Source organism: Elgaria multicarinata, chromosome 13, assembly GCF_023053635.1.
Source record: "Elgaria multicarinata webbii isolate HBS135686 ecotype San Diego chromosome 13, rElgMul1.1.pri, whole genome shotgun sequence".
NCBI lineage: Eukaryota > Metazoa > Chordata > Lepidosauria > Squamata > Anguidae > Elgaria > Elgaria multicarinata.
The window spans coordinates 22,111,708-22,172,779 of record NC_086183.1 but is presented as its reverse complement, the minus strand read 5'-3'; the positions used below and the strand labels follow the sequence as shown (position 1 = coordinate 22,172,779).

Genomic DNA, 61,072 nt, shown 5'->3' with positions numbered 1-61,072 from the left:
TATAAATTGAATAAATCATCATCATCATCAGGCACTGGCTAAACATCCCTAAAGATGGGGAGAACTCAAGAAGAGAATGGCATATTCAGCAGCATTCCCGTCTCTTGTAATAATTTGCCCTCCAACAGATAGCATGGAACAATCATTCTTCCCTACAAATACTTTCCCATGCAAGACACAGAGCTGCATTTCTCCACACACACACACACACACACACACACACACACACACACACACACACCATCAGCAAGAGTGTCAAAAATGTGTTCACCTCTCCTACGATGTGTTATTTATATCCCACCTAGGCAACAGTGTGTGTGTGTGTGTGTGTGTGTGTGTGTGTGTGTGAATGTGAATGAATCAGTACTCCCTGACCCTCAGGTCACCTTAGCTTAGTAATCCCAGGCACTATCACATGCTTTTGCAGTGATCTCCTTGATTCCAGAATCAAACTCCGCCAATATCATCTGTGTTCTTTCTGTGGTGAGACCAAGTGGTTGTAGTGAGGGAGTTGTGGAGAGATGTGTGAATGTTTGCACCAGGAGTGGGCAAGACTTTTACCAGTGTAGGCTGCATTCCCCCAGTGGAAACCAGCCTGTTTATGGACATCCTTTGAAAGCATCAACTGGATCAGCTGTGAGTTTGCAGGCAGCAGCAACAGATGCTGACTAGGATGCTAGAAGGACACATGAAGAGAGGTTGGGGTTGCCGGCAGCTCAAGGGCTACAGGTTGCCAACCTTGGGGTTACAACCTCTTGATCAGTTCAGCTTTCTCCCTGGTCAATCACATCTGAAGAAGCAGCCCTTAAAAAGAGCCTGCTTAACCATCTGCTATTCATTAATGAGTGGTATGATTATGTAAGAAGCACTAGCTGGGAGGAAATCCAAAGGTAGTCCTGTCTCTCAGAGGTCTGTAATGGGTCATTTTTTAAAAGGGGTATTTCCCCCTAAGCTGCAGTATTACATCAATCCAGCCCCCAGACTGAGAATCCATGAATGTTGGTGATATATTGCCAGAAAGATTACTTTGGAAACAAATCTATAACTTTATTGACATGAACCATGCACACATATCTTGCAACATCCTTCTTGCTTTCATGGCAGCTTGTTGAGGCTTGGTAGGCAACGACGCTCAAAAGCAGAATTGTGGAAAGTATCTTGAAGTGATGGTTTTGGCAGTACCTTGGGATTATTGTTCACTAGGAGAGAAAATAAGGATTAATTGATGCTCTTTGCAACCCCAAAGCTTAGCCAGTCCAGAGGCACCCAGAAGGTGTTGGGGAAGAGACATGACTCAGGTGTAGAGCACATGACTTGCATGCAGAAGACCCCAGTTCAATCCCTGGAGTTTCCAGATAACAGGATCAAATGGCAGATGTTGTGAAAGACCCATCTCTGGCCACTTATTCATGATCAGGGCCAGATCTACACCAAGCAGGACATGACACTTTGAAAACGGTTTGAAAACTGTACATGGAATGTGTCCTGGGCCCCAACAGTTGTCACTACTGTTATAAACCGTTTTAAAGCAGTAGTGTAGATCCTGCCCAGATCTCCTGCCTTTAAAAAAAAACCAAAACTTTAAAGCAGCCAGCTGTAGAAGGACCTGATTTTGATTGGGGCTTGGAAGAGTGGGGAGGGGGTTAGTCCTTTCTCCCCTTGCCATTTCCCCTATATAAACCAATTCCCAAACCACACACAAAACATTATGCATGATACAGGTACCTATATATATTTCCCCCCTCCAAGCCTAATAGCAGCATCAGAGGGTGATTTAGAGCTTTTCTACACAAGGCCTTTATTATCTGCTTGTCATTCTCTAGTCATGGTTATTTACAGGGGTTTTAGATTTAAAGCAACTCACCAGCCCATAAAGTCTCTGGCTTGCCAAGCATCAATGACCTCAGAGATGTCCCCCACAACCTTTCCGTTCGGTAGTACCAGGTCATCAGAGCTGTCACCATTGAAATTCCCACAGGATGCACACAGGCTGCCTGCCAGGCTGCTTTTGACTGAGACTGTCACTTCCCCTCTGAGGCCAAAGAGAACCCGAAGGCCAGTCCTATGGCTGATCGTGACAACATCTTGGAGGAGGCTCACAGACACTTCTTCAGAAACAGTTGCTGGTAGCTGCACCGGCTGTCCATTCACCTAGAGTACACAGGCAGACAGAGAGAGAGAAAGCATGGCATAGATCAAGATCACTTAACACACTGGTCTTCAGATGGTGGGCTGGGACCCACAACGGAAGCCTACCTAAGATGGATCACACCACGAGCCTAGCCACCGTTTTCTCTTATCTACTCACTGCTCTGTTTCGTTTCTAAAAGAAAGGGTTAGAGAGAGTAAAAGAGAAATATGGAGGCCTAGTGGTAAGGAGAAAGTGACGGGGAAGGAAGAAAGCAAAGCCATATCCCTATTGCTTGGTAATCACTACTACTGGCAGAGAAGGGCTTGTGACAGCCCCATGATTGAGGTTGGTTCAGGCCCCTTCTGCAAAACAGAAATGACTCTGTTCAGACGACACGCTAAACCACGATGGTTAAGCTAAGCACTTTGAACTAAACATTGTGGCTTAGCATGTCATGTGACCCATGACTTAGCATGTCATGTGAACCATTCCTAACCATGGTGGCTGGCTACATAACCGCAGTTTAAATGTGCTCACTAACCACTTGCTGCAAAAGGGTTAGCAGACTAACCATGGCTTAGCGTATTGTCTGAACAGGCCCAATGAAGGCCTGTGCTCATGTTCCCTCTTGCTTTCTCACAAGCTCAGTTTTCCCTCAGTGCAGGGCCCTCTGTGAAGCCCTGCATAACACAGTGTAGCAAGCCAAGCTTTCTTACCCAAGCCTCCTTGTTCCTGTTAATGGCAATAAAGGCCTGTCGGAAGAAGACGTAGACCGAAGCAGCAGCCCTCGCCTCGCCACTGCTGCAATCTCTCACGTCCACCATCACCCGGAACCAGGTACGGGCTGTGGAGTTGCAGAGAGACACCACCTCATAGATACCACTGTATAGTATTTCCCCTGAGGCACCATCAAAGGTGGTGAGCTGGGCTCCTAAGGTGAGGGTACACTGGCCTTCCTGCCTCACACAGCTTCGGACGCCCTCCTTGAGGGCACACGTCTCCCCTTTCCTGCAGCTGATCCCTTCACAGGTGAGGCGGCCTGAGGCGTGGCAGGTGCATTTCTCGGAGCAGTCCTTGTTGATGACGGTTTCTTCAGCCTACAGGGAATAATCCCCAGACAAAGGTCAGTGATGTACCGCTGCTCTGGAAATGATATGTTTGTTTATTTGTTTATCTAAAATATCTATTTCATTCTGATGAAAATGGGGGGGGGGGTTGTCCCAACAGAAAAAGTTGACATTTCAAAATTAGTTTCTGCATTTGGCAGAGGTTGTAGGAGGCATTTTCATCTAAATAAATGCTTCCTTCTTGAAATGTCAAATTGAACGAAACAAATGGTGGTAGGATTTTCTCACAGGAAAACTACAAAGTATCTCCTTTATGTTTATGACTGAAATGCAGGCAAATCAACTATGTATGTTTACTTAGAAATAAGTCTCTTTGTGGTCAATGGGACTTACTCTCCGTTAACTGTGCATAGGATTGCAGCCTCACATTGCAATCCTATGTATGTCTTCTTAGAATTAAGTCCCATTGAGTTAAATGGACCTTATTCCCAGATAAGTAGGAATGGGGGAGAAATTTGTTCAGTCCCCTGATTTGTATTTCCTAAACCAATATGCAAACTGAAACACAGTTATATTGGATACTAGCAATTTCCCAAATTTTGTGATGCAGTTTCCCTCTGCCACAGGGAAAGGGGGAAGTAGCTTCAGATGCTCAAGGTTCAAGGTGAGCAGACTGCAAGCAGAGCCCTGCTTGAGCCAAACCCACTTGCTTTTAAACATTATATTAGGAGAAAGTTCACCCACCTTGATGTAGCGCCCATCATGCACACAGCCACACCTGTCCATGGACACACATGTTACCCCATCAGACACATAGCCAGCATTGCACTGGCAGCCTTCAAAGCATTTCTTGGTACACAGGGTGGGAGCAGATAGGCCTGCGCAGGTGAGATCACAAGACCTGGTACACAGTTCATACTGGCTGTTGGCTGGGCAAGTGAAGGCTGGAGAGAGAAGTGAGGTGTTGTTATAGGACTGCCAACAAAAGACCATTTTGATTCCTACGGGGAGGATTTCAGGGGATAATAATGGCAGCTGAGCAATATGTATTGTAATGGGCAACTTGTGGTCCTCCAGATCTTTTGGTCTGCAATTCCCATCACCCCCAACCCACTGGCTATGCTGGCTAGGGCTGGTGGGAGTTGTAGACCAACACAACTGGTGGACCACAACTTACCACCACCTTGTGCTCAGGGATTTGGTGGTGGTGATAGTGGTGGTGTTGAGGCCATTAGTTAAATTGCCCTAATGTTGTCAGAGAGGGGTGGAGCAGGCAGAAGATGTTCTCTTGGTGATTGGCTAAGCTGGTCCAGCCCTAGAGAGAGGCAGGTCAAGTACACAGCCTTAAGGAAGTAGTAGGTGAAACCCAGGGCTAGGAAAGCTTCAACCAGGGGCCCTTGGAAGACAACAGCCAAAGGAAGTGGGACTTTAAAAAATGAGGGGTGGGGGCTTCATTGTTTGTTTAGTGTGATTATATCGCACCTCTCCTCCAAGGAGCTCAGAGTGGCATATATGTTTCTTCTCCCCACCAAGGCAGCCTAGGCTAAAAGATAGTGACTGGTGCAAGGTCATTCAATGGGTTTTGTGTCTCAGTGGGGATTTGAACCTGGGTTTCCCCCACCAGCGGTGCTGGCTCCAGGTTTCTGAGAGGACTCTCAATGGGGCCCCTCCCTCAGTGAGTCTAGCTTCTCACTACCATTGTCACTAGCTGCTAGTGCTCCTCATCTTCTTTCCCCATCATTGCTAGCACTCGCTTGAAAAGCAGAGAGCCAGTGAGCAAGTAGGTTGTGGCATCCCCTGCTCCCCCTCCTCCTCACTGCCACCATTGTCTTGGCCAGAGTGAAATGGAGGTGAATAAGCAGTTTGCAGTGTTGAAGAGGAGAAGCACGTCTAAGGGACCAAGGGTGTGGGCCCTTGGCAGATGCCCAATCATGCCTACCCTTGTCCCCGGCCCTGTCCCCCAGCCCTAACCTAACACTCTAGCCAGTAAACTGGCTCTCATGAAAGAGGGGAAGCAGAGGCACAGGAGGAGAAAGAAAACTGGGAGAGAGAATGGGAAAAATGGAGAGGTACATGTCGCTAAGAGCAGCAGAGAGACAAGGCGGCAGGCCTAGTGGAGACGTTGACCACAGCAGAAGCAGGTCCATTCTCAGAAACTTACGGCAGAAGGAGGTTGTCCTCCAAGCCTTGAGATTTGCTCCAGCGGCTTGGCACGCAGCCGCGTATGCCTGAAGGCTCTGGCAGAGGGTTTTGTTTGCTCCTTTGTCAGTGCACATGTCATAGAGGCACTGCTTAAAATACTCAGCCGGCTTCACCACGCTGTGACATTCACTGAAAGGGCCAGAGGCAGCTTCGATCAGCCCGCACAAGCCCTTGGTCTGATATGGCCTCGTCTTGATGGCGTCGCACAAGGGACAGTTCTGCTCACACTCATCAGAACAGCTGGCACTGTTGCCTGAAACCTTCCAAGATGCTGCGAATTCTGTCACGTTCCGTGTGCTCTTCTCATTGGGCAGTTGGAATTCATCGCTCCGGACGCCATTGAAGTTGCCACACAGGCCACATACATGTCCTTGGTAGGAGCTGGGGATTAACACCATGATATAATGGGAAGAATCATAGAAGACCTTGAAGCCAAAATCGGTCTGGAGTACAATATTCTTCCCCTCTTGATTTACCCAGACGTTTCTTCTCCCTAACACCAGCGGCAGGGCATAGGCCTCTCCATCCACCTGTGCCGACAGAAGAGAAAAATCCACAGACTATTTGGTTAGAAGGAAAGGGAGACCCAGGTCAACACCACATGTTTCCAGGGGGAAAGGAAGCTTGAGTACCCAGCCGAGGAGTGCAAACTTCTTCTTTTGATGCTTTCATAATGTGCAAATCCTGATCCGGACACACTCGATAGGTTTCCACTTTGTATGTTACACTAACAATACGGAAAGAGGAAACCCAAGTTGCTAATGCTTCCTCTTTACTCACCATCTTGTCCCTTGCAAACTCAGGTGGCCACATGTCCTCTTTTACAGAGGACAGTGGTCTAGTTGAAGGGCAGCCAAAGGATGGTGCTCCATTTTGAAAGGTGGTCCAAGTCCAGCAGAAAGATGAAAAACTATAAGGGCATCATCAGACGGGGGGATTTTCACGTTTCCCTACCTTCGGTCTGGCTTTCTGCTGCTGTCCCACAATAGTGACGATCTCTTTACATGGGGAGAGAAAGGATGCAGCAACGACCACGGCCAGATCTACACCAAGCAGGATATGACACTTTGAAAATGGTTTGAAAACTGTATATGGAGTGTGTCCTGGGCCCCAACAGTTGCCACTACTGTTATAAACCATTTTAAAGCTGTCGTGTAGATCCTGCCAATGTGGGCATTTTTATTGAACTGCTTTTCCTGCACACAGCAGGAAATGGCAGCAAGTTTCATTTAAAAAAAATTCAGATTTTCCTGTTTTTTGTGTTTTTTTTTGCCACAGAAAAATGAGTGGAAGGAGTGGGAGGTGTGCAGGAGGCAGATGGCGTCATCTAAAAGACGTGCAAAAAAAATCATGAGTGGGCAGTAATGGGTGTGCAATAAAACACTCGTCTGATGATGCTGTGAGAAGGGGGAGGCACAAAGGGGCCTTGAAATTGCCCATCAATGATTAGCACCTGGACAGCAGATTGAAGAAGGTGGACAGGCCACCTAGTCACAGCCATTCCACCTAAATCATGATGATTCTTTCTAAATTTGCATCTCTACATATAAAACACCATATGCATATTTTATGCAAATTGGTGTCCTGGTTGTTGTGGTGGTGGTGGTTTTTGCAATGCATGTCCTCCTTTTTGGCAATTCATAAGTGGCCACTCTATATGTCACTAACTTGATGGCAAGGCCAATGTCAACATCTTGCATCGTTGGGCTTACAGCTGAGCCATGGTTTGGGGATCTCTTTTTTTTAAAAAAAAACCCAGCATTCCAATTAACACCAGATAGCTTGGTCTGGGAATCGTCATCTTCATTTCCCACAATTCCACTGGTATAGTGACGCCCTGGGGCATTGTGGGAAATAAAATGGTGGTTAGCCTAGACCCAGATACCAGGTGCTGCTTATGGCATTGCTACTGCCTCTCTGCCAAGGTAACAGAGGAAAGAGCCCACTGGGGGAACTTTCCCAGCCTCTCCCAAGCCTGGAGCCAGCCCTGCCTAGGTGATATTCCATATGAGCCATCTCATACATTACTGATCTTTTAGACTGGTTAAAACTGGACAATGGAAGATCAATACTTCCCAAGGAAAGGCAGCAGTCCTGCTGTGAATATTACTTAGTTCTCCCAGTGTTTCTCCAAGGAAGTATGAAACTTTCAAATAGTGGAGGAGTTGCCTGTACATGGGCTGGAAAGGCAGGTCTGTTGACGTCACAGTAAAATGAACAATAAAGGGGACCTACCATAACCTTCCAGGCCATTCCCTTCACAAGAGTGATGATGTAACCATGAACAGTGATGACAACCATCTTTGGCAGAACTTTGCCTCCAGAGCTCTCATTCTCCACAACCACAGAAAACCTTGCAATCTCAGGATCCCTGCTGCAGACTTTGGCCAAAGTGTAACCACAAGAACCTGGGAAGGTGAAGGTCTGTCCATCAAAGGTAAGGTAGTGGATTCCTCTGGTCACACTGCATTTTGCACAGCCAACGGGGTGGCAGCCTTGGACGCCATTCTTTACCCTGCATTCCTCTTGGGCCCCACAGGAGACCTTCTGGCATTCCACGATTCCATTGTCTTTGCAGCGGCATCTTTCCTGGCAGGAAGGATCGGGGAAGAAATCATCTCCCTTTTTGTAGTATCTTCCCTTGTATACGCAGCCACAGTCTCCCTTGGGGACACACTGGTCACCACTGAGGACAAAGCCAGCATTGCAATAGCAGCCTTCTTTGCAGGACGTCTTACACCCGTCAGGAGCAGAGAGGCCGTGGCATGTGACAGGGCAACCATTTCCACAGAGATCGTAGTGTGTGTTAAGTGGGCAGGAAAGTCCTAAAAGAAAGCATGGGAGACCATGAATAGCTGCAAAAGAAAAGGGTGTGTACCAATATCTCAGACTAGATGTCATCGTAGCAAGAGGGGAATCAGGACATCTGGGCTCAACGTTGAGCACTTTTCCTTACTCTTACACAAAAAAATAGAGCAGAGTGGGAACAACTCCCCAACACACACACACACACTCCCCTGACCCTCAGGGGAAATCTGGAGGGCTGGATTTGTCACCTGGGCTTCAGGATCCCCTGCCCATGTTAAATGGAAAGATGCAGCTAACATCTCATCTCATTGGCCCCTTAGAAAGGTCCTTTTGCTATGCTCCCCAGATGCTACCAAATGAAAGCAGATCTAATACTTACTGCAGAAGGAGGGTGATCGCCACTGCTCAATCCGGATGCCCTGAGCTTGGCAGGCTGTAACATAGGCACTGACAGCACTGCAGAGAGTTCCATGGTGTCCCTTGTACTGGCAGACATCAAAGACACAGTTGTCAAGGTACGGCGTTGGGTCGATCACTTCATGGCATTGCCTGAAGGGTCCGTCCTTTCTGGAGAGGATCCCACAGTACTGATCACCCTTGTAGATTTGTTTTGGTGCTTCAGAACAAACTGGGCAGTTCCTGGTACATCCATTCACACAACCAGGAATCTCACCTACTTTCCAGCTCTCAGCAAACTGAATGGCATTCGCCGCCTGTCTCCCATCCTTCATGATCAGATCATCACCGGGTTCCCCATTGTCATTGCCACAGAGACCACAAACTGCATTGAGATACGTTTTGGGAACAGTGACATGGACAAGTCTGTTCCAGCTGAAGGTCACGGTAAGATCAAACTTGGTCATTACGAGGACATGGGCTCCGCTGATGTAGGCCTTGATCACATCTTCATGGTAAAAGGGCAAATCCATAAACACTCCGTCTACCTATGGGAGATACAAGGGATGTTGGGTTCATTGTAGACATAGTCAGTACTTTCAATATGATTAAATCTGGAACCAATCGATTGCCAAGATATCAAAACAAAGGTCACCAACTCAGGGAAGACAATAACAGAAAATAGATTAACACCCTGACTGAGGTTGCAATCCAAAACACAATAAATAAGGAGTAAGCCACAAAACACAGTGAGACTTAGTCCAAAGTAAATATGCCTATTGGGCTCAGATCCTTGCAGTAGAATAGTTGAGTAGTTGAATGTTGGTGGGATCCTATGAGTAGTTGAGTGTTGGTCAGTTGTAAAGATTCAATTCCCAGAACACTGAACCAAATTATTGTAGCCAGAGTGCCAGACTAGGGCTGGGGAGACCCAGATTCAAATCCTCACTCAGTGATGTAACTCAGTAGGTGAGGGCAGTCACATTCTGTCTGCCTCACTTACCTCACAGGGTTGTTGTGAGGATAAAAATGGGGAGGGGAACCAGGTATACCACCTTGAGCACCTTGGAAGAAAGAAGGAAAGGGAAGGAACCTCTCGTGCAAGCACTGAGTCATTACTGACTCTTGGAGGGACACCAGCTTTCGCTGACGTTTTCTTGGCAGGCCTTATAGCGGGGTGGTTTGCCGTCGCCTTCCCCAGCCGTTATTACCTTTCCCCCAGCTAACTGGGTACTCATTTTACCGACCTCGGGAGGATGGAAAGCTGAGTCGACCCGAGCCGGCTGCCTGAAACCAGCTTCCGCTGGGATCAAACTCAGACCATGGGGAGAGTTTCAAGGCAGGATGTAAATCAAATAAATAAATAAAGGAAGTATTCAAAAGTGGGAAAATAGATGTTTTTAAAAGGGAGTGAAAGAAAGCAAAAACAAGATTTCAATATTATTGCATTATTTAAATCACATACACATGGAGAAACGCAGGTCTGTGGATACCATAGGAAAAAGGTGTACCATGGTCATTAAAAGGCTGTTTTTAGATCATCCCACTACCACTAGCAGCCGAGCAATTGACATCTCTACCTGTATTGTGTGAGGATACTTCTGGCAAATTGTAATGGTCCTATTATAGACTTCCAGGGTAATCACAGAAGAGAACGGCATTGTCTTATTGCCTTGGCTGTTCTGGATCTTGATGGTGAATGGAGTGAGAGAAGGATCCTTGGAGCAGAGCCCAACCAGCTGGTAGATGCAAGTGCCGGTAAAATCATATCTCTTCCCATCAAAGGTGGTATAGTGATGGTCCCCAGTTGCTGCACAAGTGGTATATTTTCTGGGGTGACAGTCCCGTATCCCATCAACCGTGATGCATTGTTCGCTAGCCTTGCAGCGGGCTGGCTGGCACTCCACTACGCCCAGCTGGGGATCACACCGGCAACGAGAGGTGCATTTCTCATCAGCCCAGAACTGCTGGTTGGGCTTATAGTAGAGGCCATTGTGGGCGCAGCCACAGCTCCCCACTGGGACGCATTTGTCAGAGCTGAGCACATAGCCTTTGTCGCATTGGCAGGTCTCCACGCAGGGCTTTTTGCAAGTCGATGGAGCAGATCGGTTGGAGCAGGTGGCTGGGCAGGCATTTCCGCAGGCCTCATAGTGGCTGTTCTCAGGACAGGGCAAAGCTGGGGGGAGACAGAGTGGCAAAGCCTTTACAGCAAATAAAGTACTGACTTGGCATCAAGTGCTGGTGCATCATTTAATGCTAGGACTTTGGGAAGACCAAACATCTGCTCCCTTTGGGTGTCCAATTTCCACCGCCTCTCCCATGTCCCTGCTATTCCTAGTGGCTACCTGCACCACAGTCTTGGCTGCCATTGGCCTTTATGATACACCTAAAGTATAACTTTAAGTATAATCATGATTTCTAAATTTGCATCTATACCTTTAAATTATATCATTTATATGGGGGGAGATTGATGATCTTTTTTGTCCTGCTTTTCGAGGTGATGCATGTCCCCTTTTGTGGCAATTCATAAGTAACCACCCTAATGCTGACTCCCACTCCATCCCATGTTGCCGACCTGTACTCACCACAGCCGCTCCGCTGCCTCCAGTCCCGGATGATCACGCCTTCTTTGTGGCAGTTGCTAGCATAAGCATCCAATGCTTGGCACAGTGTATTTTTGGCACCCCCATTGAGACAGACATCGTAGATGCACCTGTCGAAGAAACCATTGGGGCTTAACTTGCGATGACATTCACGGAAGGGCCCCCCATCCAATTTGGAGATCAGCCCACAGAATTCTTCGCTTCCAAAGAGCTGCCGTTTGCTCTCTTCACATCTAGGGCAGCTCCCGTGGCAGACGTCCCAGCAGAAGGGGTCACGGTCCTGCACTTTCCAGCTTCCAGCCCACTCCACCACAGTAGTGGCCTTTTTCCCGGTGGAGGTCACCATGTCATCGTCCGGGTTTTGGTTGAAATTCCCACAGAAGCCACAGACAGCGCCATAGTAGCTGCTGGGCAGGGTGATGACCAGCAGCTGGCTCCAATCGAAGGACACTTGCAGGCCAAAGTCCGTTTCCAGCACGGCTTTCAGGCCGCTCTGGAATATCTGCATTTTCCCATCCTTCAGAGTCACTGGCAAGCTAGTGAGGACACCGTTTAGCTAGAAACAGGGGGACAGAATCATAAATGTATCTCTTTCTGCAAAAGGACATAAGAACATGAGAAGAGCCCTGCTGGATCAGACCAAGGGTCCATCTAGTCATAGAATCATAGAATCATAGAATAGCAGAGTTGGAAGGGGCCTACAAGGCCATCGAGTCCAACCCACTGCTCAATGCAGGAATCCACCCTAAAGCATCCCTGACAGATGCTTGTCCAGCTGCCTCTGTCCAGCACTCTGTTCACACAGTGGCCAATCAGCTGTCAGCCAGGGAACCACAGCATCCTCCCTTAGCTTGCCCAGGTAGGAGCTAGAGACTGTGTTGTGTTACTGCCCATGAATCATGTTGTGAAGCCAGCTCCTGCTTCTCTAAAGGAGGGGCTCAGAACCTCTGTCTGGAGGATGAAATCTGGCCCTCTGGGGTTGCCGAGACAGCCATGCCCAGTTCCTCTGGCCTCACCCTTTTCCCCTGACCACTGATTGTTTGATAGACTCCTAGCTATTGTGCAGTATTTTTTTCCAGAGGAGGCTGGTGACTCCGACATTGGTGAGGTGGTAAATCCGCTCCAGGTTTCAGGCAGAACTCTAAATGAACTATCCAAGATGTGGGAGCACCTTGGATAGCTCTTTTAGAGTTCTGACTGAAATGCAGAGTGGATTTGTTGGCCCACGGACATCAGAGCCTCTCATCTGGCAAAAGTCCTGGTCATAAGAATGTGCACCATTTCCAGTCCAGCTAGGCTAGGGTTGAGCAACTTTGGGGGAGAGGGTGTCCGAGGGCTGTACTTCTGCTGTTGCTGCATTGCTAAATTTGGTGATGCAGCAGTTGCAAAAAAAAAAAGGAACTGAAAAAGGACAAATTCAGCTTCTTGTCTTTGGCAGCATGGTGGCAACAACAGGGGATATAGTTGGGATGGAGGGGGGCTGCATTCGCCCATGTGCAGTGTGTTGCCCACTCCCGGGTTAAGTCTTGTACTAAGTGATTTGATGCAGCACTATATGCTTTAATGATTTGCAGACTGAGTTATTGGGTGACTTAAAAGTGCAACAAACAAACAAGGAAGCAAGGGTGGTGTTGGTAACTTAACACAGTGTTAAGTGAGCCTTTGACAAAAAAAATCATAATGCTTGCCATGTTGGGTTTGTATTAATTTTTATTTGTGTTTGCTCTCTTAAATAGAGCCCAGTTAAGTTAGGGTTAACTGTAGGGTAGAAAGTGTGAATGGTGAGAGAAAGGTGCGTGTGTGTGTGAGTGTGAGTGTGTAGAGAGAGTTTATATACGGGGAAAGCAGGCAGGCAGGCAGATAGGAGATAGGATTTTGGAGCTAAGGCCTTAGGGATTGGTGAAGCTACATCTAGTTAGTGGCAAGGTAAAACCAAGAGCTGAGTGATGAATTATAAGATATAACACCTCTTGGACTGAATAAATATTAATTTGTTTGTTTTTAAAATATAAAATCCTTTGTGTTGTTCATCTTTTTGTGCTTCCAATAGTGAACATATTTCCTAGGTACTTCTCCTGTTTGGATAAAGGGAACCTGGAGAGGATCTACACTACTGCTTTTGAAGCCCTTTAAAGTAGGGGTGTGCACGGACCCCCCGCTCCGCTTCACTTGCAGATCCGCCATTTTCCGGATCAGGCCACTCCGCCCCGCCCCCGCTCCACCCACTTCCGCTCCGCTCCGCTCGGAGCTCCGGATCCGGATCCGGAGCTCCGTTTTCCCCCCCCATAGGCTTGCATTGAAAGCTAAAAAATTATACAACTTTTTTTCTGTTCAAGTTAGAAACCTCACATTTGGCACCATGACACCTCATGGGTGTATACACACGCACGCCAAGTTTCAAAGCAATCCCATCATCCCCTGATTTTTGGGGAATTTTTGAAAATCGGGCACCCCATTCACACCCCTTTCCATAGCTCCGTCAATTTGCACGTTAGAAACCTCAAACACGCCACCATGAAAGCTTATCCAGGGATACATACGCACGCCGAGACTCAAGGCAGTCCCATCATCCCCTGATTTTTGGGGAATTTATGAAAATCCAACACCCCTTTCCATAGCTCCGTCAATTTTGCACGTTAAAAAAAAACCTCAAACTCACCACCATGACAGCTTATCCAGGGATACATACGCACGCCGAGACTCAAGGCAGTCCCATCATCCCCTGTTTTTTGGCGGGGCTTAAACCTGCAAAATTTGGAACTTCCAAAACTCCAAGTGAGCGCAGGAAGGACTTCTCCCCTGAGTCAAAGCCACACACACACAACATCCCTGCGAGGTGGGCAGGGGAGGAGGGAGGGAAGGCAGGCAGGCATGCAGCTGGCATTTCTGGGGGCATAAGGAAGTGAGCCAAGGATAAGCCAGTAATGCATATAAAATGGAATAAATCAATCAATAAACAAAGGAGGGGTGGAATTAAAAGCAGCAGTGTTGCTCAATAAACAGCAAGAAGAATTTTTTTAAAAAGGCTATATCTGTCTTTTACCAGCAATAGGGGGACATGCCCGGGGGAGGGGGAAGCAGCTGCCAGTTCAACTCAAGACAGCCACCAACAGCTCTGAGATTAAGAAGTAAACGCTCACTTTAACTCATAACAGGCATTGCTCCACCACTAAGAAGTAAACGCTCACTTCGACTCATAATAGGCATTGCTCCACCGTTTTACTCTCTTTGGAAGGCTCTAATGGCCTTCCAGTGCAGGAGAGAGTGGGGGCACGTCCACGATGAGATGCCCTAGGGGAGCTCATCCCCTTGCACCACATCTTTTCAGTTGTTCCCCAAAGTTAGGGTGGGTAGCAGTGCTGTGTTTCTATCTCTTATTCTTGGCTTAGTATATGATTTCAGGTTGTGTTTGTGCATTTGGTGGGACTACTGTTTTAAAAAACACTGGGAAAAGCCCGTTCAGATGAAGAAAGAGAAGTTTCCCAGAATCCCAAGTTACCCGTTTTGCCTATGCCCTCCTCTAACTTTGGGATCATGTGATCATGACCGGGAGCTGACTCTGCCCCTCAGCCCTTTGAAAAAGGTATTTTTCCCGCCGATTTTTTAAAAACTTCTAGCGCGCGACCCGCACGACGCAGAAAGTTGAGAGTAGTCTCAAAATGACCCCCATCCATGACTCTCTGTGCACAAGAATTTTCAGAACGATAGCTTAAAAACCAACCCAGTTATGCCCGAGTCTTTCCCTCAATGCAATCCTATGGGCGAAAAGCCGAAAACGCCGTTTGAGCTGTGCGGTTGACCCGATTTTCAAAAAAATATAGCACGCGACCCACATGATGCAGAGAGGTGAGAGTGGTCTCAAAATGACCCCCATCCACGACTCTCTGAGCACAAGAATTTCCAGAACGATAGCTTCAAAAAGAACGTAGTTATCCGCGATTATTTGCCGCAATGCAATCCTATGGCGAAATGTTTTCAAGATGGCGACCGGAGCGCTCCGCCTGAACTAGGAGCTCCGAAAAATGGTCGCTTCTCTTCGCCTTGCTTCTAGGGGTCCGCGGTCCGCTCCTACTCCGCCTCTGGGTAAGGCGGAGCAGGCCAATCTGCTACTGCTTCTACGCTCCTAATCGGAGCGGATCACACCCCTAGTAGGAAACCATTGTTAGCCCAGTACACTAATACAAAGTGCACATGCTGACAAACCTGTATCAGAAGATGGGCTGAAATGTTTTTAAAGTAGCTCTGCCTGCCTCGTGGAGATCAAGAGCAGTTACCGTTTAAAGACAGTGCCTTTCCATGGGGAGCAGGCTGTACAAGAAAGGAAAACTATGTCCTTCAACCTAGGAAAATGCTTTTTGTTTGTTTGTTAAATCTCTTCTATTTGCATTTTGTGGGTTGTTGGGCATCTTTCATTCCATAATCCGTCCATTGGCAGAGTCAGAATTTTTTTTAGAGGTGTGTGCATTAGTGCTAATGTGCTCATGAGAACCCCAAGATCCTCCAACCGGAGCTTGGTGGTTCAGAAAGGCACACATAGAACTGAGAAACAAGGTACCTCTGACCACATGCTCAGCCCAGGCATTTGTTTTCAGTAACAAAACTGAAGCTTGCACATGAATCTTTTCATATGTAAGTAGGGTGACCATATGAAAAGGAGGACAGGGCTCCTGTATCTTTAACAGTTGCATAGAAAAGAGAATTTCAGCAGGTGTCATTTGTATATATGGAGAACCTTGTAAAATTCCCTCATCATCACACTGCAAGAGCTATACTAGAATGACCAGATTTGAAAGAGGGCACAACACCTGCAGTTTTAACTGTTGTGATGAAGAGGAAATTCCACCAGGTTCCCCATATATTCAAATAACACCTACTGAAATTCCCTTTTCAATACAACTGTTGAAGATGCAGGGGTCCTGTCCTCCTTTCCATATGGTCACCCTAGGCTGTCTCATCACCAGTGTGGAAGCAAAAGCTTTTCTATGTGGCATGGGAGAGGGTGCCATCTTGTCATTCAACTGAGGCAGCTACATGGCTTGACCCAGCCCTGCTCTTGCATTGAACACTCACTTGTTTTTAATTAATTAATCTGATTTACTCAGTCCATGGATTATCTTGCTTTTCAGCCAACAAGCCTTCAAAAACAGGTTATTCTTCGTATGCTGGCTGTAGGAAGTTCTTCAGATATATGAAACCATAAATACTACAATTCCCATCAATCTTCAGCATTGTTTATGGTGGCTAGTGTTGATAGGAGTTGCAGTCCAATGAGATCTGGAGGACCAGAGGTTTCCCACCTCTGTATTATAGGCAACACTACAAGTTGTACACAAGCTGTTGATGGAAGAAGGTCTCCGAGGAGTTTAGGACAGTCACCACTCTGAGAGGTTGCCTTGAAAGCTTCAGATATCTTAATATGCTCTCTGACTGTCCAGATAAACAAACACTGGCAGAAGGAATCTGAGGGCAGGTTAAATGTCTGTCCACCCGGACAGACAATGGAATGGCGTGACATGAGCATGAGAAAATGGAGTTGCATTTGGTGTCAGCTATCAAGGAAAGCTACCGTTTAAAGCTAAAAGTCTGCTAAAAGTCTGCTAAAAGTCCTTTAAAAGTCTGCTAAAAGTCTGCTAAAAGTCTGCTAAAAGTCTGCTAAAAGTCCTTTAAAAGTCTGCTAAAAGTCCTTTAAAAGTCCTTTAAAAGTCTGCTAAAAGTCTGCTAAAAGTCCTTTAAAAGTCCTTTAAAAGTCCTCTAAAAGTCCTTTAAAAGTCTGCTAAAAGTCCTTTAAAAGTCTGCTAAAAGTCTGCTAAAAGTCCTTTAAAAGTCTGCTAAAAGTCCTTTAAAAGTCTGCTAAAAGTCTGCTAAAAGTCCTTTAAAAGTCTGCTAAAAGTCTGCTAAAAGTCCTTTAAAAGTCTGCTAAAAGTCCTTTAAAAGTCTGCTAATTTATTTCTTTGGGATCCTTGAGGAAAGACCATAGAACTTAGCAGTAGAGCAGACTTTGCATGCAGAAAGTCCCAGGTTCAATCCCCAGGGTCTTAATTTTGCAGGTAATGTGAAAGACCTGGGTCTGAAACCTTGGAGAGCCACTGCCAGCTGAAATAAAGACAACACTGAGAGCTCCTCACACCAGCGATTTATCACACACTCACCATGCCTGGAATGCAGTTTTGCAGCCCAGTACTCACATGACATCATCCCTGTCCTGCACTGATTTCATCTCAAAACGCAGCAGAGGAGGATGCGAGAAGGACTGAACACGTCTCTTCCCTCTGGCTGCCCGTTCCCACCTTTGTTTTAATTTTATAAGCTCAATCTGCGGAGTGCCACAGGTTTATATAATTAAAAATAAAAATGGGGGGGTAGAGGAGGACACGAGAGGGAGTCGAGACTGAGCAGTGTCTCCTTCCTCTGGTTGCCTGTTCCTCTCCACCCATCCGCATTTATTTTTATTATTTGTTTCTGAAGAGCTCTGTAGATAGAGATCATAAAATTAAAAAGGGGGGAGGAATGGCACTGTTCCTCCCCCCTCCTGGTATTTTTTAAAATTAGATGCACGGGGGCACCTCCACTGCCAAAAAAGTTAGGGTAAGTGTCTGGGTTTGCTCCCAGAAGTCCTCTAAAAGTCTGCTAAAAGTCTGCTAAAAGTCCTTTAAAAGTCTGCTAAAAGTCCTTTAAAAGTCTGTTAAAAGTCCTTTAAAAGTCCTTTAAAAGTCTGCTAAAAGTCTGCTAAAAGTCCTTTAAAAGTCTGCTAAAAGTCTGTTAAAAGTCCTTTAAAAGTCTGCTAAAAGTCTGTTAAAAGTCTGCTAAAAGTCTGTTAAAAGTCCTTTAAAAGTCTGCTAAAAGTCTGCTAAAAGTCTGCTAAAAGTCCTTTAAAAGTCTGCTAAAAGTCCTTTAAAAGTCTGCTAAAAGTCTGCTAAAAGTCTGCTAAAAGTCCTTTAAAAGTCTGCTAAAAGTCCTTTAAAAGTCCTTTAAAAGTCTGCTAAAAGTCTGCTAAAAGTCCTTTAAAAGTCCTTTAAAAGTCCTCTAAAAGTCCTTTAAAAGTCTGCTAAAAGTCCTTTAAAAGTCTGCTAAAAGTCTGCTAAAAGTCCTTTAAAAGTCTGCTAAAAGTCCTTTAAAAGTCTGCTAAAAGTCTGCTAAAAGTCCTTTAAAAGTCTGCTAAAAGTCTGCTAAAAGTCCTTTAAAAGTCTGCTAAAAGTCCTTTAAAAGTCTGCTAATTTATTTCTTTGGGATCCTTGAGGAAAGACCATAGAACTTAGCAGTAGAGCAGACTTTGCATGCAGAAAGTCCCAGGTTCAATCCCCAGGGTCTTAATTTTGCAGGTAATGTGAAAGACCTGGGTCTGAAACCTTGGAGAGCCACTGCCAGCTGAAATAAAGACAACACTGAGAGCTCCTCACACCAGCGATTTATCACACACTCACCATGCCTGGAATGCAGTTTTGCAGCCCAGTACTCACATGACATCATCCCTGTCCTGCACTGATTTCATCTCAAAACGCAGCAGAGGAGGATGCGAGAAGGACTGAACACGTCTCTTCCCTCTGGCTGCCCGTTCCCACCTTTGTTTTAATTTTATAAGCTCAATCTGCGGAGTGCCACAGGTTTATATAATTAAAAATAAAAATGGGGGGGTAGAGGAGGACACGAGAGGGAGTCGAGACTGAGCAGTGTCTCCTTCCTCTGGTTGCCTGTTCCTCTCCACCCATCCGCATTTATTTTTATTATTTGTTTCTGAAGAGCTCTGTAGATAGAGATCATAAAATTAAAAAGGGGGGAGGAATGGCACTGTTCCTCCCCCCTCCTGGTATTTTTTAAAATTAGATGCACGGGGGCACCTCCACTGCCAAAAAAGTTAGGGTAAGTGTCTGGGTTTGCTCCCAGAAGTCCTCTAAAAGTCTGCTAAAAGTCTGCTAAAAGTCCTTTAAAAGTCTGCTAAAAGTCCTTTAAAAGTCTGTTAAAAGTCCTTTAAAAGTCCTTTAAAAGTCTGCTAAAAGTCTGCTAAAAGTCCTTTAAAAGTCTGCTAAAAGTCTGTTAAAAGTCCTTTAAAAGTCTGCTAAAAGTCTGTTAAAAGTCTGCTAAAAGTCTGTTAAAAGTCCTTTAAAAGTCTGCTAAAAGTCTGCTAAAAGTCCTTTAAAAGTCTGCTAAAAGTCCTTTAAAAGTCCTTTAAAAGTCTGCTAAAAGTCTGCTAAAAGTCCTTTAAAAGTCTGCTAAAAGTCTGTTAAAAGTCCTTTAAAAGTCTGCTAAAAGTCTGCTAATAGTCTGCTAAAAGTCCTTTAAAAGTCTGCTAAAAGTCTGTTAAAAGTCTGTTAAAAGTCCTTTAAAAGTCTGCTAAAAGTCCTTTAAAAGTCCTTTAAAAGTCCTTTAAAAGTCTGCTAAAAGTCCTTTAAAAGTCCTTTAAAAGTCTGCTAAAAGTCTGCTAAAAGTCCTTTAAAAGTCTGCTAAAAGTCTGTTAAAAGTCCTTTAAAAGTCTGCTAAAAGTCTGTTAAAAGTCTGCTAAAAGTCTGTTAAAAGTCCTTTAAAAGTCTGCTAAAAGTCCTTTAAAAGTCTGCTAAAAGTCTGTTAAAAGTCCTTTAAAAGTCTGCTAAAAGTCTGTTAAAAGTCTGTTAAAAGTCCTTTAAAAGTCTGCTAAAAGTCTGCTAAAAGTCCTTTAAAAGTCTGCTAAAAGTCCTTTAAAAGTCTGCTAAAAGTCCTTTAAAAGTCCTTTAAAAGTCTGCTAAAAGTCCTTTAAAAGTCCTTTAAAAGTCTGCTAAAAGTCTGTTAAAAGTCCTTTAAAAGTCTGCTAAAAGTCTGTTAAAAGTCCTTTAAAAGTCTGCTAAAAGTCCTTTAAAAGTCTGCTAAAAGTCCTTTAAAAGTCTGCTAAAAGTCTGCTAAAAGTCTACTGTTATAAAGCACTTTAAAGCAGTAGTGTAGATCCCCCCCAATTGGGCATATTGGGTATCTCTGTTGCCTAGTGAATATAGGGCTGAAGCTTGTGGGTCCGTGAGGATAGCTGACCCAAAGTGGAGGCAGACGGACCTGAGGGCAGGTTGCATCACAGAGCCCCTTTGCAAGTAAGTACTCAGCAAGTAAGTACTCAGTGCTTTAGACCAACCCAACCAACTAAATGCTCAAGAGCTTGGGTCCAAATTTAGTCATATTCAGAGTATACCCATTGATATTGAAGGGACTTCAATTAGTCATGACTACCTTAATTCCCATTGATTTCAATGGGTCTATTTTAAGTAGGATGACTAAATTGCATCCATCCAAGGTCTCTTCTCTATGCCCTGAAGCTGTGCTGTGGAGGCATCCTTGCAAAGAACTCACCCGGATTTTACCATCTTCCTTCCTGTAGATGGAGATGTTTTGCCCATACACATAGATAGTGATTACTCTCAGGTAGGAAATGTCCTGGCTAGCCCGGTTTTCATTCTTCTCATCCACCGTGAATGGCTCCAGGGTGGTGTCACTGCCACAATACTTGGCAATTGTGTAGGTGCAGGTGCCCTGGAAGTCAAAGTCCAGGCCATCGAAGGTGTGGTAATGGGGTTCTCCCCAACCCCAGCAGGTCTCGCTGTAATTCGGGACACACTTCGCTACTCCGTCCTGTACTTTACATGTTTCTTTGGTCCGACATGTCAACTTTTTGCAAAGATCTGCAGGAAGACATTGCGATGGATTGAACAGAGCAGTAACACTCCTGCATGGGAGGCCTTTGTCAAAGGAGACACCCAAGATCTTGGTACTCATACAAGAGGTCTCTGCATCATTACATGTTCATTGAATATATGTGGCCATAAAAAGAATGGGGACAGTACAAACTAGTGCTGAACCAAATAGTTTGTTTCTGTTGTAAAAAGTGAAAAGAACATTGAGGAATCCCACCTCCTAGTATTTTTCAAGGGCCAAGAATAATTCTTAACATTTTCAACCTCTGGAGGAGGCGTACCTAAATAAATTGCTGAGAAGCTTGTGTGCACTTTTTTTTTTTATAATAAACGGGTGTGCTTCCTCCTGCAGTGACACAGCACCAAATGATATAGCATTCTTTTAGAGGCATTGTGAGTCAGGGCCATTGCTAGGCCTGGGCCCATGTGGCGCCAGCCCCAAATATCTTTCACAGGGCCCCAAAGCTCTGGGGTTCCATTAGTGCTAACAGAAGAGTCTTTTTCCCCCTCGGGGGTAATTTTCAAGGGGGATTGCAGCAGCTGTATGGGGAGGCCTAAATCCCCCCCTTGCAACATGCTGCAATCCCAACCCAACCCCAATAATATGATCTGGGGCAGATTGCAAATTAACCAAATAATTTATTCTTGCTTGAGATTATTTGAATGAGAAATTGTTTGGCTTTGCTGCCTTACATTAATTATAATCATCATAATTATTTCTACTTTTGCATATTGCATGAATGTGCATACTATACACACACACATACACACACACACACACACAGATTTTATGTAGATTTGTGTCCTACAGTCCTGGGCCCCAAAACCTAATTGCTTGGCAAGGTCCCTCCCCACTAAAAGAAAAAAAATGGCAGCCCCTCCAGCCACTTTTTTGCAGAATGAACATGCAGAGAATTGAGATCCACACTTCCGGTCAGTCACCTTTATTGACGCAGGTCATGATCCCATCCTGGACTTTGCAGGTCTCACTAGCAGTGCAGCTGTGGGACTGGCAGGTGACTCCCTGGCCTGGCTTGCATGTGCAGAGTTGCTGGCATTCATTCAGCAGGGCCATTTCATTGGGCTGCAAGGGCATTTGCCAAGAGAAAGCAAACCTTTAAATGACTTATCACCACAATCTTAATGAGCCAACACATGGAGGCCAGATTGATGAACGTAAGCCTGGCAATTTGATTCCTAAACTATCTGCTCTAACCATGATATTGCTTTAGTCCAGACGTGTTGAACCTTAGCCCCAAGGACCAAATCTAGCCTGCCTGGAGTTCCAATCTGGCCCTCCAGAATTCCCCAGATAGCCATGCCTCCTTCCCTTGGCCCCGCCCCTTTCCCTTAAATGCTGATCATTTATTTATGCATTGATGGATCTGTGACACATAAGAAACATTGATGAATTGGTCAATTATTACATTTATGCCTTGCCTTTTTTTCCTCATCTTGGAGGGAATCCAAGGGAACCTTCTCCTCTCCATTTTAACCTCACAATAATCCTGTAAGGTAGGTTAGGCTGAGAGTCAGCACCTTCTGTCCCAAAGTCACTCAGTGAGCTGCATGGCCAAGTGGGAACTAGAATCTGGCTCTACCAAGTCTCAGTCCAACACTCTATCCACTACACCACACTGATGGTTTCCTGGCCCTTGAGAAGTTTTTCCTCCATTCTCAAAGGTTGATTTCTTTTTCTCCTATGGCAGACTGGGAACCCACCAAATGATTGGTGGTTGAGGGATGGCATGGGGCCATGGGAAAGGGGAAGGCCTTCTCAGAACACATGAAGGGACACATTTGGCCCTTGTTTTGGAGGTTCTGTACCCTGATTTTAGGGAATGGATGCAGAAAGTCCAATTCCTGGTATAACTAGTTTAATGTAGTAGAAGGACAAAACCTCATATATGTGCTGGATTGGGGCAGACAAAACTGGTCTAGATAGAACAAAGGTGTAACTCAATGGACAGTATCCAACTGTATCTTTCCAATAGTGCAAATAACTTTGCACTAGTTGAAACTAGGTTCTGAACTACGGCACAAGAGAAAAATCTAACAAAAGTTACATTTGCGCAAGCACGGTTGTGGAAGCATTGTACAACCCATTGTGCATAGCTCTTATGCAATCCATTGCACAATCCTATAATAGGTGACTACCTGTGCAGTGGAAAAATGCAACAGAGCTATGCTAGCGTTATTTGAGTTTGCAAAATGACACTGTTAGATTCTGCCCAGCACTTTACATATCTCCCAATTGCCCTGAAGTTATTCAAGGCACCTTATAATAGCTTCCATTCCAAAAACAGCCACAGTTCTTCACTGTGACACAGCCAAGACCATCGAAGAAGTAGCCATCATTGCACTGACATCCTTCTGTGCAAGTCTCGGGGCATGTTCTGGAGTCAGTAATCCCAGCACAGTCAGCGGAGCAGAGATCTGCACAGACTTCATAGTGGCTGTTGGGAGGGCAGCTCAGAGCTAGAGGAAAGAAAGAAATGTTAGAAAAGGTAAATGATTTGAGGGCAAAGATCACCTGCACCTGCATTCTTGGAACCCAATTTCTTCCATGGGGACAAGTAAAATGAATGCTATGGGCAACTTTGGCTGCAAAGAGACTGATCCTGTAGAACTAGAAGGAGAGTGATGTCCATTTCAGTTACTAAGTGGTAACTTGCTAAGCTTAAAGCACTAAGAAGAGATTTACTGTAGGATCTGGAGAACTTCCAGATGAGGCTTTTTTAGGACACCATCACCCTGCCTCATTCATTTACCAGAGTAGGGTGGCACGACATCATCAACTTCCACTTGTAAGCCTGCTTTGCTTTCCCACCACTTCTTCCATCTTTTTCCTTACCACAGAATATCCTTCTCAAAAAATCCAGACAAAATTCCTGCACAAGAACCTCTGATGGGTAGCTCTAGGAGTCCTTCATCTGGAAGCACCCCTGAACTGCATATAAATACATGAGCTCCTTTGGAACAATCAACCTATTGACTATGGACTGTGAAGCAAGATTCATAGCTAGTGATGGGTCAACCTAACTCAAGTGATTCCATTATTTCCTTGAATAATAATGACTCATCCATGTAAGTTCTGATGAGAGTTCTCCCTTAAAATGAACTCTCGTTCCATGTTTAAAAAAGTGTTTGTGCATCTTGGAAGCTGTAGTTGGGAAACCCATAGTGTGGCCTGAGCCATATTATATACCTCCTTCCTGATTGTTTGTCTTCACATGCCCTGCCTTGTGATGTTTACCACACCACTGCTTCTAACCATATATGTAGGAGAGAAGAAGATGGACCTGCATAGGAGTCCTCCTCCTCCTCCTCCTCCTCGTCCTCCTCCTCCTCCTCTTCATAGTGCCAGTGCTGCAATAATGTTGAGGGAAGCAGCAATGGGTGCTCTGGATCATTCAAGGATTACACCAACCAACTCAACATGTATACAGAAATGTCATTGCTTAGATACCGATTGCACATGCTTGGAAGCTCACAATCAATTCTGAACTTAATCACAAAGTCGTAAAATATAGTTCCAGGCTCCTTAAAAATGTGAGCATTGCAAACAGGCAAAGTTTGACCGGTGTTCTGAATGATTATGAAATTTGGCAGCATCACTCCTCAGAAGGTAAGCTATACTCAACTCTTCTTCTCCTTCTCTTCTTTCCTTTTCTCAATTCTTTGCTGATTCTTTCTCCTCCCCCAAAATCGATACTGATTCTTTTCTCTATTTTACTACTTGGGGGGGGGGGGGGGGGAATACAGCCACAAACTCTGTGTGTGTGTGTGTTTAAAAAACTGAACCATATCGACCTGGAATTCAGCATTCTGTTACTCACGGCAGAAGGATGGATTCCTCCAGGGCTGGATGGTGATCTTGGCTTCTTGACAGGCTGACACATAGCTCTGGATACTCTGGCACAAGACCTCACTGTCCCCATTGCCCAGGCAGAGATCATAGATGCAGTTATTAAAGTACATACTGGGATCCACTTTGCTGTGGCAAGCTCTGAAGGGACTATCAGAGGCAGTGAGGATCCCACAGTAGTTGCTCTGTTTGAAAATGCCCCTCTTCCTTTCCTCACAGACTGGGCAGCTCTTTCCAGAGCACCCATCTGAGCAGGATCTATCTTCCCCAGGAACCGAAACCTTCCAGGCAGCGCCAAATGCAGCCACATCAGTAGTCACCTGGCCACTGGGAAGGAGGAACTCGTCATCTTTCTGCCCATTGTAGTTCCCACAGAGGCCTCGCACCTGGCCCTTGTAAGTGCTTGGAATGGTGACGGTGACATGGTAAACCAGATCGTAGCTCACAATGAGACCATAGTCAGTTTGTATCAGAACTTTAGTGCCCCGCTGATCAGCTCTGAGATGTCCATCAGAAAGGACAATGGGAAGAGACAGGAACACTCCATTCACCTGGAAGAAGAAGAAGAAGAAGAAGAAGAAGAAGAAGAAGAAGAAGAAGAAGAAGAAGAAGAAGAAGAAGATCAGACATCACAAAACTGCCCTCAATGATCTTTCGTCCCTGTCTCTACTACAGTAATAGGCCCAGTTTGTGTAACTGTTCTTGACATACCGGAGTCAACCCAAGTTGATATTTTCAAAGGATCTGCATATAGAGGACCACCATGAGAATGGTTGAACATTTGCCCAGCTTATGAGTCAACAGATCTAAGACACTGGAATCCAGTAAAATTTAGTGCAATTTGCAAGTCTCAAGAGTGGGGAGCAAGATCCCAGAAATCTTGAATTGACTGTATGCAGAACTGGGCAGGAAGGATAGGTAGGTAATGTCAGACCCTGGACTTAATGACCCAATAAACAGAAATGTATATTACTTCAGTTGTGAAGCACACAGCTAACATTTATCTTTTCCATCCCTCCTACTGCCATGCCCTGCTTTACAGCTGGTTCTCCATTCCTGTTGGGTTAGGGAAGAAAGAAAGAGAGTGAGAGAGAGAGAGAGAGAGAGAGAGAGAGAGAGAGAGAGAGAGAGGGAGGGAGGGAGGAAGGAAGGGAGGAAGGAAGGAAGGAAGGAAGGAAGGAAGGAAGGAAGGAAGGAAGGAAGGAAGGAAGGAAGGAAGGGCAGGGCCTGCCAACATTGATCAAAAGAAACATCATGTCTTGTTTTGTGGTTTAAAGCCATTTAAATCAAGCCACCCACATTACTGCAAGTATAAAATGCAGTTTGCTTTTCCTGCCCTACTGTTAAATATGTTTCATTGGGAAGAAACCCCATTTTGTCATAAAAAGATAACACATGTTTTAATATAAAAATAATAAAATGAGCTCAGCTGAGTGCCACCTGACTATAAAATGCATTTACAAATACAAAGAAAGGGTGCTTCAGTGAGCAGCATCAGTCCCAGGGGCTGACAGCTGTTTGCCAGTGCCACCATCACCTGCTGGGGCCCCATAAGCTACAGGCACCAGACCTCTGCCCAGAGGTCCAGCGTAAGGTGCAACACCACCTCTAGAAGAGCCTGTTGGAAAGTGGATCCTTGGACACAGATACATCCATTGTGCTGACAGTGATGAGCGAGATAAACCAATGGTCTGACAATACAAGGCAGCTTCCTTTGTTCCAACTCAAAGCAAATCCATCTTTGATCTTCTGGCAAGAAAATAGGTACAGAAGGCCTATGCTGATGTAAGACTAGAGCAGGCTGGAGGCAGCCCATGGGGTCTCGCTATCTCGTCTGCCCCCTGCACAGCAATTAGGCTTTTAAAAAGCTGTCCTAGCCTGCTCATGTGAACTTTTTAAAGCCAAAGTGCTGCTGGCAATGGGTCTAAGCACTGTCTCTCTGCCCAGACTACCTTAGAATGCTGTTGTGAAATAAATAGCAGACATAGAGGAGGATCATGTATGATGCTTTGAGCATCTTGAAGCCAGGGTGAGATGACAACACAATAAATAAATAAATTGCCTTGGGAACATGAAGATACCCACCTTGACCATTCCCTTTTTGTTTTGCAGCATGGTCAGAGTGAAGCCATAGGCTTCCACAGACACCATCTTAGTGACGGAGACTTTTCTGCCATTCCAGGGCCGATTTTTCTGCATGACAGTAAAAGGAGCCAGGTTCCTATTGCCTGTGTTGGCAGCCTCAGCAAGGATGTAGGTGCAGGTGCCTTGGAAGTCAAAGCGGAATCCATCAAAGGAGATGTAATGCGGATCGCCATAGGCAGTGCAAGTGGCCGAACCAATCGCGTGGCATTTTCGGGTGCCGTCCAGTACCCTGCACGCCTTGTCGGGGCCACAGGAGATTTCCTTGCAGGCCACGGCTCCGCCGGGCTGGCACGCACACTCCACATTGCAATTGCTGGTTGGGTAGAAGGTTTGCCCGGCCATGTAGTACTGCCCTTGGAACATGCAGCCGCACTGAGACATGGGGATGCAGCGGTCACCGCTGAGCACAAAGCCTTCATTGCAGATGCACCCTTCGGTGCAGTGCTCTGAGCAACGCAGAGGCAAGTAGAGGCTGCTGCATGTCTGTTGACAGCTCCTGGCACAGAGTTCATAGTGACTGTTTGGGGGACAGACTGGCTCTGGAAAAGAAAACACCATTCCCATCATTTACATTTCACTTTGTGGGCTTCCTTGGTTTTGATCAAGGGCAGGCCACCTTTTGGGGCACATTCAGCAAATTTGTGAAACTGTCCTGGGCCCAACCACAAACGACCGTCATCGGAGGCACGGCAAAGGATAAGAGCCTTGCTCAAAGGCCTGAGTGAGTAGAAGGCAGAGGTGGGTTCTGAGTAGTGCTGTGCTGAAAATTTCCATTTTTCCATTTTTGGCATTTCATGAGTGGGGGTCAAGGTGAAAGGAAAATTCAGCCAAAAGAAACTGGGAGAGGGGGGAATTTCAAGTAATTTTCTCCTTGATGAGGAGGATAGGATTTCCACTTGCTTTTTAAAGTGTAGGTGGTGGCTGAGGGAACTTCTTTCTATTTATTTGTGGGGGGAGTTAAAAAACTCCCTGAGCAGGCAAGATAAGAGCTTTCTTTCTAAAGCTCCAAATGTCCCATTTGTTCTTGCTTGCAATAGCCCTGGACTCTTTGCAAAGGTTCTGTAGTCCAGGAGTTCTTCCTGAATGCCTACTGAAGAAGGTGAAGTCACATAGTCTCCTGGGAGTTCAGAAAGAGCTGTCAAGTTCTCTGTAAAGAGTCCCATGCTGGGATGTTTAAGTACAAAAAAGAAGAAGAAGAAGAAGATCCTTCAGCCACCTCCCAAAGGTATGTGCAAACCCTGTTCCCCTCCGCAAGGAAAAAATCTCCAAAATTCTCACCTCCCTGCAAAAGAGGCGGGGGGGAGCCTCTTTCTCAGGAAGAGAAAAAAATCCCCCCAAATAGGGGTCAAGAATTGGCACAGCACTAGTTCTGAGACCCAGCTCACTAAACATCTCCTTTAAGTCCATTGTTTTCAGCACCAACAGAAATGCAACTTGTAGTGATCCAAGCTGCCGTAATAAGAAAATATATTATTATTATTTTAAAAAAGTGAGAGGGATAGAGCATCTTGGTGCACCCCAAGGAAAGTGTCAGTGGGGGGATTAATATCCGTGGGTACCACATTGCTACCCCTTGTGCAAATTCATCTCCTGTTTTTGAAACATTAAAATATGGGAATCTAATAAGCCAAATTATTTTTGGAAGATAATTTTTTCCCTGGAAAAATGTGTGAGATTTTCCTTTTCTATCCTCCCCACATCCCCTAGAATAAAACAGCAACTTCGCAGAATTTTCTCCAAATATTTTCCACCATTTTGTGTGTGTCAGCAGCCACTTCCCTTCCCAGAATGCTCCAGGACCATGCTTAATCCAGGGCATTACAGAAGTCACAAAATAGTCACCTAGAAATAGTTTCTGCTTACAAACAGGGTGAAGAATTTAAAGAGGCCATTTGTGCACAGTTCTAGAAACGACGTTTGTTTTTATCTTTCGGAATTCTTTCCCAAGTGCCAAAGCCTGGCAGATGGCACTCGTGTTTCTCATCACCTGAGATCCTTCTAACTATGCTAGGCATAGGCGTTGTGCAAGGGGTGTGCCAGGTGTGCCCAGGCACACCCTAATGATTTCTCAAGCAATAAGCACCTAATTGAGGGGGGGCATTTCTCTTCATTCCCCCCCCACCTGCAGTGGCCTTCCTGCAGTCAGGCAAGCCAAATGCAGAGTAGGGCATCAGTGTCTATGAGTTTAATAAATAAATGAATAAAAATAATGTCCTTTATGACTGAGTATTCCATAAATGTTCACCGTGTGTGTGTGTACACACACACACGGTGAACATTTATGGAATGTGTATATATATTTATATATAAATAATTATATATTAAATATATATATTATAATAAATATATAATATAATAAATATAATATACATATAATAAATATATTATATATATATATATATATATATATACATGAAATTATATAATATATAATTTATATTATATATATACATAATATTATATTTATATATATTATTTATATATAAATAATTATATATTAAATATATATTATAATAAATATATAATATAATAAATATAATATACATTTAATAAATATATATTATATATTTATATTATATATATACATGAAATTATATAATATATAATTTATATTATATATATATATACATAATATTATATTTATATATATTATTTATATATAAATAATTATGTATTAAATATATATATTATAATAAATATATAATATAATAAATATAATATACATATCATATATATATATATATATATATATATATATATATATTATTTATTATATGTATATATATGAAATTATATAATTTATTATATAATATATAATTTATTATATATATATATATATATATATATATATATATATTATTCCCTAATGAAATATGCTGCATACACCTATGATGCCAGGCTTTGAATCAGGGCCTTAGTGCATGTAAAGCCTCTTCTCTACCACTAACACATCACTATCTCTACCTTTTCCCCAACGGAAGGTGAAGCAAATGTAGTCATACTTACTCCAAAGTATGTGGACTGTCCAGGAATAGATGGTCACCTGCACGGCTTGACAGGTTGAGGCATAAGCAGCAATGACATGCCCCAACACAGCTTGCTGGCCATTGTAGATGCAGTAGTCATATGTGCAGTCCATGAAGAACACCTCCGGGTCGATTTTGCCATGGCACTCCCTGAATGGGCCGTTCTTGTCCACAAGGAGTCCGCATTCTACACGGCTGCCACGTTGACGCTGGGCAATTCTTTCCAAGTCTGAACACACCTTTGGATTGAGCTCTCCACATCCTGGAGAGTCTGTCACCTTCCAGTGACGGCCCAGGGCTGTAGGATCTGAGGCTGGCATGGACCCTCCAGCTGTCAAGTCATCTTGTTTGTCTCCATTGAAGTTGCCGCAGAGACCACTGAGGGCACCTCTGTAGGTTGTAGGCACAGTGACCGTGACATGGCTTTGCCAGTTAAAGGTGACCGTGAGGCTGAAATCGGTTTGGATCACAACATCCCATCCCTTTCGGTAGATGCGGATTTGGTCCAGGCCCATCATGTATGGCAGGTTGGTCAGCAAGCCATTCACCTGGGAGCAGAGATAGATTAGAAGGAGTGAGTAGGAACCCTCCAGCCTGTAATCCGGCTCAATGGCTATAGGGATAGTGGAGGAATCCAGTTGGACAGTAGAGTTCAATGACCTTTTGTCAGCTCAGCCCACCCCCTTGGACTCCATTCCACATCAATCCACAGCATGTGGGCCAGCTGGCAGATTTTCCATAATTTTCTTGATTTGCATAACTAGATGTTTGCGCCAACTGTGGCACAATTTGTGCAAAATTCAGCTGTGATTTGCACTATTGGCACATATTAGACAAATTGCACTTGCAATTTGTGTAAATGTCTATTTATGCAATTTTTTAAAAAAACAACTAGAACATTTCCTGGGATTTCTGCAGGCCCTCAAAGGGCCTGATTTCCCAGTGGAGGAAAAATAAATGGCGATAAAACTTCCAAAATGAACATTTAGAGGATTTTGTTTTTAAAACTACATTTCTAGGTTTGCTTTTGAAACTTGACTTCACTGGAAACTTTTCTTCCCCTTAAAGCTGAGCTGCACTATCTTGTGCTTTTCTACAGAATGAAGCCCCACAAATTTCAAATGACACATGCTTCCAGGTAAATGCATACAGGATTGTATCCATATGGTTAAATACTTATTAGGGCATAAATACTTATTATATTTTTATTCCACTCAATTGCAGAAGCTCTTTAGGCACTTCACAAAAGAAAACTTAAAGACATAAAATACAATAACATAGTAAAACTTAATAAGAAAACCTTAAGTTTAAATCAGAATGAATCCAAAGTAAAAACCAGGATAAAAAGAAAAAAGAAGAGCCAGCAGCAGTTTTATAACTGAATTTTGAAACCAGAAGGACTAACATACAGGTCTGCTTCTGAATGGACATGATAAATCATGTTAATGAATTTTAAAGGAATGTTTTTGAAATTCCAAAATACAATTTAAAGCTTATTGTGGGAGAATTTGCTTCAGACCTTTATTTTATCCCCTATTGATTTAATTCCTATATAGATATAGATATATAGATAGAGATGTTTTACAAAATTATATCCTGCCTTTCTTTATAAATTAACCCAAGGATTGGTAAGAAACTAACATGAGTTAATATCAAAACATTTATTTCAAAGACAAAGAAAAACTCAGAATGAAGAAAGATAGAACAAAAGAAAAAAGAAAGAAAGAACGCCCCCCCCCCAAAAAAACCAACAACCCCAATATAACCATGGCAATGGGCACAAGTATAACCAAAAATGCCCAGCACAAAATAATTTCATAGTAAACTACCCAAACCAGCTTCAATTCATTCCAAAATGCCTTCCAAGAGAGTGAGCTTTTCACCTGACCAAAGGTTTATCCCTGGATCGTCCAGGGGTCAAACCTGTTCATCTAGGTGACACACAGGGGATCCAGTGCTCAGCCAGGGGTGAACCCTGGATGATCCCAGGATAAACCTTAGGTCTAGCTGTGGCCACAATGCCAGAGTTAGGCAGGTCTTCTTGGGGAAGGCATTCCACAAAGTTGGCACCACCAACAACAAGCCCCTGGTCCTGGTAGGCTCCCACTGAACTTCAGACTACAAGGCTATCTAGAGGAGGACATCACTGATGCAGCTTGTTCCTTGCTGGAAGCATCACTGAAATAGTGATCAATGCATTGAACCAAATCAAGAAATACAAGTGCAGGAGGCTGCCTTATACTGAGTCAGGCTGCTAGTCCATTTGTCCGAGTGGGGTCAACCTTGACTGGCAGGGCCTCTCCAAACTCTCAGGCCTAGGTCTTTCCCAGCTATGCTACATATATTCCTTTAGCCCATTGATTCCTCCCCACTCTCATTGCCAAAGCAGAGGCAAGTGGGATGGGCGGAGAGAATGGAGGCTGTGGCAATAGGCCCTAAGGTAGGGATGAAGGCTGGCTCTCCTTGAACCCCTTCACAAAGTGGCTCTCCAATAAAACCATTGGCTGATCTTGGCACTACATCAATCAGCTGCCCATCATTCCATCCCATGCATGGTTCTTTAGAAGGAAAACTGTTGGGAAAGGTATGTGTGTGAGTATCTCACATCACTCCATCCCATGCATAATTCTTTCGATGCATGGCACAGCTGAAAAGGCGCTGCCCGTGTGAGCATCCCCGAACCCATTCCCATTTTCATCAAGGGTGCAGGATCATAGATGGGAGACTAAATCCAGTCCACCTGGGGTCCCATTCTGGCCCTCCAGGGTTTCCCTTCCCCTCCTCCGTCCCACAATTTCTGATCATGTGGTTTACTGACTTTTGTGCAGGCTTTTATCCCCATTCTAAAAGCTCAAAATGCCTCTACGAAGGTTGAGCAAGTCCGATTTGACTCACCATGACTCTTCCCCGATAGGCCCAGCTGACAGATATCTCCAGGCCGTAGACTTGAACCTTGACCAGCTTGTTGCGGGACATGGACCCTCCACCTTGGCCTGAATTCTGGACCAAGACCTGGAAATCAACCAAACTTGGGTTCTTCTTGCTGAGTCCAGCGAACTTGTAGAGACAGGTTCCGTGGAAGTTAAAACTCTGTCCATCGAAGCTATGATAGTGAGAGTATCCGAAGGCAGAACAGGTGGCATAGCCTGTTGGGTAGCAGTCCTGTATGCCGTTCTCAACTTTGCACTGTTGCCTGTCCTTGCAGCTGGCAGCCCGGCAGGTCACTTGCTTGCTCTTCGGGTCACAGGTACAGCGTCTCGTGCAGGTGCTGTCCCCCCAGAACTGCTCGCCGGGAGTTAAGAGACGCCCTTCAAAAACACACCCGCAGGCAGCCCGCGGGATGCACTTCCCCGCATCCAACACAAAGCCCTCGTTACACTGGCAGGTCTCCACACACTGTGCAGAAGTGCAGCCAGAAGGAAGAGCTTGGTTGTTGCAAGTGGCAGGACACGCTGAGCCGCAGACCTTGTACTGGCTGTTCTCAGGGCAGGATAGAGCTTCAAGGAAAAGGAAAGGGGGGAAAGGGGGGTCATTTCCCTTCATATCTTAATACTGTTGTTAGGATTCCTTCTTAACAGGTTTTCCCCCAGGTTTTTGTGGGCTCTTGGATGCAGACAAGCTGGAGCGTGTTCAGAGGAGGGCAACCAGGATGATCAGGGGCCTGGAAACAAAGCCCTATGAAGAGAGACTGAAAGAACTGGGCATGTTTAGCCTGGAGAAGAGAAGATTGGGGGGAGACATGATAGCACTCTTCAAATACTTAAAAGGTTGTCACACAGAGGAGGGCCAGGATCTCTTCTGGATCCTCCCAGAGTGCAGGACGCGGAATAATGGACTCAAGTTAAAGGAAGCCAGATTCCAGCTGGACATCAGGAAAAACTTCCTGACTGTTACAGCAGTGCGACGGTGGAATCAGCTACCTAGGGAGGTTGTGGGCTCTCCCACACTAGAGGCCTTCAAGAGGCAGCTGGACAACCATCTGTCAGGGATGCTTTAGGGTGGATTCCTGCATTGAGCAGGGGGTTGGACTCGATGGCCTTGTAGGTCCCTTCCAACTCTGCTATTCTATGATTCTATGAAAACACTCTTAATGGGCCTCCTCCCTCCGTGAGTCTACTTTCTCAGCGGCACTGTCTCCAGCTGCTCTTGCTCCTCTTCCTCCTTCTCATCACTGCTACCACTTGCTTGCTTGACAGGCATGGAACCAGGACCAAGTAGGCAGTGACATCCTTCTCACCACCACCACCATCACCATCACCACCACCATGATCTGGGCCAGAGCAAGAGGCAGGCAAACAAAGGCACTGCAATGGTGAAGAGGAGGAGCAACTCCATGGGGCTTTTATTAGTGGGCCCCTGCTGGTCTGTGGGCCCTCAGTAGCTGCCCTACCATGCCTACCCTTGACATCAGAGCGGCCTCCACATATTGCTCTCCACACTTAGCCCCTCAAGGCAGCCTTGTTTGTTTTTGCGATGCTCTTTTGCAGGAACATTATCTCCTCAAAGGGAAACCCATATCTTTGTCTCTTAACCCCATGACTTGCTCTCTGAACTGTTGGTCTTCCTCCTCCCCCCACCCCCGAGATGAGAATAGGGCTTGCTGAATCAAGCCAAGGTCCATCTGTCCAACATTCTGGCAAGCCAAATACCCACTTAGAGCTGACAAGTGAGGGACTTCTAATTTTTTTATCCTCTGTTTTGGACCTCTTGTGTGTGTGTTTTTGTCCTCCACTGCCAATGACTGTTGACAGGTCCACTTGCTGTGGTTGTTGAGTCCTGGAATGGACTCTGGTTTTTATCTTTTCCTTTATTTCTATAATGTACTGCAAAACCTGGAAGAAGTGAGGAGTCAGCAGAACATAATCACTTAGAGGTCAACTTTGCAGGTGGACACTTATTGAATTATTGGACTATTGCATAGAGTCATTTTCTAAGATTGTCAATTAGTGGTTGCATCATTTTGTACAGGACTGCCTATATAAGAAACTGTGTTTGAACCGTTGTTGATTATCATCATATCATCTGAATATCATATCATCAGATCACATCACATCATGTATGCTGTATTGCTATGACCATTTGTGAGTATAACTTGTAACTTGTATTGCCATAACTAAATTATATCTGTCAGTGAAGGATTTTTTTTTATAACTACAAGGAATCCTTGCCTTATATTATTGGTCTTTGCTGCGTCCTGACTAAGAGCCGCTTGCAACTCTGCTATTCACTGGTTTAGGAAAACTGTTGGGACTTTTAACATCCTGTAACTTCCAGCATGTTAAAAGCCCAGTGATTACCCAACAGTGGACTACTCTAGCCATTTGTGTTTTTTTTAAGCCATCCAAATGTGTGGTTCAGTGTAATGTTTTGTTACGACAAATCAAGGCTGAGCTGGAGATAGCAATACAATAAGGGGAAATGCACCCTGTGTTTTACAGTTTCCCACCTGAATGAAGTAGCCATTAGTGTGTGTGTGTGTGTGTGTGTGTGTGTGTGTGTGTGTGTGTAAACTCCCTCTCTTTGACAAAATTTCAAGGCATGGCAATGATGCATAGCAACTATCATGTCTTAAACCAGCCTTTCCCAACTTTCCTGGTGCTCTCTAACTGTCTTGGACTACAGTTCCCATCACTCCCAGCAGCACATATCAAGAGATGATGGGGACTGCAGTCTAAAACACCTGGCAGTGCAGTATCACGAGAACATTCATTCTACTCACAGCAGCCAGTGAGTTTCCTCCAATCAGAAATGGTCACGCCTTCACTCTGGCAGGCATCAGCATAGCTCTTCAGTGCTTGGCACAAAATCTCTCGGTTGCCTTTGTAGATATAGAGATCATAGGCACAGTTGTCCACGAAGATGTTGGGATCGACAACAGGGTGGCACTGGCTGAACGGGCCGCCCTGTCTCTTGCTGATCCAGCCGCAGAAAGGTTCTGCTTTGTACTTGGTAAGCACATCCCCAGTGACCTTGCATTCTCCACGACAGTCATTCCAGCAGTGCTTGTCTCCATCCTCCACCTTCCAGCTCTTCCCAAATTCTTCAGGGCTTTGGGCTAAGGACCCACCCGGGGTCTTGAAGTCATCAGCAGGGTCCCCATTGTAGTTACCACACAAGCCGCAAACTTTCTCAAAGAATGTGCTGGAGATCTTCACCAACAACAGGCTGTTCCAATCATAGGAGACCCTCAGTGAGAAGTCAGTCTCAATGATGACAGAGGTCCCACTCTGGTAGAGCCTCAACTTCCCCTCATTCAGGGAAATAGGTAGCCAGGAGCGCTGATTATTCACCTGGTATGGCGAAAGAAATGGTTAGAGTTGCATCACTGTTGCCCTGAGTTGGTCTTCCCCAATCTGGTGACCTCTAGATGTTTTGGGTGACAGCTCCCAGATTTCCCAACCATAAGCCATGCTGGCTGGGGCTGATGGGAGTTGAAGTCCAAAGCCTTTGGAGGGCATTAGGTTGAGGAAGGCTACCTTAAGTACAGACGCTGGTCCTAGAATCATAGAGTTGGGAAATGTCCCAATGACCTTTGAGCCAACCACAGGAAGGCCTACATCCAACAAGCAACCCACCCACCTATGTCATCAAAGCTTAAAAACAGAACTACTCTCGCATGCATTTTGGGAGGGACAGTCCTCATAGGACTATACCACTTCAGAATGTAGATGGGGGATCATATATTTGAATGCTTCCTAATGTGTGTGCTGGTGCTTTTAAGCTTCTATCACTTTTCATGGAAAACACACAGGGAAAACATTCTAATCAAGCTAGGGTGACCAACTGTCAGGATTTCCCCGGATTTGTCCTGGTTTTTGTTCTTTCCATGGTGTCAGGGGGGATTTTCTATAATTTTCAATAATGTCCTGGAATGACACACCTTCCTCTTTAAGGCTGCCATTAGCATGGCAGGAGGGAGTGACATGCTTTCTTGAGGCACATCATTCCCCCACCCCGAGCTCCAATTGAGGTCTTAAAGGGGAAAGTGGGTCATTCGTGGACATTAAAAGGCCCCAATTGAAGTGGATGGTGGTGGTGCAGAATGAAATCCTTTCCCCTCCTCCACTCCAATCGGGTTCTTTAAGGTGGCGGGGGAATAACGTACTTTCTGCAGGACTCAGAAAGCTGCTTCCCCACACACACACTAGGTGTCCTCTTTTTTGGTTTCCCAAATATGGTCACCCTAAACCAAGCCATCATTCTGATCTGATTTTTTTTTTATGGGTACAGAGTTTTCTGATAAGGGGAACAATAATCCATGCCATTTCCATCATCCACAGCAGCATCTCACAAGAATGAGAGATCTCAGGATCATAGAAAGCTGCCTTGTACTAGTTCATATTATGTGTCCATCTCACTCAGCATTGTGTACAATACTGCATTTCCAGTCCTGGGCCCTGTTACAAACTGGAAGTCTGCTCACCTTTGCTCAACGCCAAGTTGTGAACTCCCAAACCAACTATAGTTTACCAGCATTACCATTGCTGCGTGGTTTTATCCTGGTTGTGCTTTTTATATTGTATTTTGTATTTGTATTTTTAACTTGTTGGTTGTTTTATGATGATTTTAATTTTTGTGAACCGCCCAGAGAGCTTCGGCTATTGGGCGGTATAAAAATGTAATAAATAAATAAATAAATAAATAATAAGCATGTACAACAGCCTACGAGTAGCATGATAAGTCTACAATTCATGTTGACTGTCATGGACTGCAAAACTGAGGAGGACGCTGTCAAACACCAGGCAGGCTGCAATGGAGGTATGGGAAGAGGATGTTTGCCTTGATAGCTGACTAGGTGGATTCCTGCATTGAGCAGGGGGTTGGAGTCAATGGCCTTATAGGCCCTTTCCAAGTCTACTATTCTATGATTCTAAGTTCTAGTGACACGATCTGGAAAGTGGCTCATATAAATAAGAGAAAGAGACGAGATCATTCTTACCCTGACAAGGCCATACTCCTTTCTGGCCACAGTTATGCTATAACCATAGACCTGGACCATCACCAACCCAATGTAGGACACATGCAGACTGCCACGGTTCTCGTTTTTGGCTGTGATGTGGAAGGCTGGGAGAGTCGTGTCTGAGCCGCAGTTTTTGACCATGGTGTAGGTGCAGGTGCCCATGAAATTGTATTGCCGCTTGTCAAAAGTCCGGTAATGAGGGTCGCCCTGGGCCCTGCAGGTGGCGCTAGACCTGGACACACACATTGGCTGGCCGTTAATCATCTGGCAAGAGTCTTTCTTCTGGCACTGGATGGAACTGCAGGAAGGTTGAGAGGTTCCACCAGCTGGCAAGAAAAGGCAAAGGGTTACTGTAACAGTGGGGAGGGGGCAAATGGAATGGGGCAGGAAGGGAGAAAGAGAGGGGGGACATGGCCATGGAGGGAACAGAAACAATAAATGGGGGATGGAATGAAGGAGTCTTTCTCTTCTTTTTTTTCCCTTTTGATTTATACTCCAATCCGTGCCACATTAAATGATAAAACTCTGATTACAATAATGAAATCAGATCACTCACATTTGATGGCTAAACTCACCAAGCTTGCACATTGCTTTAACTGTTTTAATTGGTTTTACTGCTTTTAAAGTCTATACTGGTTTTAGCTTGATTAATGGTTTAATTTGTTTTTAGCTGTGTCTATTCATTGTTTTATATTGTTGTATAATATTATCTGTACGCCACACTGAGATCCTCATGATATAGGGCAGGATATGAATGTTTTAATAACAATAAAAATAAATAGGAGCCCTCTAAAACCTTCTCCACATGTAGGCATGAAAAAGAGGGAGAAGACCGTGCCATTGGTGCCATGCATCTTCTACACCTTTATAGGGATGGGGCAGGTGTCCAGCTGGGCCTCAAAGCTCAGTGCAAAATCTCCGGCTTGGATCCCCAGATTTGAGTTTGCGGGCGCCCGTGCTTCCCAGGTCGGCATGCACCGAGCTGGGCAAGCAAGTGGGCAAGCACGGCCAGCGCTTCCATAGAGGCCAGTTAGGTGGCCGCCTAGAGTGCCATGGTAAGGGGGCGCCGAACAGCACGCACGGAAGTCGCCCTCCCACTCCCAGAGCCGCTCTGGCCGAGTGAGGGCAGCTTCCAGGCACGCCGTTCCGAAGCCTTCCACCCCCACCCCCCCAGCGTCCCTGGCTTGGCTTCAGCTGGGCGCCCGCCCAGCAGCTGAAGCCAACCCGTACACTGGGGGGCGGGGGCGGGCAGCTCCACATTCTAACTTCTGGCACGCGCTGGACGTCAGAACGTGGAGCCATCTGACAGCCCTCCCCCAGCTTCTCGGCTTGGCTTCAGCTGGGCGCTCCCAGCTGAAGCCAAGCCAGGACGCTTGGGGGGGGGGGGAAGGAATGGCTCCACGTTCTGACTTCCGGCGTGCGCACCACTGCCGCCACAGCCAGGTTGGAAGGGGCGAAAAAAAGTGCTTTCCTCTCCTTCTCCCATGCCTGCTGCTCTGGTTCTGGTGGAGCTGGCGATGACAGGCTCTTAGGTAAGTGTCTGAAATTCTCCAGACTTTACTGCCAAGTTCAGTTCAAGTCACCCCCCATTCCTGTTCGGGACCCTTTTTCCCAGTTTGTTCAAATCAAGAAGTGTGCATTTTTTTTCAAAAGCCGTGCATTCTTAAAAGTGTACGTTCTTAAAAGTGCACCAGAACCACGCAAGCTTCTGGCATGATGGGTGGCTTTGGCCTTGGCAACCGGTGGGCTGGGCAGTTCCGTCCCATGCAGCATGCCAGCCAGCGGCTCCTTCAGGGTTTGTGTTTGGTGCCACCACTGCTACCCAGCCACCCTTCATGTTCTGGAATTTGTGAACCTTTTTGGAGAACATTTGTTCATGTTCTGGGATGCGAATGGGGAATTTGGGTGTGACGGCTAAAAAAACATGGCTTTTTAACAAAGCCTTTGGTGGTTAAATTCACTAAGAGGGCATATTGTTTTAACTGTTTTAACTGCTTTTAAATTATATATTGTTTAAACTTGGTTCATGGTTTAATTTGGTTTTAACTGTGCGTATTTATTGTTTTATACTGTATGCTTTTATCTGTACGCCGCCCTGAGATCTTAATGATACAGGGTGGGATACAAATGTTTTAAATAAATAAATAAATGAATGAATGAATGAATTTGCAGACGGAAATGAAATTCTCATACTAGTGGCTAGTCCCTACTAGCCACTAGTCCCTACTAGTGGCTAGATCTCTCTATTGTAACCTTCCTCCGAGGAGCTTAAAACCATTCACAAGTAGGTTATCCCCATTTATTTTTGCAACTGCCCTATGAGGTTAGTGAAACTAAAATAGAGTGATCAGCCCAAAGGTCACCCAGTAAGTTTCATGGGTGAGTAAGATTCAAATACTATTTTTATCCGCTGTCCTGATGGCACCTGGGGACTAAGCACCTTGAACCCCTTTCTTAATGACCTCCACCACTCACCTGTTTTGGAGAGTCCTGCCGAACCATAGCCATTCCTATCAGCGATGCCAAAACTAAGCACACCAAAAGCGTTCTTCTGATCTAACAGCTCAAAGATCCTGTCTTCCATCCCAAGGCTGAACTCAGTCCAGGAATATTCTGTTCCTAGAATCGGTCTCCAAGAGACAGAACCCAATGAGTGCTTATCGATGCTGATAGTGCTGGTGGCAGCCGTCTTTGCAATGATGTATGCAAAATTCTCAAAGTTCATCCAGCCCTTAACAGTGTAGGATTTGCCATAACTGGATGTGTCAGGGATATTAATGAAGAAGGGGTCAAAAGTAAGATGAGAATGGGTACCACCAGTGCAGACGAAGAAGACCTGGATGCCAGCATTGGCTGTGATGTAGATGGGATCCGAATGGGTGACTTTCAGCTGAAGTACTTGCCCAGCCACAAGGTTATAGTTTGTATAGAACCCACCGGTGACCTGGGTGACTGCGGTGGTCTGGGAGGACACTACATATGCAAGGTCATATTTCGTTTGGAAGGAAAGTGGGGGGACAATGAAGGCCTGCCCCCAGGTAGACACTGGCAGCAGCTGCTCCATCACATGATTGCAATTGGTATTCTTATGGGCACAGGTGTGCCCGCTCAGGACTGCCACAGGTTTCACCGACCTGATGAAAGTGCCAGAGAGATCTTGAAGGCTCTGGAGCTGGATGGCTTCATAGGGTGAAAGAACAACATCCAGCTTGCTGCCCGCTGGGTAGTGGTGCCCCTTGAATGTAACACTACCCTTGAGGTGGATCTCCACTGCTGTGCGATCTTCCCATGCAATGACGGAGAACTCCTTGTATGTGTTGGGAAGCTCTCCAGGAGGTGTGACGACATAGTATTCCACACCTAGATAGCTGACGGGGTAGACAACCATGGTGTCAGCTGTATTCTTCTTTGAGCTGAAGGCCAACACAGTGGTGATGGCACTTGATCTTACCATGATACTTTTGCACAATTTAGCAGTGCCAGCCATCTCCATATAAGCTGGTAGTTTCACCACCGTGGTTTTACCCTTGAAGATGGTCAGCTTGCGCATTTTATGGGAACTGCAGATTGAGACAGTGACAGAGGTGAAGTCATGGTAGCCTGAGATAAAGAGCTGAAACTGAGGTTCAGGCTGTTCCAGTTTGTGGTTCTGCATGAAGGCTGTGAGAAACTCTGTACCAATGGGTGACACATAGGCATATAGGCCTGGAAGGAATGGAAAAAGCAAAAAATCAATGCTGAGGGGAGGGTTTGCAGTGTGTGCATAGGTGCATGTTTGGGGAACCTGAAAGTTCTTTATTTTTTATGGCTGCTAGAAGTATGATGCCCAGAGAATCCAAAATGTGACTCTTTAAGACCATACGTATGTAGAACATTGCAGAAATATACCTTTATCCCATATGTATTCTAGGGATGAAATAATCAGCAGTTTTCAAGTAGGGATGTGCTCCGCTTCTCCTCGAACCGGAGAAGCAGGAGCGGAGCAGGGGGCTTCGCCTACCCTTAAGGTGGAGGCGAAGAGGATTGGGGGGCCGGCGGATCGAGGCGAAGAGGATCGCCTCAATCCGGAGCTTTGCCTGAAGGTAAGTGGGGGGGGGAGGGGGACTAATCTGGCGCTGCCGGCGCCGCCATCCATGCGGCGGCGGCGGCACCAGGTAAGGGAGCAGGGAGGAGGGACGCTTACCTTCCTCCATCGCCGGCTTCAATTGAGGCCCCGGTTGAAGCTGGAAGTGAAGGCCGAGGCCTCTTCCGGCTTCAACCGGGGCCTCAATTGAATCCCGCAAAGGAGGAAGGTAAGGGGGCGGGGTGGGTGGGTGGTTTCTCTGGCGCCGGTGCCGCCGCCGCCGCCGCTATAGTGATGTCGGCGAAGCCGGATCTCACTCCGCAGAGCGGAGCAGGAGACGGGCGGAGCGGCGCGAAGAGGATCAGGCCACGAAGCGGATTGGGGGGTCCGTGCACACCCCTATTTTCAAGCTCACCTGAATTCTCCAAAAATTACACCAAAGCTCAGTTTGGCTTGCTCTCTTTTTCATTTTTTCACCTGTTTTTCTGCTCGTTCAAGTGGAGAAAGTGCACATTTCTGCACGTGTTTTTCAAAAGCGAGCACTTTCCCTTCATTGACGAAAGTGTGAACATTTCAAAGTGCACTTCTTCTTTGTTACTTCATTCTTTCAAATGTGCTGACAAATCTGGGAATTCCCCCCCCCACACACACACACACAAGTTCTCTTGCTCATGTTCATGTTCAAGATTGTGAATGGGACAGGTTCACACGATTTGAAAACAGGAACACATTTCTCATACATCCCTAGTGAAGACAATCAGTTAGGACAGCAGTAGTTCTAAAAATAGCTGGATGACCTCTGGTGGTATTTTTTTTTTGCTGCTATTAGAGCCAATGATTGGCTTGTTGGCATGTCTATGGTTTTAGATTTGGGGGGTGGGGGGTATTTCTTGCAAATTTGCACGTGGGAGCTTTTGTTGGGCAGAAAAGCAGCATATCAGTTTAATAAACCAATTAAATAGAAAATGGTGGTCGCTCTGGAAATTAATAGTGGCTCATCTTGGTGCACTTTGGGGGAGATCCCTGAGATGTAACAATTCACCAAATTTGTGGCAAGCCTCATCAGAGGAACCAATGGCTCCATTCAGAAGGCACCTTAAACCATGGCTTTTAACCACAGTGGTTAAGCCAGAAAGCTGGGCCATGTTCAGAAGACACCTCAAACCATGGCTTTAACCACTGTGATGTTTAAGGTGTCTTCTTAACATGGCCTGGCTTTCTGGCTTAAGCACAGTGAACAGGGCGGTTCTAACCTGCTGCTGTTTATGATCTGGGCAGATGGCTGGATGGTAGGTTAACTCATCCAAAGCTCCTATCTCTGTATGGTTGCAGACTATGGTCCAGAGAGAGTTTCCTACTTACCATTTAGCATGACCAGTCCCACAGCTATCTGCAGGAGCATCTCAGCCCCCATGACTGCAAAACAAGAGAAGAGGGATTTAGGACCATGGGAAAGGGGCCATTCTAACCAAGTTGCCTAACTTTGTTCTAGAGTATGGGGCAGGGAGCATTCCCCTGCTGAGACCTCCCTTTCCTTGGGCAGAAGCTGCCAGGTACTGCATGCCAGAAGTGGGGGAGGTTGGAGCCAAAAGCGGGTATGGCCAGGTCCATCATACTCTCTTGTTTTTATTTATTTATTTATTTATTTAATTACATTTATATACCGCCCCACAGCCGAAGCTCTCTGGGCGGTTTACAACATTTAAAAATAGTAAACATTAAAAGTATACAATTTAAAAACACACACACATAAAAACAGTATAAAAACAACAGTATCCATTTAAAAACAACAATTGTGGGGTCCATTAAAAACAAACTTAACGTTGTTAAATGCTGTTAAAATGCTGTTAAAAATGCTGTTAAAAATGCCTGGGAGAAGAGAAAAGTCTTGACCTGGCGCCGAAAAGATAACAATGTTGGCGCCAGGCGAGCCTCATCGGGGAGATCATTCCACAGTCGGGGGGCCACCACTGAAAAGGCCCTCTCCCTTGTTGCCATCCTCCGAGCTACCCTTTTACACTCTCTCCCCCTACACACACATAGCCATTCCCTCTGTTTCTCCCTTTTTTCTCCCTTTTGTTTCTCCCCTTCTCACCCCCCTCCCAGCTGTCTCTCCTTCTTGCTCCCCCAAAATAGGTAGGAGACTGTGAAAAATGCTCAGATGAGCAGGGTTTTTGTTTCGTTTTTTGTTTCCAAAGCTGTATTGCTCTGTAGGGGGTTATTTTCAGGGAGGTCACAGGGTGCAAGAAGGGGAGGGTTGACACATTCTGAAAGACATCCTAGCATGGTAATTAGCACTAATGGAAATTTTAAAAAACTTGGGGGTGCCATGTTACCCATCAAGAATAGGGCAACCATATAAAATAGAGGACAGGGCTCCAGTATCTTTAACAGTTGCATAGAAAATGGCATTGGTATGCATGCAGCACCTTGTAAAATCCCTCTTCATCACAACAGTTAAAACTGCAGGAGCCCTGTGCTCTTGACCAGATACAAAAGAGGGCAGGGCTCCTGCAGCTTTAACTGTTGTGATGAAGAGGAAATTTCACCAGGTGCTGCAGGTATACAAATGACACCTGCTGAAATTCCCTTTCTTACACAACTGTTCAAGATACAGGAGCCCTGGGGGGGGATCTACACTACTGCTATTAAAACGCTTTAAAGCGCTTTGAAAACGTTTTGAAACCTGTATATGCAGTGTGTCCTGGGCCCCAACAGTTGTCAAAACTGTTATAAAGCGCTTTAAAGCAGTAGTGTAGATCCCCCCCCGTCCTCCTTTCGGTAGGGTCAGCCTAATCAAGAACCTTTACAACACCTATCAAGGGGGGATCTACACTACTGCTTTAAAGCGCTTTAAAAGCAGTAGTGTAGATCCCCCCCCAAGACACCGTTGCACATCCCCCCCCCCTTTACTCAATCTGCTGACTTCCTTTGGGGCTTTAGCAGTTTGAGGTGAAATAGACAGTGGGGCTGGGGAAGTTACATAAGGGGTGAGGAAGATGTATGGAGGTTGAGGAATGTGCTTAGAGGGCAAGTTTAGAGATATTCTAGGCTGGGAGTGGGGTGAAAATAAAGAGATTCCGGGTGAAAATAGAGAAAGAGAACATTTGGGAGGAGGTGAAAATACAGATTTCAGGTGGAGGAGATGCAAATAGAGAGGCAGCAGTTGTGAGGGTAAAAAAATAGAGAGATTCTAGGGGAAGGGGCGAGTAGAGAGATTCCAGGTAGGGGAGGTGAAGATAGAGGGTTTCCAGGTAGGGGTGCGTGAAAAGAGAAAGTTTCCGGGTGTATATTGGGGGGGCTGAAAAGAGAGAGGGAGATAGCAGGTGGGTGGGACAAAAACAAAGAGAATCTGGTGGGGGTAAAAAGTGAGATTCCATGTATGGGTCAGGGAGAAAAAATAAGTCACATTGATTTCAATGAGTCTACTTTAAGTACGGCTAATTCTGGATCCCCCCAGAAAAAGAGAGAGACAGAGTGGAACATACATACATAGGATGCCATCCCAACTTAGAAGAGGCATTCCATATTCTGTCTTATGTGGTGCAGAATGTCTCTTCTGAGATGCTACCCATTTTGACAAGTGCATTCAATCCCCCTAAAGCAAAGGATGCTCCCACCACAGCCGTGTTCCTCAGAATTGCTGATTTGTACACTTAAGCAAATACATTGGGATATTACTGATAAATGCCCATAGGATTAATCAGTTACGCCTCCTCCAAGTGGGAAATGCACAAATAGAAGACAGTAGCAGAAGTCTGCGTTCCTTCACGCTCTCACGTTCGTTTCACAGGTGGCTGAAGAAAAGAAGAGACTTACCTGCTGTTGAGCTCCTGACTATCGCAATGCTAAGCAGGTAAAGTTTATATAGGAAGGAGTCCCATATCTGTTAAGGTAGCATATACTGATGTGTGAGTGTGGCAGGTTGAGTCATTGCTTCCTGGAGGAGGGACACTGCGAAGCCTGGATTTGAGTCAGGGCACTTTCGGTTTCATGGACAAGTTTGGATTATTTAAAGGGAGATTAGTTCACAACATTGGGTTTCAGTGCATACAGTGTGGTTAGGGCCCAGGAGGCATTTCAGAGTTTGTTTTGAACTTTTTCCCAGCAGAATTAAAAGAACTTGAGAGCATTTCCTTTTGTGGCTCCATCCTACACATGTTTACTCAGAAGTGACTCCCTACTATGTTTGGTGGGGTTTGCTCCTAGGTATGTTTGCAAAGGGTTGCAATCCAACTCTTGGAGGGGGGAGTATCTACAAAGGTACTTAACAGTGCAACTCAATCCGTGTCTAATCAGAACTGAGTTCAACGGAGTTTACCTCCAGGTAACTATAGAACTGCAGCCTAAATAACTAATAGGGATGGTGCTGTCTATTTCCAGTCCAAATCAAATTCACATGTGTTCATTCTTAAGTCTACTCCATCCTGTTACCACATTAATCTGCCAATTTTTTTCATTGCATGAAAATTCCAAATTCAAATACTATTTAAATGCTATTGTTTTTTGTCTTGATTTATTTTATAACACACAAACCACATAGAATCATAGAATCATAGAATAGCAGAGTTGGAAGGGGCCTACAAGGCCATCAAGTCCAACCCCCTGCTCAATGCAGGAATCCACCAAAAAGCATCCCTGCCAGATGGTTGTCCAGCTGCCTCTTGAATGCCTCTAGTGTGGGAGAGCCCACAACCTCCCTAGGTAACTGATTCCACCGTCACACTGCTCTAACAGTTAGGAAGTTTTTCCTGATGTCCAGCTGGAATCTGGCTTCCTTTAACTTGAGCCCGTTATTCCGTGTCCTGCACTCTGGGAGGATCGAGAAGAGATCCTGGCCCTCCTCTGTGTGACAACCTTTTAAGTATTTGAAGAGTGCTATCATGTCTCCCCTCAATCTTCTCTTCTCCAGGCTAAACATGCCCAGTTCTTCAAGTCTCTCTGGATGTATATGACATCCATACTTAATAATAATAATAATAATAATAATAATAATAACAACAACAACAACAACAACAACAACAACAACTTCTTACCCGCCACTCCCTTTGGATCAAGGCAGGGAACAACATTAGTACAGAATCAATACATCTTAAAAATTCTTGATTTTACATTGATCTGGATAGGCCTGCCGGAAAAGGCTAGTCTTTAAAGCTGCCTTAAAATCAAACACAGAGTTAATTTTACGAATCTCCTCCGGCAAGCCATTCCACAATCTGGGGGCGACAGAAGAAAAGGTCCTCTGGGAAACTGATGTCAGTCTTATACAGCACTTAACATGCAAAGTGGAATTATCTCATTAGTTGTGATAAGTCCACCAAAAGTATTTCAGAGATTGTTGGTTGTCTGTTTTTTTATGAGTCCCATAAATTTCTATAGGCTTCTGCCATAGTTATTCTGTTTGGTTCCTTTTTCATATAGACGATATATTTTTGCCAGTCCATCCTGAAGGTGTCTCTTTTCTTTATCCCTATATGTGTTCTTAATTTCTGTGTCAACTTTTCGTTTATTGCTATGTCCCAGATTTTCTTTTTCATAGTGATATTGTCAGCATCCGAGCTGTCTTCCAGTTTCTTGCTATTACTTGTCTTGCGGCTGTTAACAAAACCCTATTAGTATTTTTTCTTTTAGCTCTCTATTTTCTTTAACATACATATTCAACAAGGCTAATTCTGGTGTTTCACAAACCTCTTGCTCAGTAATTATTAGGGATGTGCTCCGCTCCGATTAGGAGCGTAGAAGCAGTAGCGGATTGGCCTGCTCCGCCTTACCCAGAGGCGGAGTAGGAGCGGACCGCGGACCCCCTAGAAGCAAGGCGAAGAGAAGCGACCATTTTTCGGAGCTCCGAGTTCAGTCGGAGCGCTCCGGTCGCCATCTTGAAAACATTTCGCCATAGGATTGCATTGCGGCAAATAATCGCGCATAACTACGTTGTTTTTGAAGCTATCGTTCTGGAAATTCTTGTGCACAGAGAGTCGTGGATGGGGGTCATTTTGAGACCACTCTCACCTCTCTGCGTGCTGTGGTTCACGTGCAATATTTTTTTAAAAATCGGGTCAACCGCGGGGCTCAAACTGCGTTTCGGCTTTTCGCCCATAGGATTGCATTGAGGGAAAGAATCGGGGATAACTGGGGGGGGGTTTAAGCTATCGTTCTGAAAATTCTTGTGCACAGAGAGTCGTGGATGGGGGTCATTTTGAGACCACTCTCAACTTTCTGCATCGTACGGGTCGCGGGCTAGAAGTTTTTTAAAAATAGGGTCAACCGCGGGGCTCCGTTTCGGCTTTTCGCCCATAGGATTGCATTGAGGGAAAGAATCGGGGATAACTGGGGGGGGGGTTTAAGCTATCGTTCTGAAAATTCTTGTGCACAGAGAGTCGTGGATGGGGGTCATTTTGAGACCACTCTCAACTTTCTGCGTGCTGTGGTTCACGTGCAATATTTTTTTAAAAATCGGGGTTTGGGTTTTTTTTTTTTATTATTATTATTTTTTTGGAAGCGATGACAGGCACATTCAACTCCCAATCCTGATGAGAATTCATCTCCTCAGAAAGCATCCTCCTCCAATCCCAGCGTTGGAGGGGGGACTAAGGCAGACCCACCCTGAGAACTTTCTGTTTTGTGTCTCTTTGTGGGTTGGCGTTCGTGGAGGGAACACTTACTTAGCTAGTGCTCCTGCTTTGGAGATAGATTAATTTAATATAGGTTTAGTTTGGCGCGTGTGTGTGTTTGTTTGCTTCTTTCTGACTTGTAGCTTAGTTTGCCCTGTGTTTTCCCCTTACTTTGATTTAATATAAACTTTATTTTTGAATTTTGGAGTGTGTGGTTGGGTTGGTTGCCCCCCCCCTTCCCTGTATTAAAGCCTGACTGTTCTGCTTTTGTGAAAGCTTTCTTTTGAAAGCATACACACACTTTTTGTCCCATTTCCCTACATTTATATTCTTAAACATATTTTATTATATTCTTTCACATAGTCCATTAGTATATATTCTCATACATATTATATTAGTATTCATATTTTGTTCTTCTTATAGTAGTGGTTGGTTCTTTTTCCCCCTCCCCTCTCTTAAATCCTGATTGTGTTTCCTTCTATCTTCTATATACCAAATATACCAAAAAAATTGGATTCTCTTTTTCTTCTCTGTGTAACTTCGACGGGGTGGGCTGCTTTTGTCAAGTTCAACAGGCAGCCACAGATTGAGCATTTTGGGGAAAGCATACGCACACCATTTCCCTATTCTTAAACATATTATTATTATATTCTTTGACATAGTCTTAGTAGTCTATTAGTATACATTCTCATACATATTAGTAGTAGTATTCATATTTTGTTCTTCTTATAGTAGTGGTTGTCCCATTTCTTGTCCCATTTCCCTACATTTATTAGTAATATTCTAAAACATATTATTATATTCTTGTAGATATTCTTAGTAGTATATTCTCATACATATTAGTAGTAGTATATTTTATTGTTCTTGTCCCATTTCCCTACATTTAAACATATTATATTCTTCTTATACATATTCTTAGTAGTACCTTATACATAGTATTAGTAGTATTAATATTTTGTTAGTCATCATGAAAAGAGAAAGCAGGCGTGCTGAAAGCAGCAAGGCTCAGTCTGCCAGCAGGGCTTCCTCTCCTCCTGTGAAACTCAAACGGGCAACTCCTTGGCTGACTGCTCCAAAACAGAAGCAGGACAAGCAGCAGGCAGAGCCACTCTCTTCTGCAACTTGTGCCCGGCGTTCTCTTTTTGAGGGTGGGAATGGGAAAAGTGCCCGTTTGCAAGAGGCACGTGGCAGCAGTGCCATTAGAGGAGGAGGAGTATCCCCAACTCCTTCATTCTCCTTTCAGCCCACGAGCCCGCTGATGGACCTAGACGAGGTCCTCAGCACAGTGGAGGGGGGGGAGGAGGAGGAGGCGGTGGGCCTCCAGGATGTGGGGGCTGAGGAGGAGCAGCAGCAGGCCGAGGCTCTCTCCCCAGTCTCATCCCACACCCCTGTTTCTGTGGCAACACCAGAGAGCTCAGGCGGGCAATTGGTGGTGTCACCACAGAAACGAAAGACAAGCATCGTGTGGGACCACTTTGAGTTGGGAGCGGATCCCCGCTTTGCTGTCTGTCGCCACTGCAAACTCAGCCTAAGCAGGGGTTCATCGACAGGGCATTATGGAACCAGCAGCATGAAGATGCATCTTCATAGGCAGCACCAGGCGATCTTGCTGGGGAAAGAGGCGGGCAAGGCGACTGGTTCCAGGGGAAAGCCGAAGGCTGCTGCTGGCACTGCCACTCTAAGCTCTCCATCTCCCATCCCCACAAGGGTTAGGCAGGCAACCCTGCAGGACATGGGGTGGGGGAAGTATTGACCCACAAGATGGCGTTTTCCAATGCCCACCCAGGGTGCTACTGTGTTGGGGCATCTGCCGGGACTGACTCCTCCCCAATACTAGATCTATGACATGTCACTCTGCCTGCCCCTCTGCTAGCCTGTCCTCCTCGGTGACCGACTCGCTGGGATGGTTTGCGTTTGCAATGCGTGACTAACTGCAATGCTGGCTTAGAAACCAGCCATCACTTCCTTGTGCCCCCAGAAATGCCCGCAGCCTGCCTGCCTGCCTGCCCGCCTCCCCCGGGGTGCTGCTGTGGTGGGGCATCTGCCAGGACTGACTCCTCGCCTACTCTGCCTGCCTCTCTGCCCGCCTGGTGCCTGGTTTGCTCCCAATCGTCCTCCTCTGTGCCCCTCAAGGCGTAACTGCTGGCTTAGAAAGAAACAACCAGCCATCTTTGCCTCACTTTGCGCCCACTTATGGGTTGGTTTGCTATGCGTTAGTGCTCAAGCCATCCTTGCGGCACTACAATGCATGCTGCCTGCCTGCTTTCCATTGATGGTGCTATATAAATAAATAATAATAATAATAATAATTCTCCCCTTCCCGCCTTGCAGCGATGGTGTATGTGTCTTGCTTTGACTAAGGGGAGAAGTCCTTCCTGCGCTCACTTAGACTTTATCAAATTCAATAATCCCTTTTTCAAATGTGCCAGAAGATTTAGGGTTATCTCGTGGCATGTTGGGATTGCCTTGGAACTGGCCCCATTGAGCTGTCTGCAATTGCAACTTTAAATCCCTGACATACTGGAGTGTTCAAATTTCAAAAGTTCCCCTAACATCAGGGGATGATGGGATTGCCTTGAAACTTGGTGTCCATGGGGACACATGGGTAAGCTGTCATGGGACCAAAGGATAGGTTTCTAACGTGCAAATTGACGTAGTTGTAGAATGGGACTTGATTTGGGGTGAGTTAAAAAGTTTAAGCCGCGCCAAAAATCAGGGGATGATGGGATTTGCTTGCAACTTGGCGTGCATGTGGACACATGGATAAGCTCTCCTGGTGCCGAGTTTGAGGTTTCTAACATGCAAATTGACGGAGCTATCCCAAGGGGTGTGAATGGGGTGCCCGATTTTCATAAATTCCCCAAAAATCAGGGGATGATGGGATTGCCTTGAAACTTGGCGTGCATGTGGACACGTGGATAAGCTATCATGGTGCTGAGTTTGAGGTTTCTAACGTGCAAATTGACGTAGTTGTAGAATGGGACAATTTGGGGTGAGTTAAGCCATGCCAAAAATCAGGGGATGATGGGATTTGCTTGCAACTTGGCGTGCATGTGGACACATGGATAAGCTCTCCTGGTGCCGAGTTTGAGGTTTCTAACATGCAAATTGACGGAGCTATCCCAAGGGGTGTGAATGGGGTGCCCGATTTTCATAAATTCCCCAAAAATCAGGGGATGATGGGATTGCCTTGAAACTTGGCGTGCATGTGGACACGTGGATAAGCTATCATGGTGCTGAGTTTGAGGTTTCTAACGTGCAAATTGACGGAGCTATCTAAAGGGGTGTGAATTAGGGTTATGGGAGGTGCGTTAGAGGGTAGAGCCGCGCCAAAAATCAGGGGATGATGGGATTTGCTTGCAACTTGGCGTGCATGTGGACACATGGATAAGCTGCCCTGGTGCCGAGTTTGAGGTTTGTAACATGCAAATTGACGGAGCTATCCCAAGGGGTGTGAATGGGGTGCCCGATTTTCAAAAATTCGCCAAAAATCAGGGGATGATGGGATTGCCTTGAAACTTGGCGTGTGTGTGTATACGCCCATGAGGTGTCATGGTGCCAAACGTGAGGTTTCTAACTTCAACGGAAAAAAAGTTGTTTACTTTTTTAGCTTTCAATGCAAGCCTATGGGGGGGCAAAAACGGAGCTCCGGATCCGATCCGGAGCTCCGGGCGGAGCGGAGCGGAAGTGGGCGGAGCGGGGGCGGGGCGGAGCGACCCGCTCCGAAAAATGGCGGATCTGCAAGTGAAGCGGAGCGGGGGGTCCGTGCACACCCCTAGTAATTATACTTATTTCCTGAAAAACCTTGTCCCAGAACTTTTTGACCTTCCTACATTCCCATCACATATGAATTTGCATCCCATTAGTTTGACATCCCCTCCAGCACAAAGGTGATATGTTATTGTTAACTTTTGCCAATTTTACTGGTGTCAGATACCATTTCTGTAATAATTTTAGTGCACCTTCTCTTATTTTTGTAGATGTTGTTTGAAAGGGGAATCTGCTGTTCTGAAATGTATGTGGACACAAAATACATACGTCCTCTCAATTACACATTCCTAAACACATTTAGTCCTAAGACAAGTGCTTTTATATCCATTTTGGTAGGGTTTTTGAGCGGAGATCTGTGACGCAAAATTTGGAGACGCACAAAATCTTACGAATCGCTGCGTCCTGACTTGCAAATTCGTACAAGAGGTACTGATCAGGTCAGTTTGTATTGGATCTCCAAGGACCAATTCTTCAATCACTTCTGATAGATAACACTGTGATCCTAAGCACATTTCCTTGGAAGTCAGTTCCACTGAACAAGGTGAGACTTATTTCCAAGTCAATATGCACAGGAACAGGTTAACCCCCCACCCCACCCAAAGAGCATTTACGGTAGGCACACCTTGAGAATCAGAACATGGGAGATGATGGGATGGCTATGGCATCTCAGAGAGATTGTATATGATATATTGCTTAATTGGAAAACTAGCCCAGGTAAGAATCTGACATCTTGGAATCAACATGGGATCCTGATTTTCTCAGGGCAGAGCCATATGTTCCACCAAGCATTTATTGGGATTGAATCAGGTGTGCTTGGATTAGGGAGCCGCAGAACAGTAGCATGCTATCAAGAGCCTGTTCATTTTCAAGACCTGAGATATATATGGGGAAGGATGTCCGAATCAGTAAAGCTCACTGAACTTCTCCGAATTCCATCCCAAAGCTTGTTCCGACTCAGCTCCATATCAGATCGCGAGCTTTGTGTTGTTGCATGCATATCCATGTATATTTTCATGTCTGTTCTTCCAAATATATGCAGCAATTGTGCACATCTTTGAAATGTACACATGCATTTCCCATTGGGTCAAGTGTACTTGTTCATATTTTTTTCAAAAGTACATCTTCTTCTTTTTTGCACATTTTTCAAATGTGCGCATGCTGTCGAACATTTTTCTTTCTTTTTTGGTCTGTGAATAACATTGAAATGTATGGACTTTCAGAGTCCGTGTTCAATCCAGAAGGTGCAAACTGGGTAAATCAAAAACAAACTGAAATGAATTTCTTATAAATCCCTGTACTGAGGCTTTTAATCTAAGATGAGTTTGTTTGAAGGATTTCTACAGGCATAATGTTGCATACATGGCCACCACTTCTTCAGGATTTCTTTTACAGACATAGACAAGTCACCAATTTCAAAATGGTGACTCACTTGAAGAGGCGCGGACAGCCACGGTTGCTCACGACATGTTCAAGTAAGGAGCAAGGGGCTGGCCTGGGTCAGCAGGCACATCCAGGGGGTGTGAGCATGGGCAGCCTGGGAAAACTGGGTGCCCGGTCATCCAGGCTGGGCTGCTGCATTGTCTGGATCAGTCCAAAGTGCTCTGAAGCACTTTGGGCCCAATCTGACCTGCTTAGGGCTGCTTTGGCCTGGATTCGGACTGATTCAGCCCAAATTGGCCTGCTTCAGCTCAGAGTTCTGATCTGGAGCTGAAGTGATGCACAATCCTAATTTCTACCCCACAGAGAAATGAACAATGATCATTAATTAGACAGTAACTGCCTTCAGGCTTAGAGTCTAAAAGACACGTCACTAAGGGGCTGTTCACAAGGTCCATTTATGCCTGTAATCTTTATGGCTTCCATTTTCATAAAGGGCCATTTATGTAAAAGAGCAAGACACCATTTTTAAGCAAAATGATTTTATTCTCCCAGTATATTAACAGTCTATAAATTAATTTTAACTTTGCTGTTTTAAATTTGTATTTTAAATTTGTATTTTTGCATTGCTGCTGTTTTTATCTTGGTTGTGCTTTTATGTTGTATTCTATATTATGGTTTATACTGTTGTTTTATACTTTGAATTGTCTTAATTTTGTAAACCGCTCAGAGAGCTTCAGCTATTGGGTGGTATAGAAATGCAATAAATAATAAATAAATAAATAAAAATCATTCTTTGGCCACCCAATGCTACCACGCCTCTTTGTCTAACATTACCCAGAATCTGATCCTTAAAGAGTTTGATAAACACTCTTGTCAATATTTGCCACCTCTTACTCACACACAGAAAGGAATCCAATCAGTCATGGCTCCTTTATCCTCTGTTGATAGAAATCGTGTGCAACAAGAGGATTAAGAGCTCACGGAAAACCTTGCTCTGCTCACCACACGTTTGCTTTATGTCATTCATTGCATTTGATGATGTCTTACGTCCAAGAGTGTAGGCTGAAGACTTCCTAATAATTGTTTCAAATCAAATAATAATGGAGCTTTCCAGCAATGCCAGTACCAAGGGTAGGACATGTTTGGTCACCTGCTGAGGATCCATACTCCAAGCAGGGGCCTACTAGCAAGGGCCTCTTGGAGTTGTGCCTCCACTACAACTTTTCAGTAGGTGCCACTGCCTACTTTCTGATTGGCTCAGGGATGTCAACCCATTAGCTGTAGCCAGGGCCAGCAGAGAAGGTAGGTATGGTTGGGCACCTGCCAAAGACCCACACCCCAGCAAAGGCCCACTGACAAGAGGCCCATGGTCTTCCTCCTTCTCTTCACCATTGCAACTTGCTTGTTCACCTGCTTCTCATTCTGCCCAGGCATTGGTAGCGGTGAGGAAGAGTAGCAGTAGGTACCCCTGCCTACTTGCTCACTGGCTCCCTGCCTCTCAAGCAAGCAAGTGGTAATACTGATGGGGAAAAGGATGCAAAGAAAGTAGGTGACAATGGCAGGGAAAAGGTGAACTCACTGAGGCTGGGAGCACATTGAAGGTGTCTTGCCCAAGGGGCCTTAAAAACCTGGAGCCAGTACTGCTTTCCAGGAAATAATAATAATAATAATAATAATAATAATAATAATAATAATAATAATAATAATAATTCTTACCCACCACCCCATTCTGTTTGAGGCGGAGAACAACAGTAAATGCACTCTATCTTCTTACCATTCTTCTTACCATTTCAAATATGGAGTTTTCAACACCCTTTTTCTTGTCACTGGGTTAGGATGGAGCAACACTGTTGCAAAATCTTAAAGATATTGAAATGCAGTCTCAAATGGCTGGAATCACAACTTGCGCATCTAATAAGCTTTGTGTGCATTTGGCCCCTTCATTCCTTAGCCTTCTAAAAATATCTGGTTGATTTACCCTCTGTTAAGATGCGAACAGCCTTTTCCTGGGCAAGGTTAAATGTACCCCCATTGGCAGACTGTGTGGGGTGCCTCCAGGGTACCCCCAAGGAAGTCAGAGGCTCTCCTTGCAACCTTTTAATTTTAGAAGACATCACTCACTTTATTTTAGAATGCAAAGTCTACTCCGACATTAGGAAAGTTTATATCCTTCCTTTGTTGGTCCGGATGAAGGGAATATCATCGCTTGAAAAGCTGTGCTTTTTCTTGAACAATTTTAATAAATATGTAACTATTAGAACTGCTAAATTTCTTGTGCTGGCCCTGCTCTTGCACCCACAGGACAAGGGGATGAATGAACATGGTATAATGGCTGGTTGCTAATTACAATAAATTGACTTGACTTTCTTTCCAGCTATGGAGAGTCTGAGGCCACAGCTAGACCTAAGGTTTATCCTGGGATCATCCAGGGTTTGCCCTTGCCTGAGCACTGGATCCCCTGTGTGTCACCTAGATGAACAGGTTTGACCCCTGGATGATCCAGGGATAAACCTTAGGTCTAGCTATGGCCTGAGAAGATAGCTTTAGTTCCAGAATGTCTTGTCCTTGCTGGATGAGACCATCCCATCTACCATTCCATTTCAAAGAAGGGACAGCCAAATGCCTTTTGAAATACATAAGATGAGTATGAAGGTAATGGCCTTCCATTTGCTATCCTATTAAGAGCCATTCAATGGAGGGTGATGGATCCAATTTTATTTATTTATTTATTATTGCATTTTTATACCGCCCAATAGCTGAAGCTCCCTGGGCGGTTCACAAAAATTAAAACCATTCAGTATAAAACACATTATAAAAACATATTATAAAATACAATATAAAAGCACAACCAGGCCAGGATCTACACTACTGCTTTAAAGCACTTTAAAGTGCTTTATAACAGTTTTGACTACTGTTGGGGCCCAGGACACACTCCATATACCATTTTCAAAACTGTTATAAAGTGCTTTAAAGCACATTAAAGCAGTAGTGTAGATCCGGCCGCAGGATAAAATCAGCAGCGGTGCATAAATACCAATTTAAAATATGAATTTAAAACAGCCAAGTTAAATTTAAATTTATAGACTGTTAAAATGCTGAGAGAATAAAAATGTCTTCAACTGGCATGTGAAAGAATATAGTGTAGATGCCAGGCGAACCGCTCATTCCACAGCTAGGGTGCCACAGCAGAGAAGGCCCTCCCCCTGGTAGCCAACGGCCTTAATTCCTTTGGCAGTGGGTTCACAGAGAAGGACCCCTGAGGATGACCTTAGGGTCCGGGCAGGTACATATGGGAGGAGGCATTCCTTCAGATAGTCTGGGTCCAAACTCTTTAGGGCTTTAAATGTTAATACCAGCACTTTGAATTGGGCTTGGACCTGGACTGGCAGCCAGTGAAGTTGGAAAAGGACTGGAGTGACGTGGTCTCGTTGGCCAGTCCCTGTTAATAAACGTGCTGCCCTGTTTTGTACCAGTTGAAGTTTCCGGACTGTTTTCAAATTTTTGTGAAGCTGTGATTCCAAATAGGCTCAGAACCTTTAAGAGCTCCTTTAGAGTTCTGGCTGGTTCTGACTAAAACCCAGAATGAATTCACAGCCTCATCGAAATTGGAGATACCAGTCATTCCATTATTTGGGGGAGCCATTCTATTATTATTTTTTGAACTGCAAATTGAGCCATACACGCCATGGACCTCGATCAAGTCAAAAAAGGATCGGATTTCCCGGTGACGGCCATCCCTACTCTGTATACCAATTGCTGGGGAACATGAGTGGGAGGCTGCTATGGCCCTCATGTCCTGCTTTTGGGCTCCCCACAAAAATCTGACTGGCCATTGTGGGAGCAGAATATTGGATGACAAAGGCTTTTGGTGTGATTCAGAAGGGGTCTTATGTTCTTATGGTGCCCACCAGAAATAACAAGGGGAAAAAACATTCCGATGATTATAGATCTCAATTGTTATTTACAGCCCTCTGCAATCTATGCTCCGGGGAGCTCATTATACTTATTTATTTATTTTTATTTATTAATTACATTTCTATACCGCCCAATAGCCGGAGCTCTCTGGGCGGTTCACAAAAATTAAAAACATTCAAAGTATAAAACAACAGCATAAAACCATAATATAAAATACAATATAAAAGCTTACACTGTACTAAACTTGGCTTCATATTTATGTGTGTTGATGCAGCATAATGTCCAAGGACCAAATGGTGCATGATGCTCTAAATGCATCTTTCTATCTAATGTGCAAATTAAATCAGCTGGACTGAGGCAGAGGGTGCATAATGAACGTTATGAGATCATGGAGAAAGGATGTATACTCCCCTGTACAGGTCTTGGGAAAATCCTTCCTCTGAACCTAGTATTTGCATAGGGACAAGTAGATTTGTCAACTCATGCTATTATTATGAATTATTTGCAATGGCAGTTGTCATTTTGTTGCTCGTAAACTGGGCAGTACATGAGAAAATGTGGCTGAGTAAAGATCCAGGAAAGTGCATCTAGTGCAAATACATTTCCCTCTAAAGCTGGGAGACAAACATCCCACCTTCTTTGTACATGGGCATTCCTCCTCTAAAGCCAAATACCACCGATGAAAAACAAGACAAGATCCCTCATTAAACATTGACTAAAGGCACAATCTATATGTATTAAGCCAGAAAAAAGTCCTACAACCCCCAGCACTCCTGTGCTAACTATGCTGGCTGGGGAATGCTGGGAGTTGTAGGATTCCCCCCCCCTTGTATGCATAGAAATGCACCCTAAGCATCCCTTCTTGGCATTTTGGACTGATGTGATGCTCCACCTAAAAGTATGGAACCACCAAAGTGCTGGATTCTGCAAATCTAGCACAAAATGGGTGCTAGAAAAGAAATGTTGTTGATACAGGCAGTGAGACTTCATTTTTTTATTTATTGTATTTATCTCCCATCTTTTTTTTCTCTTGCAAAAAAGCCCAAGACAGCTTCCCTGCTCCTCCTCCTTCTCTCTGTTTTGTCCCTGCAACAACCCTGGGAAGTAGATTAGGCTGAGACTAATGTCACCCTGTGATTAGGCTGAGACCAAAGTCACCCTGTGAGCTGCATGGCCAAGGTGCGACTAAAACCCAGGTCTTCCAAGTCCCAGTTTTACACTCTAACCACTACGTCACACTGGTTTTTACTGGCTCTCATTGCAGTTGCTTTAGGCTGCCCAGGGGATTGTGCAAAAAAGACAAAAGCCGCTTCTATATTGAGACTCCTTCAAATTGCTATGGCATTGATTCTCCACTCCCAGCTGTAAGTGGGATTAAAACAGAATTAAAAGGAGTGGACAAGTCAGGATGGTTCAGTTTGGGGAGTGGGGGGCTGCTATACAATCCCCCTATGCACACTCACTCACTCACTCTCTCACACACACACCCCTTCTGCTGCTACAGAATGTCGTGTTGTAATGTCTAAGCCATCCATCCCTAATTTTGTGCCCTCCAGAAATGTTTGTCTACAACTGCAGCATTCCTGATCATTGGCCAAGCTATCTGGGGCTCATGGGAGCTGTCATCTAAAACTTCCCTTGCATCCTTCATGAGTTGAAGGAGGTGATTCCAGCCGTGCCCTTTTCCATCCAAGCACAGAGATCCGATGCCAATTAATATGCGCAGGACATGTGTTCCACATGTGCAAGAACCCTACCATGCCCATTAGATCAGAGCACATGGAACAACATTGGAGCACATGGGATGATATGCCCGGGGAGCAAACAGACATACTTATTGAATTGAGCCTTTTCTTCCAGAGAAATGTCCCAATGGAAGTGCATTTAATTTACTGAAAGGAAAACAGATTAAAAAGGGGATGGACCAGTCTCGGACTATCAGTCTCTCAGCTGGAATTTAATGGCTCAGTTGTAAATCTGAGAGCATCTATTATTCTGCGTCAGTGACCCATGGCCAAAGCTGTCATGGGGGAATTTACATTGCTGGTAATCACATCTGTAAATTTACATTCCCTGAGAACAGGGTTAAATAGAAACTTCCCCTGTATTAGCTGAAGGTGTTTGACAAATAAATCTCATGTCTACCTACTTGGGAAAATTCCCACTAAAACCTAATCTAAGAGGAAGCCACAATGACACCTGTAAGTCATCTTTCCCCCTACCCATCATCATCATCATCATCATCATCATCATCATCATCATCATTATTATTATTATTATTATTATTATTATTATTATACACATTTCTTACTGGCATTGGGGATTGCTGCAATATAGGTTTCTGCTGGTGCTGAAAACTGTGGGTTCAAAGGAGTTCTTTCCTATATTGGGGCTCAGAGGCCACATCTGCCTTGACCTCAGTCTATGGGGCAGGTTGTGTTTCCTTTGCCTGGCCTAGTGGTGGCTGGTGGCTCCAGTGTTAGTGGGGCAGTGAATCCGCTCCAGGTTTTGTTCAGAACCAGTTAGGACACTAAATCAACTATCAATGGAAGCATCTTGGATAGCTCCTTCAGAGTGGTTCTGACTGAAACCCAGAGCAGATTCATTGCTCCACTGACACCGGAGCCACCAACAGCCACTGGCCATGCCACCCATGGCAGCCCTGTTGTAAGGGTGCCCAGGACAATTTTACAGAAGTTGCCTACCCCTGACCTAGTGCTACACATCTCAAGCCTCCTAGGCCTTCTGGCCCACTCACTATCACTATTCCTTTCTTCCCCTCCTAGAATCCAGAAGCTCAGCCATGATGACTTTTAGATGTATATTGTGTTGCCATCACCCTAGGAGAGGGGTGAGGAACCTCAGGCTTGCAGGCCAAATCTGGCCATCCTGGGGTCCCCAGATGGTCACGCCCCTTTCCCAGCCACACATCCCTTTCCCCTGACTGATGATCACTTTTCTAGCTTTTGCCCACTCCCACTCTTTTTAAACAACTGAAATGCCTCTCTTAAGGCTTAGCTACCGGCAGTTAAGAACATTACACTAAAATTCATGGGTATTTGGGGGATTTTTGGCACCACCCTATTTTCCCCCTTCCCACCACTGGAACGCTGCCTCTGAGAGAGTCTCTGAAACTGAATTTGGCCTCAGGCTGAATAGGATTCCCACCCCGGCTCTTGCTCCTTGTCAGAAAAGGCTACATGGGGAACGGGCCCATGGCAGCTCGAAGCAAAAGCATCCTGATGGCTGTATGCAGGCTACTGTTTTTATTTATTTTATTTATTTGTGTCATTTATATACCACTGAATATAGTAAAATCCCTCAACAGCTCACAGAAGGTTCAAACATATAACACCGATTCTGGCCCACTTGCATTGGCTGCCTATACGTTTCTGAGCACAGTTCAAGGTGCTGGTTTTAACCTATAAAGCCTTACATGGCTTGGGACCGCAATACCTGATGGAACGCCTCTCCCGACA

The 61,072-nt window shown here is 45.1% G+C and overlaps 1 protein-coding gene across 1 annotated transcript; it reads right to left on the bottom strand.

The window, feature by feature from the left end:
- Positions 1-1,860: 1,860 nt before the first annotated feature.
- On the bottom strand, positions 1,861-43,330 carry LOC134408347 (IgGFc-binding protein-like). The gene is made up of 19 exons (XM_063140601.1): positions 43,279-43,330; positions 40,329-41,558; positions 37,833-38,179; positions 35,613-36,183; positions 32,789-33,390; positions 29,874-30,441; positions 26,808-27,406; positions 24,694-25,273; positions 23,175-23,332; positions 21,797-21,938; positions 20,514-20,842; positions 11,190-11,763; positions 10,185-10,780; positions 8,588-9,152; positions 7,636-8,225; positions 5,360-5,930; positions 3,943-4,142; positions 2,848-3,228; positions 1,861-2,151 (listed from the first exon to the last, which is right to left on the bottom strand). Exons 1-19 carry the CDS (start codon positions 43,328-43,330, stop codon positions 1,861-1,863), a joined length of 8,946 nt encoding a protein of 2,981 aa, XP_062996671.1.
- Positions 43,331-61,072: the final 17,742 nt, after the last annotated feature.

What these genes read in the sequence shown, in the direction of transcription:
- LOC134408347 (XM_063140601.1), bottom strand. Translation starts at nt 43,330, where the DNA reads ATGGGGGCTGAGATGCTCCTGCAGATAGCTGTGGGACTGGTCATGCTA. An exon ending in GACAGTCCACATACTTTGGA is followed by an intron (nt 27,407 to 29,873) that starts GTAAGTATGACT and finishes TTTCTTTTCCAG; the next exon opens with AGCCAGTCTGTCCCCCAAAC. An exon ending in ACAAAAAGGGAATGGTCAAG is followed by an intron (nt 25,274 to 26,807) that starts GTGGGTATCTTC and finishes TTCTTCTTCCAG; the next exon opens with GTGAATGGAGTGTTCCTGTC.